At 59.7% G+C, this 60,591-nt stretch overlaps 3 protein-coding genes across 3 annotated transcripts; 1 reads left to right on the top strand and 2 right to left on the bottom strand.

Annotated features, from left to right (window-relative positions):
* Positions 1–2,840: 2,840 nt before the first annotated feature.
* Positions 2,841–23,271, bottom strand: GGT5 (gamma-glutamyltransferase 5). The gene is made up of 12 exons (XM_062182015.1): positions 22,207–23,271; positions 13,091–13,221; positions 12,780–12,875; positions 12,221–12,416; positions 11,547–11,704; positions 11,018–11,164; positions 9,370–9,506; positions 8,816–9,006; positions 8,448–8,554; positions 8,122–8,240; positions 7,831–7,941; positions 2,841–3,477 (listed from the first exon to the last, which is right to left on the bottom strand). The coding sequence occupies exons 1-12, from the start codon at positions 22,377–22,379 to the stop codon at positions 3,331–3,333; spliced, it is 1,713 nt and encodes a 570-aa protein (XP_062037999.1). The 5' UTR covers positions 22,380–23,271; the 3' UTR covers positions 2,841–3,330.
* A 1,420-nt stretch (positions 23,272–24,691) lies between these two features.
* On the bottom strand, positions 24,692–40,158 carry GGT1 (gamma-glutamyltransferase 1). The gene is made up of 15 exons (XM_062182421.1): positions 39,891–40,158; positions 35,380–35,459; positions 34,556–34,698; positions 34,068–34,262; positions 32,751–32,881; positions 32,515–32,601; positions 30,148–30,340; positions 29,782–29,939; positions 28,931–29,080; positions 28,630–28,766; positions 26,043–26,227; positions 25,729–25,856; positions 25,502–25,614; positions 25,300–25,413; positions 24,692–24,994 (listed from the first exon to the last, which is right to left on the bottom strand). The coding sequence occupies exons 4-15, from the start codon at positions 34,226–34,228 to the stop codon at positions 24,848–24,850; spliced, it is 1,704 nt and encodes a 567-aa protein (XP_062038405.1). The 5' UTR covers positions 34,229–34,262; positions 34,556–34,698; positions 35,380–35,459; positions 39,891–40,158; the 3' UTR covers positions 24,692–24,847.
* A 5,286-nt stretch (positions 40,159–45,444) lies between these two features.
* LRRC75B (leucine rich repeat containing 75B) lies at positions 45,445–51,397 on the top strand. The gene is given in 6 exon segments (XM_062182327.1): positions 45,445–45,738; positions 47,864–47,884; positions 47,886–47,993; positions 49,374–49,489; positions 50,748–50,962; positions 50,965–51,397. Coding segments are annotated over 6 exon segments (972 nt in total). The 3' UTR covers positions 51,183–51,397.
* Positions 51,398–60,591: the final 9,194 nt, after the last annotated feature.

The raw sequence follows: 60,591 nt of genomic DNA, 5'->3' as shown, positions 1-60,591 counted from the left end.
TTTTAAGATTTTATTTATTTATTTATTTGACATGTAGAGTTACAGACAGTAAGAGAGACAGAGAGAAAGGTCTTCCCTTCGCTGGTTCACTCCCCAAATGGCCACTACAGCCAGAGCTACACCGATCTGAAGCCAGGAGCCAGGTGCTTCTTCCTGGTCTCCCATGCAGGTGCAGGGGCCCAAGGACTTGGGCCATCTTCTACTGCTTTTCCAGGCCACAGCAGGGAGCTGGACTGGAAGAGGAGCAACTGGGACTAGAACCGGCACCCATATGGGATGCCAGCGCTGCAGGCGGAGGATTAACCTAGTGCACCACACCACCAGCTCCCCCCTTCTGAACTGGGTACGAAACAGGGAAAATCCCTCCCAGGGGTTAATTCCCCAGAGTTATCAGACTGAGCAGCCCCCGGGTGCTGGGCAGAGGGGATTCCCCTAGGAGATGGCTGGAACCATCTGGAAAGTTATGGGGGTCTGAGCAGGACTTCGCCAGGTAAAATCCGGGGTGGTTTCTGAAGCTGCTAAAGGCTTTCTTTCCCATGGTGCTTTGTTTTCTTGGCCCCTCTTCCACACACAAGTGAGCTTCTAACTTCCTACCTAGCAGGTTCAGTTCTCAGCACAAGATCCTGCCCCCAGCTTCCTGCTAACAAAGACCGTGGGTGGCAGTGACCATGGCTCCAGCACTCAGGCTCCCGCCACCCATACGGGAGACCTGGATGGAGTGCCTGGTTCCCCCACTGTGGCCCTATGGCCATTGCAGTCATTATTTATTTTGTTGGACATGCAGCCAGCCAGCCAGAGATGTCCCATCTGTTGGTTCACTCCCCAAATGCTTTCCAACAGCCAAGGCTGGGACAGACCAAAGCCAGGAGCCGGGAACTCCATCCAGGTCTCGCCCGTATGGGTGGCAGGGCCCCCAAGCACTGAAGCCATCATCTGCTGCCTTCCAGGGTGCTCATGAGCAGGAAGCAGGTGTTGGAAGCAGAGCCGGGACTCGAACCCAGGGACTCTGATGCGGGATGCGGGCAGCCAAGCACTGCACCAAATGCCTCCCCGCGGCTGTAATGAACCATGATGTTGTGGCCATGGGAGCTAACAGGTCCTGCTTGGCTGAACTCTCGGGAGGGCAGGCGGTAGTGGCTTAGTGAGTGGCGCATGTCCCTTGGCCCGTCCAGATGGGGGTGGGGGAGCCCTGTGACCATCTGAACATGTGTGATCTCCTCTGAATCTGGCGCTGTGGCTGGGCGGGTAAAGCCACTGCCTGCAATGCCAGCATCCCTCAGGGATCATCCAGACCCGGCTGCTCCACTTCCCACCCTGCTCCCCACTGATGCACCTGGGAAAGCAGCAGAAGATGGCCCAAGTCCCACGTGGGAGACCCAGAAAAAGCTCCTGGCTCCTGGCTTTGGCCTGACCCAGCCCTGACTGTTGCAGCCATTTGGGGACTGAACAAGCAGACGGAAAAATCTCTCTCTCTGTAACTGACTTTCAAATAAATAAATAAATCTTTAAGGAAAAAGCAAACAGGGCCCTCACCAGACACCAAACCTGCTGGCACCTGGTCTTGAACTTGCAGCCTCCAGAAGTTTGAGTGACAAACTTCTGTAAAATTCCATTAGGGGCCAGTGCTGTGGCGTAGCAGGTAAAGCTGCCGCCTGTGGTGCCGGCATCCCATATGGGTGCCAGTTTCAAGTCCCAGCTGCTCCACTTCCGATCCAGTTCTCTGCCATGGCCTGGGAAAGCAGTAAAAGATGACTCAAGTCCTTGGGCCCCTGCACCTGCATGGGAGACCCAGAGAAAGCTCCTGGCTCCTGGCTTCAGATCAGCACAGCTCTGGCCATTGCAGCCATTTGGGGAAGGAACCAGTGGATGGAAGACATATACTCTCTCTCAGCCTCTGCCTCTCTGTAACTCTTTCAAATAAATCAATAAATCTTTCTAAAAATGAAAAAAAAAAATCCATTAGCCGGCTGCCCGCTCGATGGCACTTTCACTCCAGCAGTGGGGGCAGAGCAAACACCCCTGTGACAGAAGTGCCTGTGCTCCCAGCCTGAGGAGGGTCCAGGTCCCCTCGCAGGTGGCGCCGCTAGGGGGCTGCTTGGTCTCAAGCGGCACTGTCCCCTCCCCGGGTTGGGGTGGTGTTGGGGGGCGGGGCTGGGTGTGGCTGCACTGTGGGGACAGCGACTTCTCACCCAGGGCGCCAGCAGTGCGGAACTGAGAAGACCCGGACTCTCAGACCTGAGCTGTTGGGGCCGGGGGGAGCCCCCAGTTCTGGTTCTGTCCCGCTTTTCCTGGCACGGACAGAGGGGCCTGGGTCCCGGTCCCTGGGGGGAGTCGGAGGCAGGTGCCCCAGGGTCCTGGTCCCCAGGGGAGGGGGGAGTCGGAGGCAGGTGCCCCAGGGTCCTGGTCCCTGGGGGGAGTCGGAGGCAGGTGCCCCAGGGTCCCTCCCGGTCCCCGGGGGAGGAGGGAGTCGGAGGCAGGTGCCCCAGGATCCTGGTCCCCAGGGCAGGGGGGAGTCGGAGGCAGGTGCCCCAGGGTCCCGGTCCCCGGGGGAGGGGGGAGTCGGAGGCAGGTGCCCCAGGGTCCTGGTCCCTGGGGGGAGTCGGAGGCAGGTGCCCCAGGCCCTATCGCTGGTGGCGGCGGTGGTGTTAGGGGTGCTTACTGCTGTTCAGGGGGGATCTGGGTGCGGCCTGGATGTCTCTGAGCCTCAGTTTCTCCCTCCATGGGAGTTCTTCGTGGTGATGCATCGTGGAGATCACAGGAATCTGTCCTCAGGACCTCTCCACCCCCCCATCCCCATCCTCACCCCCAGCCCATACTCAGTGCCACAAATCAGCCCCCTCTTTATTTATTTTTATTTGACAGATAGAGTTAGACAGTGAGTGAGAGAGAGAGAAAGATACTCCCTCCGCTGGTTCACCCCCCAAATGGCCGCTCCTGGATGGCCAGGAGCCAGGTGCCTCCTCCCAGTCTCCCATGCGGGTGCAGGGCCCAAGCACTTGGGCCATCCTCCACTGCACTCCCGGGCCACAGCACAGAGCTGGACTGAAAGAGGGGCAACCAGGACAAGAACCCGGCACCCATATGGCGTGCCAGTGCTGCAGGCGGAGGATTAACCTAGTAAGCCATGGCGGTGGCCCCCCTCTTTAATCCTTGAGTTCAGGATACACAGCTTGCCAGGACTGGCAAGGGGCCGGGGCAGGGCCACGAGGAGGGCGAGGCCAGGGCAGAGGCTCCGCCCCCACCGGTGTCCATCCAGCAGGCTGGGTCCGCTGGCTCCCTGCCGCCGCACTCTGTCCGGTGGCCAGGCCTGGCTCCCGGCCAGTGGTCTCCTCAGTAGCCGGCGGCCTCCCCGGCCTTCCTTGGGTCCGACGCGGCATGCACACAGGCCCCCTCCTGCCACACGGCCTGGACCACGTTCAGGAAGAAGGGCCGAGGGCTCTGGCTATGGCCGTGCTCTTGCAGTCCCCTCTGCACCTCCTGCGTGGGACAAAAGTCGGGGTTCACAGGGAGGGGCGGCCTGAGCCTTCCGAGGGGCCTCTGGGACCCTCCCACGCAGGCTGAGCGGCTCCTGGGGGCGGGCTTTCTAGAAGACTGCGCTGGGGCGGGTTTGAATCAAAATGAAGTCGCTTGGGTCAACCCTAAGAAGACAGCAGATAAAGCCAGGAGGTTGTGAAGGAATTTCCTGCGCGTGATCGCCGATAGCAACTGCCGGGGAGGCCGGGGTGGAGGCCACACTGCCCTCAACAGGAGGATCTATGGGGCTGGCATTTGCCTCGGATGGCTGGATGGCTGCAAAGGCCGGGGCTGGGCCAGGCCAAAGCCAGGATGCAGGAGCTTCATCAGGGTCTCTCATGTGGGTGCAGGGGCCCCAGTGCTTGGACTCCTGCTGGTTATGTGGAGACCCGGATGGAGCTCCAGGCTCCTGGCTTCAGCCTGGCCCAGCCCCGGCCATTGCAGCCATTGAGATGGGAGATTCTCGCACACGCGGGTTCTCGCTCTCCTCTCTGTAACTCTGCCTTTCAATAAGAACAAATAAATCTGTAAAAAGCATACGAGAGGACATGTACCCAGTACTGTCTGTCCCACTTCTCAATGATGTCACTGTGGTGATTAGTCATTTTGGCCCAAGATTATTTCAAAACATCTGATGCAATGCCCCTTGCATTGTTTGCTTCTAGGACTTCCCTTTGGCTCACCCTCTCTGAATGTCTCAGGACTCAAGCCTCCAGGGACCACTCACTCTACAAACCCATGCATCCCAGGCCATTACCACGCCCCCTCCCCCAGCACTCACAGCACCTGTGGTCCTGGACGTGCGAGCTCAGAGCTCCAGATACTGCTTGGGAAGAGAAGCTTCCCGAGAGGTCACAATCTTAAGAGCTGCAGTGCTGAGAACCAGCACCCGCAGCCTGAGGTCCCCAGGTGACATCACACGACCTGGCGGGAGAGCCCACTGGAGCCAGGCCCCTCCTGGCTGGAACTTTGTCTGTGCCCGACGTGTGAGCTGCCCCACGTCCTTGGACTCAGAGGCTGGGGCCCTCACTGAGATCCGGCTCCACTATTTTTTTTTTAATTAATGAATTTATTTGAAAGGCGGAGTTAAGAGAGGCAGAGGCAGAGAGAGAAAGAGAGAAAGGTCTTCCATATGCTGGTTCACTCCCCAGATGGCTGCAATGGCCGGACGGAGCTAAGCTGATACAAAACCAGGAGCCAGGAGCTTCTTCCAGGTCTCCCATGCAGGTGCAGGGGGCCAAGGACTTGGGCCATCTTCTACTGTTTTCCCAGGCCATAGTAGAGAGCCAGATTGGACATGGAGCAGCCGGGACTTGAACCAGTGCCCATATGGGATGCCAGCACTGCAGGTGGCGGCTTTACTCGCTACACCACAGCACTGGCCCTTGGGTCCATTCTTGAGAGTCTCCATGCCCAAGTTCCAGGGCCCTGGGGGAATCATAGCCCCTCCTCGCCCTGGGCCCCTGGGCTGCAGCCTTGGAGGGCCCTGGACACACAAGGTCTCCAACCCGGGGCTGAGGATTTTCTCCATGGAAAACTCTAGAGTGGCACAGTTTACCGCTCCCCCTCCCCGGCCCCTGACTCCCAGCAGAGCTGAGGACCCGGGGTTCGTGAGTCACTGGAGTCCGTTTTAATTCCGGTTCACAGACTGTCCAGACGGTCATCTCCCAGACGCTCAGGGTCCAGGGTCCTCCTCACAGACAGGCAGGTTCTGGAACTGCTGTCTGCAGGGTAAGGACCTTCTGTCGGGGACAGGGAGGAAGGGCTTGTCCCATAGGCCAGAGCAGGTGCCTGGTTGAGAGCGTGCGAGTCTCTGGGCCCTCAGACCCTAACCAGGGTGCCCAACGAGTAGGATCTTTAGTCTCAGGCTTCCCAAGGAGTGGACACGCCCCCGCTGGCCCACAATGGAGCTGTGTCCTCACGAACATAGCATGCGTTGAAAATGCCATCGATCAAAATCACATTTAGTGGGCGGCGGGGGTGGGGGAGTGGGAGGCATGGTGGCACAGCAGGTTAAGCTCCGCTAGGGATGCCCACACCCCAGACCTGAGTGCCTGTTTCACGCCCCAGCTGCTCCACACTTCCTGCCCGGCTTCCTGCTATGGTGCCTGGGAGGTAGCTGAGGATTGGCCAAGTGCTCAGATTCCTGGCACCTGTACCTGGGAGACCCGGATGGAGTTCGGAGCCCTTGGCTTTGGCCTTGGTCTGGCCCTGGCTGTTGTGGGCATTTGGGGAGTGAACCAGTGGATGGAAGATCTCCCTGGAGGGGAGGAGCTGGCGCTGTGGTGTAGCGGCTAAAGCCGCCAGCTACGGCACCAGCATCCCATATGGGTGCCAGGTCATGTTCTGCCTGCTCCACTTCCATTCCAGCTCCCTGTATGCACCTGGGAAGGCAGAGGAAGATGGCCAAGTCCTCAGGCCCTTGCACCCACGTGGGAGACTGGGAAAAAGCTCTTGGCTCCTGGCTTCAGATCAGCCCAGCTCTGGCCATTGTGGCCATTCGGGGAGTGAACCAGCAGATAGAAGGTTTCTCTCTCTCTTTTTCTCTCTCTCTCTGTCTCTGTTTCTCTTTCTCTAACTCTACCTTTTAAATAAATAAATAAATAAATTTTTAAAAAAGTTTAAAAAAAGGATAGCGTTAAAAAAAGATATCCCTCTATCTCTGTCACTCTGCCTTCCAAATAAATAAGTAGATAAATAAATAAATCCTTTTAAAAATGCAGTTTAATGTCCTAGCCTAGTGAACATCAGAGCTTAGCCTCGCCCACCTTAAGTGTTCCCAGAGCACTTCCATTAGGGAAAATCACCTAGCACAAAGTCTGTTTTAGCATAAGCTGTTGAATATTTCATGGGTTTTATTGACTCTTGCACCAACAGGAACAACAGAACGGCTGTGTGGGTGCCGGTTGAATATGCATGTTCAAGTGCAGCGTCTGGGCAGGCATTTGGTCTAGTACAATGCTTAGCTCTCGTTACGGGGTCCTGGGGTCAAGGCCCGGCTCCACCTCCTGACTCCAGCTCCCTGCTCATGCAGACCTGGGGAGGCAGTGGTCAAGTGATTAGATTTCTGCCACCCACACAGGAGACCTGGATCAAGTTCCCAGCTCCTGGTATTTAGGGAGTAACCAACAGCTCGCTCTCTTGCTCTCTCGCTCTCTCGCTCTCTCCTTCTCTCCTCTCTCTCTCAAATAAATAATACTTTTAAAGATTTTGTTTATTTTTACTTATTTGAGAGGCTTAGTTACAGGCAGAGAGAGGGAGAGACAGAGAGAGAGAGGTCTTCCACCCACTGGTTCACTCCCCAGATGGCCACAATGGCCAGCCAGAGCTGGGTCGATCCAAAGCCCGGAGCCTCCATGTGGGTGCAGGGGCCTTAAAGCACTTGGACCATCTTCCACTGCTTTCCCAGGCCATAGCAGAGAGCTGGATGAGAAGTGGAACAGCCAGGAATTGAATCAGCGCCCATAAGGGATGCTGGCACTGCAGGCGGAGGCTTAGCCTACTGTACCACAGCACCGGCCCCAATAAATAATATTTTTTAAAAAGAAAAATAAACTGCAATACAGTTTCTATTGACTACATATTTTTTTCACAACTTGGCAAACTCGAGCCATCAGTAAGCTGGGTCACTGGCAATCGGGAACCGTCTGTACCACCACACCTCCCCCACCCCGGGCCAGACTAAAATCCCCAGCTCTGTGACTGTCTGAGTTCCAACGGCCATGGAAAGTGGCCTCTGGACTACCAGAGGCAGCCTTGAGGCCCTTGACCCCCTAGCTGGATGACCTGACCCAAAGCTTAAAGTTTGCAGCCTGGAAAACACTGTCAGCCTTTTAAATGGGTGCTAGCAAAGAGTGTGTCCCTTGTGTGGAAGGGGTTGATCCCCCCAGAGAACTCACCAGGGGCTTTTTGTAGGGGAGTCGCACAAATGCTTAGAAAAAGAGACACCGACCCACGCCCCAGCACCTCGTGACAGAATCCCCCAAACCACTACAGACGCCCACAGCACTGAAGCAACTCCCGAAGACGAATCCCCAGCCACACAAGGAAGCAAATCGCCATCAGGGAGAGTGGGAGGCCGCAGCTCGAAACACCTGCTCCTGGTCAACCCCAGCAAGACGCCCAGGCCGGAGCCCGGAGTCGGCACCGCCCGCGCCCTGCTCTCAGCAGGTGCAAGGAGACCCCCAGCTCAGCTCTGCAAAGCCTGCCTGGCCTGAAGCTGGGTCCCTCCCCGGGGGGCTTGGAGCAGCGGCGTGGCCTTGGGCAGGGGGCTACCCCAGGCGAGCAGCTGGGACGTGGCCCAGCCCGTGGCCTCACCTGACTGAAGCTGGGTTCATATTCTACGCGGCCCTGGCTGTTCACGTGCAGGATCGGAGCTGCAATGGCCGCTCCCAGGTCAAAACCAAGCCACAGTTTGTTCACGACAGCCTGTGGGGGAGAGAAAGGAGATACGGGGTGGAAGGGAGGAAGGTGGCGATCCCCACTTCCACCTCAACCCTCACATCCCAGCCCCCACCCAAGGAAAATCGGAGGACAGGGCCACCCAGAGAGGGGACCCCAGTGCCTAGAGCTCCCTTTCCCTCCAAGCCCTCCCCCTGCCTGACTCACCTGGACCACGGCAGATATGATGAGCTCCCCCCCAGCCCCACCAATCACCAGCTTCGACCCCCGGGCTGCACTGATCAGGACGGAAGGTACCATGGACGAAGGGGGCCGCTCGCCTGGAACTGGGGCCAGAGAGGTCAGCCACGGCTTCGGCTTCCCTCTCCCGCCCTCCCCCAGGGGCGCCACCCACTGGGCTCCATCCGCCACGGAGAACCACAAAGTGGATGACCCACCCAGGGGTCAGCTCTGCAGCGCCCAGCCCAGGCTGCCTCCCCTCTGCTCCCCCAGGGGTCCCTGTGGGACCTGGGCTGGGGGGGCACTGTTCTCACCGGGTGCGGGGGTGACACCAGAGCCTGGCGGGCGCCTCCAGCATAGATCCAGGAGTTCATTGTTGAGGAGGACTCCCGTGCGTGGAGAGTAGACCATGGCTCCAAAGCTGCAGGAAGGAGGCAGCCCAGCTCCAACCACAGCCCTCCCAGCCGGCTGCCCCCACCCAAGACCAACCCAAGAGGAGGCCCCCAAAGTCTGCCTGCACCCCTGCCTGCAGCAGGGGCGTCCGAGACAGAGGAGGTGCTGTCCCCGGGAGCGACCGAGGGGGGAGAGGCCACCGGGGCGCCAAGCAGGAGAGGGGTGGTGGTCAGGCCCCTGGGCTCAGAGCAGCAAGGATCCCATGCCCGCCTGCCCCGGATCCACGCACGGCGTGTTGATGGTGCTGGTGGCAGACACGGCACTGCCGTCCTCCGCCAGTACAGACACGTGGGAGGTGCCCAGGCCGTGGTCCCCGGCCCCGACCAGGCCGTAATGGCTGAGCTGGTGGTCGCCGCGGTCATCCATCTGCTGGCGGATGAGATGAGCCAGCTCCTCCCCGAGCAGGGCCTGGGAGGCGTTCTGGGGAAGGCAGCGTGGGCAGGTGGTGGGCTCAGAGCAGAGGGCAGGATGGGGCTCAGCCTCCTTGGGGGGCCCTCTCTTGTCTCTTCGCTGTCTGGTGGTCAAAGGGGACCCCCTCCAGCCTCGTAACCCTCCCCTGTGGGTCCTTGAAGATAAAGTGTCACCAGTGCACCTGCTCCCCAGCCTTGCCTAGGCAGCAGCTTCCCTTCCAGACCCCCAGACCTGATGCTGCAACCCACCCCCACCCCGGCCTTACACCACTGCTACGTACAGATACCAATCCCCCTGCCTCCTTCTGCCACGCCCGAGCCTCCCTGCACCTGCCGAGCCCCAGGGTCGGGGGAGAGCCCTGGGCAAACTCACCTGTACCTCTGGGTGGCTGCGGGGGTCCCACAGCCGCCACCTCTGCCCCCCGGCAAATTTGAGGGTCTCCACAATGTGGTGGTACACACTCACGATCCCTTCAGGCCTGGCCAGCGACTCTGCTGAGAAGTTGAACCCTGGTGGGAGGGGATGGGCGGGGCGTATGTGGGCGGTCACCTGTGTATCGGGGTTCCACGTTGCCCACCCTCCCCACCCCCCGCCCCCGTGTCCTAATCCCCAGACCCTATGCACATGGCCCCAAGAGTAAATACCACCTTCTGTGGCCAGATGTATTCCACTGAGAATTTTGAGAGGGGACGACGACGACAGTCCTGGAGCTTATGAACACGTGTGTCCTTTTTAAAAAATGTCTTTTTTTTTTTTGGACAGGCAGAGTGGATAGCGAGAGAGAGAGACAGAGAGAAAGGTCTTCCTTTTTGCCGTTGGTTCACCCTCCAATGGCCACTGTGGCCGGCGCATCGCGCTGATCCAAAGCCAGGAGCCAGGTGCTTCTCCTGGTCTCCCATGGGGTGCAGGGCCCAAGCACTTGGGCCATCCTCCACTGCCTTCCCGGGCCACAGCAGAGAGCTGGCCTGGAAGAGGGGCAACCGGGATAGAATCCGGCGTCCCGACCGGGACTAGAACCCGGTGTGCCGGTGCCGCAAGGCGGAGGATTAGCCTGTTAAGCCACGGCGCTGGCCTAAAAAATGTCTTTTTGAAAATGTCTTTTTATCGCTTGACAGGCGGAGCAGGGGCCAGCATTGTGGCACAGCAGGTTAAAGCCCCAGCCTGCAGTGCCGGCATCCCATATGGGCGCTGGTTCACAGCCCGACTGCTCCACTTCCTGCTCCCTGCTAGTGCAGCCGGGAAAGCAGTAGAAGATGGCCCAAGTGCTTGAGTCCCCGCACCCATGTGGGAGACCTGGAAAAAGATCCTGGCTCCTGGCTTCAGCCTGACCCAGCCCCAGCTGTTGCAGCCATTTGGGGCATGAACCATCAGTTGGAAGATTTTGCTCTCTCACTCTCTCGCTCTGCCTCTCCTTCTCTCTCTATGTAACTCTGACTTTCAAATAAACAAATAAATCTTAAAAAAAGAAAAAAAAACCAACTTGATTGGACATACATAGGAGGGGACTTCCAAAAGTCCATGGAAAAGAGGAATGAAAAGATAAATTTATTTTGGTGCAAAAATATGAATGCTTTCTCATAATATGCAAATTCTATGAACTTGTCAAAGATTCCTCTCCCCATGATCTGTGTAGGGTTTGGTATTATCCAAATCTGGTCCAGTCGGGGGGCGGGGGGCTTGGAATATTCCCTCCCCCAGGGATAAGGGGAGCAATCAGGTGACCATGGAGGTGGAGAGGAGTGATAGAGCCGCAAGCCAAGAATGCTGGCAGCCACCAAAGCTGGAAGAGGCAAAGATTGGATGCTCCCTTAGACCCTCGAGGGACACAGCCCTGGGGACACCTTGACATTGGGCCTTGGTCTCCCGAAGTATGCCAGAGTGAACTTCTGTTGTTTGAAGCACTGTCAGCCATGGGCAGCCCCAGCCCTGGGCACTGGGCTGTACACGCACACACGCTGATGGGGAGCTATCTGCACCCAAGCCCAGCAGCGCCCTGGGAGGGAGGCCTGGAGGCCCTCACCTCTCAGCACGTTGAGGATGAAGCCAAGGATGGCGCCCCCTGCAGGCGGCGGCGGCGAGTACAGTGTGAAGTCCCCCAGGGGCACCTGCAGGGCATCCACCACCTCCGGCTGAAAGGCAGCCAAATCCTGCAGGGTCAGCTGGCCTCCTGGGGGTGAGATGGGAGGGGGAAACTGAGGCAGAAAGCGATTAGCCCCTGGCCCCAGGCCATACAGCGGAGGCTCCTCTTGCCCCCTAGCCACATCAACCCAGGAGACTGAGGGCAGGTCTATGCACACTGGTGTTAGGTTTAGGGCCACGGAGAACCAGGTGTGAGCAGAGGCAGGCAGGTGCAAGGAGAGGAAGGGGAGGGAGGTAGGGGGTCAATGCAGCTGCCCAGGCCCCCAGTCTCTGGGTCCAGGGGTCAGCAGTGGGCTGGGCTGTGTCAGAGGTGTGGCCAGTGCTCCTACAGGGCCTGCTCTGAACTCCCTGGACCCAGAACTCCGCTCTGTCTCCCCCAGGGTGGGGCATTGGGACCCCTGCCCAGCTACCTTCCTTGGCAACGTCTTCCACCAGCATCCGGCCCAGCCTCCCCGTGTAGAACACCTCGGCGCCCTCGGCCGCGACTACCTCCAGGGTGGCAGCCAACGCAGGCCACGGGAAGGGATCATGAGGCTGCAGGGGCTCTGTCCCATTGAAGAAGAGCTGCCTGAGGGTGGGGAGCAGCCTCAGGGTGGGGTCAGGTCCTGGAGGGACACTCACACTCCTGCCGGGGTTCCTATGGGGTCTGCGGGACATGGGGGGGGGGGGTCCTGAGGCAGACACTGGTGGGGAGTGTGGGACTGCATTTCTAGGAGCAGGTGGAGCTGATGCCACCCGCCCTGCACCTGGCCCTGGCTACAGTGTGCTGCCCACCAAGGGCCTGTCATCCCCACACCCCTGGGAGGGTCTGGCAGGGCAGGCAAAGGGGGCAGTGGGAGCCCCCCTTCCACCCTAGATAGGGTGAGAATCAGCCCAGGGCCTGAGCAAGTGCACAGCTCTCATGCGTGTCCTTGGAGTCCTATCCTATGGGCACCTGGCCTGAACCCTATCTGAGCCAGGTTCTGCCATGAACCAGGACAGAAAAGGACTGGCCAAGGGCGACCCCTGCTCCGTGTAAAGAGGGACTGGGGCAGAGCTCAGGGTGGGGCCATGGCCGAGGTGAGTCACCCTGGGGACCGCTCACCTCAGGGAGGATGCGTTGAGCGAGGGCCGCAGGAAGTCACTGTGCAGGAAGTAGCTGAGGACAGGGGGCACGCGGTAACCCCCCCGCAGCAGCGCGATGGTGGGCTGGAACAGCTGCGCCCAGGGCAGGCGGCCGTGGCGGCGGTGGGCCTCGGCGTAGCCACGGAGCTCCCCAGGGACCCCGATCCATTGGGACCCTGCACACACATACACACACACTCACACACGCACACATGCACCTGCCCTCAGCTCTCCTGCCCCCACACTCCACATCCCCATCCCCCAAGCCATGATGGCCGCAGAGGGCTCCTAGAGCCCGCCTACGGCCATGCCCAGTGCCATCCATATGAAGTCCACAGAAAAAATCCACACCAGGCCCACGGACTCCATACCCCCGGGGCCAAGAGCCCCATGCATGGCACCAGCCCTGCCTCCACCGACCCCCTCTCCTTGGATCACCCCTCCCCAACTCAGAGGGCCTAGCCCGAGCAGGTGGGGGGCTCTGCATTGGCTCCCCACCCCGGGGCAGGCTGGGGCAAGGGACACCTCCCGGAGCTCACCTGTGCCCAGCGGCAGTGCCTGCTCACAGCCGCTCAGCAGGTCAGGGTCGCCACCTGCTGGCACCGTCTCCCGGGCATTGATGACCTCCACTTTCCCTGGAGTCGGGGCAGATGGGTGAGTGGCCATGCCCCCCAGCCCCCACCCCCACCCCCATGGAAGGCCTCAGTTTCCCCTCCCTGCGCTGACACCAGATAGGACCCATCACCAGGGCGCTGAAAGGCAGAGCAGGGGGTGGACAGAGAAGTGCCAGGAAGGGGATGGGCAGACAGGACGGGCTGTCCAGTGGCTGTGCACCAGCCCGTGGGCCCACCTGTCGTTGCGTTGTAGATGGTAAACACGACCCCTCCGCCCAGGCCCATGCTCTGAGGGTTGACGACGCCAGTGCAGACCAGAGTGGCGATGGTGGCGTCCACAGGTGAGCCCTGTTGCTGCAGGATGGCCCTAGGGGTCATGGCACAGGGTCACCGACCTGGCGCCCATCCCCCCTCCCTGCCTGGGCTCGCTCAGCGGACACTCAACTGGGGACTAGTGATGGCCTGGTGAGCCACCTGCCACCGCCCCCTCCAGTCCAGTCACTCTCTGGTCCAGGGCACTCTACAGTTTGCCAAAGGCAATGCCATTTGCTCTACGCTTTACCACAGAGCTGGTGCTTTTCCATTTGCAAAGTGCTTCTGCCGCCTGGATACCCTAGCTGCTCTCTGCAGCACCAGCTCATTTGCAACAGGCAGAACCAGGCCTGGGCTACTCCTGCAGGCCCAGGAGCCCACCCAGGACCGCACTCCCCACTTGCCCTGGGGACACGGCACTGCCTCTCCCCTCACACCCAGGAGTCCTCACCAGTACCTAAGGAAGTCAGCGTTCAAACCCCAGCTACAGAAGGGGGACCAAGGCCCCAAACGGGGGTGGCCCTCAGCTCTCTGCCCCCACCCTGTGGGACCTCAAACCAGCCTCAGCCTGGACCCAAACCCCTCCCCAGCTCCTGGGCTCCCTGTTGTGGCCCACACATGGGCACCCTGCGCACACACGTGATCTTGGAGCGGGCATGGGAGAAATAAGACTGCTAAATATAGCACTAATGTACCTGCATAAAGCACACAAAGGCCTCTCCCCCTCCCCCAATGCCTTGACTCCCCACCCAACAACTCCCCATCTTCAAGTGGTACCCAATGCTGCTGAGTGCCCCTGCCCCCCCCCATCCTGTCTGCATGTGGCTCTGGGACCCTCCACACTGCCCACCTCCCTGACCTGCTGAGGGTGGGGTCCCCAGGCTTGGTCCCTGCTCCTAGTGCTTCTGTGACTCCCCACCCCCACCCCAGTGAGCAGGCTCTGTGCTAATGACCCCCAGCTTGGATCCCAGCCTGGGCCTCTCCCATCCTCCACTCACTCAAGAGGGTGCCTTAAGAAGCTCATGGGAGGGGCCGGTGCTGTGGCTTAGAAGGTTAACCCTTCACCTGCTGTACCGGCATCCCATAGGGGAGCTGGTTTGAGTCCGGCTGCTCCACTTCTGATTCCTCCCCGCTAATGAGCCTGGGAAAGCAGCAGAAGATGGCCCAAGTGCTTGCACCCCTGAAACCATGTGGGAGACCTGGATGAAGCTCCTGGCTCCTAGCTTCAGCCTGGCCTAGCCCTGGCCACTGTGGTCATTTGAGGAGTGAACCACGCACTTCGTGAAGTCCCCTCGTGGACTCAGCACCCACCAGGACCTGGGCTCCACACAGCTGCTTTCTGTCTCAGAGAGGGACTCCGTCCTTCAATATTTTAAAAAATTTATTTATGTATTTGAAAGGCAGAGTGACAGAGAGAAAGAAGGAGAGACAGAGAGAGAGAGATCTTCCATCTGCTGGTTCAGTGGCCGAAGAGGGAGCTGGGAGGGGTGCTATTAGCCTCCCCCGTTCACAGATGGGCGCTCACTCCAGCAGAGACAGTGGACAACCAGAGCCTGAGCTCCCTGCCCCGCGGCCCAGCTGGACTGGATGAAGGGATGCCAGAGTTGCAGAATCCTAGGTCTGACACTGTTTTTGGCAGTTCTTAGTCACACCCTGCAGGGAAGAACCAAGTGCACTGAACCAGTGCACCACTGTCAGGCGGCCCCTTCGGTCTGGCCTCTGATGAGGGCCCCCGGGGCTGCGTCACCTGCCAGTGGAAGTGCGTGCCTGGGAGAGAGGTCGCCTGGCTGAACAGGAAGCTGGAGAGAGGGAAGGAGGCTGCCTACTCTTACCCCCCTGTCTCAGGACCAACTGGGGACCCAGGAGAATGGCATCAGTCCCTTCAGAGGACAGAGTTCCCAAGGCCTTCATCACTTCTCACTGCGCCCCAACTCTGAAAGGTCTCCCCCTACCCCCGCCTCTAGACATCGGCACGATGGGGACTGTGCGTCCAACTCTGTGGCATGAATCCCACCCAGACCACAGCACCAAGCAAAGGAGAAATGAAGACGGAAGGTCTGAAGCCAGGAAGCAGCCACAGACGAGCTACCCTCTGTAGGATGTGCAGATGGTGAAACTGCTGGACCACAGACTTTAAAACAAAGACAAGGGGCCGGCGCCGTGTCTCACTTGGCTAGTCCTCTGCCTGGGGTGCCGGCATCCCATATGGGCGCCAGTTCTAGTCCTGGTTACTCTTTTTCTAGTCCAGCTCTCTGCTGTGGCCTGGAAGGGCAGTGTAGGATGGCCCAAGTGCTTGCGCTCCTGCACCTGCATGGGAGACCAGGAGGAAGCACCTGGCTCCTGGCTTCGGGTCGGCACAGCTCCAGCTGTGGTGGCCATTTTGGGAGTGAACCAACAGAAGGAAGACCTTTCTCTCTGTCTGTCTCTCTCACTGTCTATAACTCTACCTATCAAATAAATTTTTAAAAAAAGACAAAATCAGAATTTTAAAAAAATATTGATTGATTTTTGCTTTGTTTGAAAGGCAGAGAGAGAGAGAGAGATCTTTACAAAAATTATTTCCTATGTGTTAGAAAATATAGATATAATTGTGTAATTTATTTACAACACAGCAGCAAACCCAGCTCTGTCTGGTGAACATATGGTCCAGTCCATTAAAGTTTACCCTAGAGTCGCCATTGTTCTGGCTTCTTGATCCTTTTGTTCTCTGCTTTGTTAGATTTATCTATTTGAAAGGCAGAGGGACAGAGAGAGAGCGAAAGAGATCTGCCATTACCTGCTGGTTCACTCCCAAGACGGCTGCAAAGCCCAGTCCATTTGGGCCAGGTCAAACCTAGGAGCCTAGAACTTCATCTAGGCCTTCCCTGTGGCTGCAGGGGCCCAAACACTTGGACCATCTTCTATGACTTTCCCAGGCTCATTAGCAAGGAACTGGATAGGAAGTGGGGCAGCTGGGACTCAAACCACTGCCCACGTGGGATGCTGGTTGAACCCGCTGCACCACAGTGCTGGCCCCCAAAGGGCAGGATTTCCATGTCACATTACCCTTAAACTAACTATCAGAGGAGCCAACAGAAGATATGCAGAAAATGTAGCAGAAAGCGTGTTACGTTTCATACGTATCTCCTAATTATATGATACTTCGAAAAGTTTATGGGAAAATGGGAATGAAAACGGTGAGTTTACGGCAGGTGTTTGACCCAGCTGTTGAGGTGCCCACTGGGATGCCTGCATCCCACTGAGGTTTGGGTTAGAGTCTCAGCGCCACTCCTGATGCCAGCTTTCTGCTAGTGACACTGTGGGAGGCGGCAGGTGATGTTCAAGGGGCTGGGTCCCTGCCACCTGTGTGGGGGACCCAGATTGGGTTCAGGCTTCCTTTAAATAAAGTCAAAGTTACAGAGAGAGAGAGAGAGAGAGAGAGAGAGAGAGAAAGAGGGAGAGAGATCTTCCATCCACTGGTTCACTCCCCAGATGGCTGCAACAGCCAATGCTGGGCCAAGCTAAAGCCAGGAGCCGGGAGCTTCATCCAGGTCTCCCATGTGGGTGCAGGGACACAAACAGGCCGTCTTCCACTGCTTTTCCCAGGAGCATTAATAGAGAGCTGGATGGAAAGTGGAGCAGCCGGGACTTGAACCGGTGCCCATATGGGATGCCAGTGGTTTTCTGCCTTTGGTCTGATTCAGCCCAGATGTTGAAGGTATTTGGGGAGTGAATTAGCAGATGAATGATCTCTCTCTCTCTCTCTCTCTCTCTGCCTTTCAAATAAAATGAAAATAAATTAAAAAAAAATTTTTTAAGGGACCTGGGTGGAGTTGCCAGCTCCCAGGCATTTGGGGGTGAGTTGGTGGATGGGCGCTCCCTGTCACTGCCTGCCTGTCTGTCTGCTTCTCTCTGTCCATCTGTCTGTCTCTCAAATAAAATAAATAGGGGCTGGCATTTGGTAAAGCTGGTTAAGCCATCTGCAACACTAGCATCCCATATGAGCAATATGGTTCGAGTCCCGGCTGCTCCATTTCCAATCCAGCTCCCTGCTAATGCACCTGGGAAAGCAGTAGCAGATGGCCCAAGCACTTGGGTCCCTGTACCCACATGGGAGACCCTGATGAAGCTCCTGGCTCCTGGCTCCTGGTTTCATTCTGACCCAGCCCCAGCCACTGCAGCCACTAGGAGAGTGGATGATTCACTGTCTCTCTTTCTCTCTGTGTAACTTTGCTTTTCAAATAAAGGTTTTTTTTTTTTTTTTGCATTGAAATAAACTCATATATTTAATTCAACTGGCCACCAACTTTTTGAAGTATCCTGGTGTAAAGATATTAGTATTGGCCAGCGCCACGGCCCACTTGGCTAATCCTCTGCCTCTGGTGCCAGCACCCTGGGTTCTAGTCCCGGTTGGGGCACCAGATTCTGTCCCGGTTGCTCCTTTTTCAGGCCAGCTCTCTGCTGTAGCCCAGGAGTGCAGTGGAGGATGGCCCAAGTGCTTGGGCCCTGCACCCGCATGAGAGACCAGGAGGAAGCACCTGGCTCCTGGCTTCAGACCGGCGCAGCGCACCAGCCATAGCGGCCATTTGGGGGTGAACCAACAGAAGGAAGACCTTTCTCTCTGTCTCTCTCTTTCACTGTCTAACTCTGCCTGTCAAAAAAAAAAAAAAAAAAAAGATATTAGTATTAAAGTAACCAGTGGAACAAAAGTACAAACTGTTCTACTTATCAAAAACTGCAATAGTGGCCGGCGCCGTGGCTCACTAGGCTAATCCTCCGCCTTGCAGCGCCGGCACACCGGGTTCTAGTCCCGGTCGGGGCACCGATCCTGTCCCAGTTGCCCCTCTTCCAGGCCAGCTCTCTGCTGTGGCCAGGGAGTACAGTGGAGGATGGCCCAAGTCCTTGGGCCCTGCACCCCATGGGAGACCAGGAGAAGCACCTGGCTCCTGCCATCGGATCAGCGTGGTGCGCCTACCCCGGTGGCCATTGGAGGGTGAACCAACGGCAAAAGGAAGACCTTTCTCTCTGTCTCTCTCTCTCACTGTCCACTCTGCCTGTAAAAAAAAAAAAAAAAAAAAAAAAAGTAACAAAAAGAGAAAGTGATACCCTTGCTTGCTTTTGCAAAAGGAAATACAGAAACACCAAGTACAAAGAAATGAAAACAGAAAAGCGGAGAGGAAAGAAACAGAAACAGGAATGTTCAAAAAGAAGAATGAAACACAGGAAAAAGAAACCAGAAACTAATATAAATGTTCCCTTTAGCAGAGAGTGCGTAGAAACCCACTCACATGAATGGGAGGAAGACTTTTCTGATTTTATTTATTTATTTATTTATTTATTTATTTATTTTGACAGGTAGAGTTACAGACAGTGAGAGAGAGAGACAGAGAGAAAGGTCTTCCTTCCGTTGGTTCACCCCCCAAATGGCCGCTATGGCCGGTGCTGCGTCAGCCCAAAGCCAGGAGCCAGGTGCTTCTTTCCGGTCTCCCATGCAGGTACAGGAGCCCAAGCACTTGGGCCATCCTCCACTGCCCTCCCGGGCCACAGCAGAGAGCTGGCCTGGAAGAGGGGCAACCGGGACTAGAACCCAGCGCCCATATGGGATGCCAGTGCTGCAGGCAGAGGATTAGCCAAGTGAGCCATGGCGCCGGCCCCCAACTTTTCTGTTTTTAAGATTTATTTCTTTATGTGAAAGGCAGAGTTAGAGAGAGGGAGAGAGAGAGAGAGGGAGAGAGAGAATCTTCTATGTGCTGATTCACTCTCCGAATGGCTGCAACAGCTAAGGCTGGGGGAGACAGAAGCCAGGAGCCAGGAGCTTCCTCCGAGTCTCCCACGTGGGTGCAGGGGCCCAGGGACTTGGGCCATCCTCCGTTGCTTCCCCAGGTGCATTAGCCGGGAGAGCTGGATCAGAAGCTGAGCAGCCAGGACTGGAACTCGCGCCTGTACGGGATGCCGGCATCGCAGGCAGCAGCTTAACCTGCAGCACCACAGAGCTGGCCTGGGAGGAGACTTGTGAGGATACCTTTTTATATGCTTTCAATTTTTTCATTACAAAATAATAAATTGGGGTGGCACTTGCCACGTGGTGGTGCGAATGAGCTAAGCTGCTCCCTGCAACGCTGGCATCCCAGTCCAAGTCCCGGCTGCTCCACTTCTGACCCGGCTCCCTGCTAATGCACCGGGAAAAGCAGCTAAGATGGCCCAAAGTGCTTGCACCCTTGCCTGCATGGAGTTCCAGGCTCCTGGCCCAGCCTCGGCTATTGCAGCCGTAGCGACGTGAAACCATACGATTGCAACTCCGTCTCTCCCTCTCTCTGTCACTCTGCCTTTGAAATAAATAAAATTTAGAAAGAAAAAAAAATCATGACTCCATGTGCTATGCCACAAACACACAGGGGTGTGGCCCAGTTCCCAGCTGTGTAACACTGGGCTCCTGTGACTCAAGTCCCTGAGCCACACTTCTCATCCCGAGGGAGGTACCGACGTGAGCCCATCTCACAGAGAGGCAAACTCAGGCTCACAAGGTGCCGCTCTGCTCTGCCCTACACCAAGGGAGCCGCTTGCAGACACCAGAGGGGGGTGGAGCAGCTGACAAAAGCCGACTCTAGGGGCTCCACCTGTGCCCTCAGCCTGCAGCTCAGTGCCAGCCCAGACTCCCATGCCCGAGACATTTGCTCCACGTGTGCTGGCCCCTCCCCAACCACCTTCTCCACTGAGCTGCAGCTCGGGGGTCCAAAGTGAGTGGTTGGGGCACTGCGGGGAGGGGGCATGGCGGGGAGGGCTCTGGGAAGGCCTGATCTCTCCCCCCAGCCCTGGAAGAGAAACAAGCCCCAGCTGGGATCTCACTGGGACCCCTTTCCCTGCACAGATGGGACAGGGAAGCTTCCTGCCCAGGACCACGTAGCAGGGCACACAGGTCCAAGTGGCCTCGGCAGACAGATGCCGCGAAGCCCAAAAGACAGTGCCAACAAGCAACTTGCTCGGAGCCTGGGAACACTCGGTGTGCACATTGGCACGGGAGCATTATCACCAATATCACCGATATCAACGTGCCTTAAGATCCCTGGGCCGGGGGCTCTGGCCCAAGCAGAAGAAGGGAGGCTGGAAGAAGGCTGGGCTCTGCCAAGGAGAATGGGGGGGGGGGAGGCAGGAAGTGGGGGGGGTTGCCCCAGGGACCCTGCCTGGAGGACTCCAGGCAGCCTTGCCCCAGGGCTGCTGATCCTTGCTCTGCAGCTGCTGGGGCCGACCCCAGGCTCCCGCCCACTCGTGGCTTCTTAAAACAAGAACAGGAAGCAGAGAGAGAGAGAGAGAGAGAGAGAGAGAGAGAGAGGTTGTTTGGCAAAAACTGTGAGAGAGAGAGAGAGAGAGAGAGAGAGAGAGGTTGTTTGGCAAAAACTGCTCCCTTCCCCAAACGGGATCCTGCAGGAAGCAGGAATGCAGGGTGGAGACCCCAGCCCCTGAGCCTCACGCACACAGCATGGAGACACATCTCCCCCCACGGGGAGATACAGGGCAGCAGCCCCCCACTCCTGGGACCCTCATGCTTTGGTGGGCGGCTCTGGGACACCGCGCCCCCCACACACCAAGCCCTCTCCTCCCCCCTTCTCTTTTGCAACTGTACCACATCTTAGCCCACAGGGCAGGGGCAGCCCCTGGATGGCAGGTGGGCTCCCGTCCTCTCACCCCGCCCATGCCACGCCCCTGCCGTCCCCCAGGGAAACCAAGCAGCAGCCGCTCTCGCCTGCCCCTGAGCTGCCATCCTCTGCTGGGACTGGGCTAGGAGCAGCCCTGAGGGAGGGGACAGTGAGCCCTGAAGGAGTACCGAGGAGGATCCGGGCAGGGGGCTGGGGTGAAGAGAGGAAGAATGGGAGGTGAGTGAGTGGCAGGTGCGGTAGCACAGGTTAACCCGCTGCTCGGGATGCCCCAGTCCTGGCTGCTCCACCCCGCCCAGCTCCCTGCTAATGCACCTGATGGCCCAAGTGCTTGGGCCGCTGCTACCCACGTGGGAAACCCAAATGGGAGTTCCTGGCTCCTGGCTTCCACCTGGTCCAACCCTGGGGCGTTGTGAGCACTCGGGGAGTTAATCAGTCTGTAGAGGGCAGGTATCTTTCTCTTGCTGTCTTTCAAATAAATAAGTAAATCTCTTTTTGGGGGTGGGGGACTAGAGGTGACCAGATACACAAAGAGAAGAAGGGGTACCCGACGCCGATGAGGGGACACTGAGTCTGCGGTGCCCAGCCATACGCCCCCCCCCCCCACCTCAGGAGTGTCCCCTCCGGGTTTACAAAAGCGCTGAGCAGTCTCACAATAGCCTCTAAAGCAGAACTTCTGGGAAACAGTGACTGGGGTTGGCGGGAAGGGGATGCATGCCCCAGCGGGAGGCAGGAGGCAGGGAGGGGCTTCCTGCACTGTCCCCGCCCTGCTGTGGGCAGTGAGGCCTCCCATGGGCTGGACTTCCTGGAAAAGGCCAGATGTCGTCCCTCTCCAGCCCGCTGCCCCAGCCGGCCACACACCAGTCACTTGGCTTGGGCCTGATTTAGGAAGGAGGCCGGAGAAACAGGACAGCGGCTGGGGCAGCTTTCCCAGGTCTGAGAGGTGATGCAGACATGGCCCCGGGCTGCAGGGGACATGGCCCAGGGCAGCACATGTGCACTGCCAGGCCCTGAATCCCACTGGCTATGCATCTAGCATCTAGCAGAAGAGCTCAGCCTTGAGAATTGGGACAGCCTCCCCAAACACATCGGTGCCAGTCCTCCGTGTCAGGCTGGGTCACTGGGGTGTGACCCTCTTAGGATCTCCATTTCCCACCCATGGTGCAAAGAGAGCCCTAGAGCCACCACCTTTGCCAACACTGCCATTGCTTCATGGGCGTCTCGGCCACCTGGGCAGTGCAAAGGTCCTGGGGCTACCTGCTTGAACCCAACTTTGGCTGGTACAGGAGCCCAAACCCACACAGCCTCTGCCCCACATGCATAGCCACACCCTCATCACGGGGGTCACAAACTCTCCAGAGAGCACCCACTGCACAGGGCCACCCCGCCTCCACCTACCTCTCACTCACCGTCCAATGTCGGAGCAGACCTTGGAGTCAGCAGCCACCGCAGCGTGGGCAAAAGCCTTGGGGCCGCAGCGGGTGCGGTGGCGGGAAAGGACCACGGCTGGAACGATGATGGCCAGCGCCAGGGCCAGCACGAGCAGGACGAGGCTGGTGGTGGCGCCGCGGCCCCAGGCCATGGCTCCGTGGCCCAGCGGGAGAGGGGAGGCAGGTGGGCAGATGCGCCAGCGGATGGACAGACAGACAGGTGAACAGAGAGGAAGATGTGCAGGTGAGCTCACAGATGATCGGACAGGTGGACAAGGACAGGTAGCAGATGGGTCGACGGGCAGGACAGCAAGACAGGGAGGATGGACACCTGGAAAGAGATGGACTTACAGGCGGCTGGACAGACAGGCTCAGAGGCAGACAGCAGGCAGGCAGGTGGGAGGGTGGAGGGACTGCTGGTGGCCGGCAGGGCTGCCACTCTCCGAGTGCTCACTGCAGAGCAGAGCTGCCGAGCGCATGCACTCCGGTTCTCAGCCCCTGCTCTCGGCCCTGGCTGGAAGCCAGGCAACAGGCGGCTGTGGGGAGTTTTTCCTTGTAGAGAGGAGCGAGCTGCTGTGGTTAACTCCCTCACTGCCCGGGCGTCCCACGGCCAGTCCTGCTGGCCCGCCGGCGCCAGGGTCACCCCATGCCATGGTGTCTGTGCACTTGGCGCCTGTGGCCAGAACCCCAAGGATCCTGCTCCCCGCTCTCTCCGAGGCGCCCACTCCGGAAAGCAGACGGGGGCTGCTATATAGCGCCCCCTGCTGGACCAGGGAGGCAAGGCCAGACACCCCTCCTCACTCCCACAGAGGGGAGCCGGCATCCCAATTCCCACCTCGCTCATTGTGGCCCTGGCCGAGGGAGCAGTAAAGTCAGGTAGGAAGTAGGCGGGGCTCAGAGGCAGAGGGAGGGTGACCGACAGGAGTTTAAGTCTCAGCCTGGCTGGGCCTGCAGCCCTGGGGGTGACCCCGAGGGACCTCAGCTCCCCCTCTCTGCGGAAGGGAGCAGGCTGACTTTTGTCACCCCTGTAGGCGTGTACACAGGCTGTGCGCCCAGCCCTGGACACCCAGTTCCACAGTCCATGAAATACAACCTCCCCAGGGGCTGCAGCCCTGCCAGCCCCGGCCATTCCTCGTTTCCTGGGGACGGACACAACCCAGCTAGGCTGCCAGGCACCTGGGCCCAGAGCCCTCAGCCAGCCTACGCCAGAGAGGCTGTCTGGGGCGGGCCTTCCGGGGAGGCCTGTTTCCATGGTGCCCCCCCTCCCGCCCCCCTGCCGACCCCTGAGCCCGAGCCGCAATGACATTGCTCAACCTGGAAGCAAAGTGCATTCCTGGGCTGGGCCAGCCCACTCACCCACCACAGGCGTCAGAACCCACAGGCAGGGCAGGGGGTGGGACATCCCCTCTCCTCTCCCCAGTCATCCTGGGAGGCAGAGGCCATGGTACAAAGGCCCAGGGGAGGGAATGAGCCATCATTTGAGGCCCCATGCTGGGCCCTGCCTGTCCTCAGCCAGGGGTGGGACTGTGGGAGGAATTCAGGTCCTCAGCCTGGGGGTGGGGAGGCCTACCCTCCCATCTGTCCAGCGGGAGCCTTCCGGCCAGCACCACCCCGGCTGCTGCTGTGCAACCTGGGCCTCAGTCTACAGCTCTGTAAATGGGGCCACGGCCCAAATAATGAGTGGAAAGCAGCCACAGCCCACAGCCCAGCCTCCATCTCATCCCGGGGAGCCCCAGAGACGGAGCACTCCAGGGCCCCAGGATCTGGAGGTGCACCCTGCAAACCCCAGGCCTCCAGCCCCTGCAGGGGCCCTCTTGGAAGCACCAGATTTCCCATGCTCCCGAAGGAACGCCCAGATCTGGCCTCCACGGTGGGGATGTGTGGCAGCAGTGTGTGAGGCTAGGGTCAGCAGACCCCTCTGGGGGTGGGGCTGGGGGGCCAAGGAGCTGTGCCTGGCCCTTGTCTTCAGACTCTTCCCCCTGGGCAGGCAGCCTGGGGCCCCTTTCTGGAACCCATCACAAGCTTGGGTCTCACTCCGGGCTTAGGCTTGGAAAGCACCCCGGGTACTGGCTCTGACTGAGCTGTTTCACTCCAGCCTCTTGCCCAATCGCCACTCCTTAGACCCCAGCTTCACCTCCCGGTGTCCTAGCACAGCCTGGGCCTGGACACCCACCGGGAGGTCCCTGTGTTCCCTGCATTAGTTGGCCGCCCTCGTCCAAGTCAACGCCAAAGCTGCAGCGCCCCCTGGTGGCCAATACTAGCACGCGTTACTGTGCCACCCAGGGAAAGGACGGCTTGGCCCATGGTCCCCTGACTCAGGGGCGAGGAAGGGGACCATGCTCTCCATCTCCTGAGAACACCAAGGCTTGCTCCAGCTCCCACAGCTCCAAGATCTCCAACTCCCACCTTCCACTCTCCCCCTGCCAGACGGCTCCATTGCACACACAGGACGCTGAGGCCCAGAGAGTGGGGGCCGGGCCAGCGAGGCTGCCCAGAGCCTGGCACAGCGCCCCCAATTTATTGCATTGTTCTGCTGCTCACGGGAGAGGCACTGTCCCCAAAGTCCCACTCCTGGGCCTGGCGTGGATCTGGTCCCTGGGCCACCGGTCTCCCTGGGCACTCAGTAGCCGGCTGGTTCTCCACCTTTCCTAGAGTCGGAAGCAGCTGCCCAGCCACTGGCCGTGCGCACGATGGCCTGCACCACAGCAATGAACCCGGACGTGATCTGGGTCTCGTGGCCCCGGCCATTCAGGTCTGTGATCACCGCCTTGTGGGGAGGGGGAGAGAAGGCGGCTTCAGGAGGGCCCCAATGCCTCAGACCGCGCCTGTGGGGTCATGGGCCTCGAAGACATAGGTGGGGCCATTTCCAGCCAGGTAACCAGGAAGGGCAGGTCGGAGGCATCCACTGGAGCAGGTGTCGGCCCTCATCCTGCAGGGGCTCAGGGTGGCCCCGGCAGGAGGCACAAGGACACCCCTCTTTGCCCACTCCCTGATCTCCCAGGGAGACCCAGGTCTCCAGGCCAGGCTGCCCTGCCTGCCCTCCCATGACTCCGCCTCCCAGGCCCCGTCCACCTGATCAAAGTCCTTCTCCAGCGTCGTGGTGTTGGGTAGGAGCTGATTATGTAGCCGGGGCTCCTCCACGGCCCGCTTCGCGTCATAGCCGAACCACAGGCTGTGGATGATGGCCTGGGAGGGGTGGACAGGGGTGGGCCTGTGGTCAGCGCGGCCTGGGGGCGGGGCTGCGGAGGGCCGGCGGACGGGGCGGGGCACATACCAGCGCAGTGGCCGTGGTGATCTGCGTGCCCCCCGCGGCGCCCACCACCATCTGCACCTGACCGTCAGGGCCCACAATGACCGTGGGGCACATGGACGAGAGCGGCTGCTTCCCTGCGGCCCGGAAGAGGAGACGGGGACAGCAGTCAGCCGCCCGGCTGCCCGCCTGGCCTGCCCACGCACACAGGCTGCCAGCCCCTTCCCAGACGCGCGTCGCTACCCCCGCACCTGGCTGGATGAAATTGGCCGGCGAGGGTGACACCCCAAACTGGTTGGTGATGTTGGGTGAGCTGAAGTCGTCCATCTCGTCATTGAAGAGGATCCCGCTGACTCGCGAGAGGATCTTGGAGCCGAAGCTACAAGCGGGGACCAGGTCAGAGCAGCTGGGCCGGACCCCCACCCCCACCTCCGCCCAACCTGGCCCTACCCACCCCTCCAAGCTGGGAGGCCTCAAGGAAGGGGGTGGATGGAGCCGCCTTCTGGGACCCCGCCCCTCCCCCGGGGTGGGGGGGAAGCCCCGGCCCACTCCCAGGCAGTCCTACTAGAGGTTGATGGTGCTGGTGGCAGACACAGCACTGCCTTCCTCATCGACCACAGACAGGTGGGCGGTGCCTCCGCCATCCGGCGTGTAGTATTCCGGCTCATAGTAGGCGGTCTGGTGAGTGGTGTTGGTGATTTGGGCCCGGAGCTGAGCAGCATAGAACTCGGAGCTCATGTTGGAGATCACCTGCCGAGACCCCAGAGCTGGCCTGAGGAGGTGGGGGGGGGGAGGGCGGGGAGGGGGCACAGGGTTGTCGAGCAGGCGTCAGGAAGTCCCCAACCGACCGTGGCTCCCCGTCACAGCCCTCCTGTGCACCCCTCACCCTCGGGGCTCCCCAGGGTCCAGGGCCGCACAGGGCCCCTTTGCAGCCTGTCCCTGTCACCGTCCAGCAACTCGGAATGTCCCTGTGTCCCTCAGGCCTCCAGACCCGCCACAGGGAGTCCATTCGTTCATGCAGTCAAAAGGCTCATGGGAAACTGAATTATAGGTAAGTTTAGCGGTTAGCTTTGTGGTCTGACAAGTTAAGCCACTGCCTGCTATGCTGGCCTCCCATAGGGGCACTGGTTCGAGTCCCGGCTGCTCGGCTTCCCTACCAGCTCCCTGCTAATGCACCTGGGAAAGCAGCAGCAGATGACCCAAGTGCTTGGGCCCCTGCACCCACATGGGAGACCCGGAAGAAGCTCTCAACTCCTGGCTTCCGTCTGGCCCAGCCCTGGCTATTGCGGCCATCTGGGGAGTGAACCAGCAGATGGAAGACCTCTCTCTCTCTCTCTCTCTCTCTCTCTCTCTGTAACTTCATCTCTCAAGTGAAAAAGGACTTTAAAAAAAAAAAAAAGATAAGTGTATTTGGGACCCAAACATATTGAAATCCACATATAGGTTTTTTCTTAATACACTTTTCCAACGAACTTCTCGAAGATCTCTCATATGCATGCATTTTAAAAACCTGGGGTGGGCTAAATTGGCACATGGGATGCCCCCACCCCATATCATAGATCCTTGCCCTCACAGTGGCAGAGAGCAGAACCAAGCAGGTAAGCTGCTGGAAACCTCAAGCCAGAAAGGAGGGGGTGGAGAGGGTGATCAGGGTGATCAGAGAGGGCTTCCTAGAGGAGGTGACATTTGCAAGGAGACCAGAATGAGACATAAAGGATAAATGCAAAGCCGTGAGGTACATTACAGGCCTGTGAGTGACAGGCAGGGAAGGAAATGGGTGAAGGGAGAGGGGTTGGAGGAGGCAGGCCAGGGACTTATAAGGACTCTGACTTCTGCTCTGAGCTAACCGGGCTTGGAGCCAAAGAGAGAGCGAGCCGGGGGCGTTCCCGCAGGGTCCCGCTGGTGGCCCAGACGCCCAGGAGATCACAGTGGAAGACAAAGACTCGAGCAGCCTTCGGAGGGAAACACTGGGGCGGGGCGGGAGCCTGTTGCACACCCAAGGACCCAGGGGTGTGGAGTTCACGGGCAAGGTCGGGCCGGAGACGTCGGTCATCAGGCAGCTGCTCAAAGCCATGGGGTCCTCAGGGCTGAGAGGAGAGGAGGGGCCTCCAGAGGCTGAGCACAGAGTCCCCCCACACGCCCCAGGGACTCAGTGACCAACTCAAGGAAACCCAGGGAATGGAAAGCCACGCCCTTGTCCTTGGAAACTCCCAGAACAGCCAGAGGTCTGTTCCAGGCTGAGACTCAGAGAGACGTCATGGCCGAATCGCCAGGGGGACTTGCGGGGCCCCCGGAATCTGGAGGACGCAGGGACCCTTGGGGACGCGCTGATGGGGCCGTGTGAAGCGCTCCTAGCTCCGGTGGGTGATACGGCCGGAGTGTGACATTGGCCACTGCCACCAGCTGGGGAAGAGCAGGTGTGTGGACAGAGGCAGGTGGAGACGGACAGAGCAAGGTGGCAGAGCGGGAGGGGGGCAAGGGGTTCGGGTTCGTTTTGTCTGCGACAGCCTGGATGGGCTGCAGCCAGAAGGTTCTAGAACAGCAGCCTGCCTTTCCCATGGAAATGGCCCTTGTAAACAGGAAGTGTGGCTCTGAGCAGCAAGGGGGTGCAAGGGCTGGGAGGGAAGGCACAGCAGGGGACAGAGACAAGACGCCAGGCAGCACCGGCCGGAGGGGACAGAGACGCAGAACCCATCTGGGAGAGAAGACAGCAGGGGGCTGGGAGGGGCTGCTGGGCAGCGGGGGCCCTCCTGGGGTGGGTCACAGGTCAGTGTGGGGGGAGGGAGGGCACAAGTCCACCCTGGAATGCCAGGGACCCTGGCACGAGGGTCTCCGACATGATAGCCAGAACCACTCCCCACCCCCACCCCGCCCCAAGCATCATCCACTCCTGAATCTCCTGGGCCAAGGGCATAGCATGGGCAAAGGCCCTGAGGTAGGAACATGGCCAGAACAGGGAGCACCGATCACCCATTGTCAAGTCCGTCTGCCCCCAGCCGCCACCCCCGCAGCACAGGGCAGAGAGCCCAGGACCAAGGGCCACCAAGCCCATCGCCCAGCACACAGTAGGTCTGCAAGCAAAGCTTGTTGTAGCAATGGATGAGGCTGTGGTGGTCTTGGGAGCCCATTCTCCATGGGCCTCTGCCCCTTACCTTGGTCACGTCCACAAACTTGGGGTCCCCGAGGAGGGTCCTCTTGGCGTAGGCGAACCGGAAGGCCTCCACGATGCGGTGGTACGTCAATGCCTTCTGCTTGGGCGTCCCCACGCTCGCCGGGGAGAAGTTGTACCCTGGGTGGTCAGAGCCAGGGGCCCGGAGAGGGCTCAGCAGGCTGAAGGTGTCCCAAACCAAAGGCTGCTGGGTGGTGCGGTGGTGAGGCCCGGGCCAATGGGGGAGGGGGAGGGGGTGTCACAGGCCCCTCCCTCCGCCGGCGGCGGGGGCGGGGGCCGCTCACCTTTGAGGATGTTGAGGATGAGGGCCAGCACGGGCCCGCTGAGCGGGGCGCTGGGCATGTACAACACGGAGTCGCCAAGGCGCACGCTGAGCGGGTTCTCGATGAGCTCGGCCTGGTAGTTATTCAAGTCCTTGGCGGTGATGATGCCTCCTGTAAGCAGTGGGGGCCAGGGCCAGGGTGGCCCGTGGTGGGGGACGGAGCTGCACCAGGGGGGCGGGGAGGACTGGGTACACTCTAAGCGGGGTGGAGGAGCCCTGGCCACCCTGGAGGGCCTGCCCACTGGTCCACCTGCCAGGCACAGCAGTGCAAAGGCCCTGAGGTAGGTAGCTATCTATTGTCAGGTCTGTCTCCCAGCCCCTCTCTCCTCCCTGATGGTGCTCAACACTCATGGCCAGACGCACGGCTGCCAACCTCCACCTGCCCGGCTCACTGGCCTCCTCTGCTCGCTCTGGCTGCAGGGTCTCTCCTAAGTGCAGGCCACCATCTTCCCCCAGCCCTGGGAAGCAGCCCCAGGCCTCAGCAACGGCAGAAAATGTGACAAGCTTATCCCCACCTCTGTGAAACACTAACAAGATGACCCCAGAAAGCGGCCACTGCCACGTCCCCATAGGCCCCTCCAACTCCTCTGGCCAAACCCACCCCCATCCCTCGTTTCTCTCCGGGGGTCTCTCTCCCCTGCTCCGAGTCCCTTCCTCTCTCTGCTTGACCAAATCATGTGTAGCCCAGCCACCACTTCCTCCAGGAAGTCCTCCTGGCTCCAGCTTCCACCTGCTGCACGGTTTTAGGCAGCCGGGTCTGGGAGGGAGGGTTGGGGAGGCTTCGCCGTGGGGTCCCAAGGCTGCCTTGCTCACCAGCTTCCTGGATGTCTTTTACGATCTGCGCTGTGAGGCTGCCATTGTAGAAGGCCTGGGCGCCCTCGCGGGCCAGCGTCTCGTAGGTGTCGGCCAGCCGCGCCATGATCACCGTCTCCCCTTGCTGGAGCACCTTCCCATTCCGGCAGAACACCTCGCTGCGGCAGAGGCGCCCCCGTGAGGCCGCAGATGGCGCAGACCCGGCCGCACCACCTCCCCCACCAGCGAGGACAAACTACAGACAGTGCCTGTCGGAGGCGGGTGGCGCCATCACTCAGACACACGGACCGCCCCCAAGCAGCACAGGGCTTAGAACAAGGCCCCCGCGGGTCCAGGGATCCATCCGTGCTCTGCCCGCGGACGCACCACAGCGCAGGTGTCCCCTCGACCACGGCCTGGCTTCGGATCAGCGCTGCCGCCAGCCCCTTGCCCACCGGGAAGCCGTAGCGAGCCAGCTGGATGCTGGGCTGGAAGAGCCGAGCCCAGGGCAGCCGGCCGTGCCGCTGGTGCGCCAGCTCGTAGCCGCGGATCTCGCCGGGCACTGCTACCGACAGCCCGCCTGGGGAGACAGAACACTGCGTTAGTGGCCGCACGCAGCAGGTGTGCGGCGGGGAGACTAGCGGGCACACATTCCCCGAACCATTTCACAGACAGGGTCAGTGAGACTGGGAAGGACCAGGGGTGTTTAAGGTCCACTCTGGGCTGGGCAGGCAGCGCGCAGACCAGGGCACAGGACGGGGGAGATGGTAGCATGCATGGGTTCCTGTGGGTCTGGGGTTCTGTGCCAGCCCCACAGAGCCACAGCCACACCCTTCCCAGCTCAGAGCCACCCCCAGCCCAGGCCCAGGCCACCCCCTCGCTTTTTCTATTGTGCTGGCGCTGAGACATGAACTCCAGTCTCTGGCCAGTCCCTTCTCTGGACCCAGCCTCCCTATCTGACTCAGGCATTTTGCCTTCCAGCGCTGTGCCTGGAGGAACCCGGGGTTCCGTGGGAAACCAGCTGCTAGACCTGATTTTGCAAGGCGCACTCCATGCTCGGCAGAGCTAGCCCTACAGTGAGTGAATGAATGAGGAACCTGTAAAAAGCACAGGAAGGGGGTCCCGGCCGCCTGCTAATGCAGACCCCAGGAGGGAGCAGTGATGCTGAAAGTAACTGGGGCCCTGCCTCCCTCGTGGGAGACCTGGATGGAGTTCCTCATCCCCCACTTGGGCCTGACCCAGCCCTGGCCATGGAGGGCATTTGGGAAGTGAACCAGAAAAAGGGAGTTCTCTCTCTGTCTCTCTTTCAGATAAATAATTTAAAAAAAAATTTATTTATTTTGAAAGCCAGAATTACAGCGAGACAGACAGAGACAGAGAGAGGTCTTCCATCCGCTGGTTCACTCCTCAGATGGCCGTGACAGCCCGGGCTGGGCCAGGCTGAAGCCAGGAGCCAGGAGCATCATCTGGGTCTCCCACGACGTCTCCTAAGCACTTGGGCCATCTTCTGCTGTTCCCCCAGGCCATGAGCCGGGAGCTGGATCGGAAGTGCAGCAGCCGGGATTCGAACCGGCACCCATATGGGATGCCAGCACTGCAGGCGGTGGCTTTACCTTCTACACCACAGCACCAGCCCCCACCCCACACTAATTTTTAAAAATAACAGGATTTAGACAGCCTAGGTCCAACCTCAGGTTCACTGCTTCCCAGCTGTGTGACCACAGCCAATTTGCACAATCTCTCCGGGGCCTTAGCATCCCACCTGTAAAACCAATCAACACACATCCCCTCCCCACTGCTAAACACGGGGAAGAGCACCCAGCAGGGCGTCTGCCTCCTTGTGACCCCTGGTACATTAGAGCTGCTAGAACAATGTGCTCCGGGGCCGGCGCTGTGGTGTAGCGGGCAAAACTGCCACCTGCAGCTCCGGCATCCCATATGGGTGCTGATTTGAGTCCTGGCTGCTCCTCTTCTGATCTGGCTCTCTGCTGTGGCCTGGGAAAGCAGTGGAAGATGGCCCAAGTCCTTGGACTCCTGCACCTGCATGGGAGACCTGGAAGGAGCGCCTGGTTCCTGGCTTCGGATTAGCTCAGCTCCAGCCATTGCAGCCATTTAGGGAGTGAACCAGTGGATAGAAGACCTCTCTCTCCCCCACTCTCTGTAACTCTCTCTCAAGCAAATATATATATATATATATATATATATATATGCATATGAACAAGACATTCCTCCTCCACCTCCCCCCATCTGCATGACCCACCCCTCCCCCCAGGATACCAAACCCCACTGACGCTCGGGTCCCTCCTAGAAAATGGTCTGTAATTTCCATAGAACCCACCCCACCCTCCCACACACTTTGAATCATCTGTGGGTGACTTCTGCTTTGTAATCTGACCTAAATGCTATGTAAATAGTTGTTTAGGGACTGCTGTGTTTGCATTTAGGGACCAAAGACAAGCACTCAGCACAGGTGCAATTTTCCCCCCTCCCTATATTTTTGACCCGTGGTCGCCCAATCCATGGACACAGCCCCTCGGATACGGAGGGCACCTGTCATTGCCGGTGGCCCTGGAGGGGAGGCTATGGCGGGAAAAGATGGACGCTCCTGTCCTTTTTCTCCATGGTGATAGACTTGAGTGGTCATGGGGGGGCATCTGAGGCCAGGAAGGGGTGGGAGAGACCCTAAAGCTGCCGCCCAGCCCTGCACCGGGTCCAGCTCCCTACTCCCCCTCCCCGCCCCCACCCCAGGCTCACCCTCCTGGGACTGCTTGGAGTTGTTGAACATGCTGGCAGAGGCCAGCGCCGGGGCAACCTCACGGGCGTTGATGACCTCAGCCTTCCCTAGGAGGAAGAAGCAGGTGGGCAGGCAAGAAGAGCCCCAGCCCCTGTCCCTGCCCACCCCCCATGCGCCCGGTGGCCGCTCAGCTACCTCCCCCAGCCTCAGACGGACATGCACTGCCTCCACCCCCCGCCTCAGCCCCACCACTCACCTGTGGTGCTGTTGTAGATGGTGAAGAACAGGCCGCCCCCGATGCCCATGCTGTGCGGGTTCATGAGCCCCATGCACAGCAGGGCCGCGATGGCCGCGTCCACTGCCGAGCCGCCGTCCCGCAGGGCATCCCTGCCAGGGACATGGAGGGGCCGGTGAGAACCCCTGGGACCCCGCCTCCTGGGTGCACCTGTCACTCACCTCCCCCTGCCTCCCTGCCCTAAAAAGGACAGAAGAGTTTTATTTTCAAGATTTATTTATTTATTTGAAGGGCAGAGTAACAGGGGGTTGGGGGGAATCTTCCATCCCTTGGTTCACTCCTCAAATGGCCACAATGGCCCAGTCTGGGCCAGGCTGAAGCCTGGAGCCTGGAACTCCATCCAGGTCTCCCACATGGGTGGTAGGGGCCCAAGCACTTGGGCCATCTTCCGCTGCTTTCGTAGGTGCATTAGCAGGGAGCTGGATAGGAAAGTGGAGCAGCTGGGACACAAACCATTGCCCATATGGGATGCCAGTGTCACAGGTGGCGGCTTCACCAGCTGCACCACAGTGCCAGCCTCAAGAACTGTTATTTTTAAAAGACTTAGGGGCTAGCAGTGTGGCACAAAGGGTTAAGCCACTGCCTACAACGCCAACATCTCATATCAGAGTGCCAATTCAAGCCCTAGCCCAGCTCCCTGCTAATGCACCTGGGAAAGCAGTGGAAGATGACCCAAGTGCTTGGGCCCCTGCACCCACGTGAGAGACCTGGAAGAAGCTCCTGACTCCTGGCTTCAGATCAGCCCAGCTCCTGCCGTTGTGGCCATCTGGGGAGTGAATCAACGGATGGAAGACCTCTCTCTCTGTCTCTCCCTCTCTCTCTAACTCTGCCTCTCAAATAAATTGAAAAAAAAAAAAAAAAGAAGAAGAAGAAAGAATAAAACAGTTTATCCATAGAGACAGACACAAGGGGTCTTCAAATCATTTGTGGAATAATAGAATTAAAAGATGTGTATTTCAGTGCAAAACTTTTTAAATCCACGATTTTTTTTTCCTGGTGTGCATTTTCCATGAACTTTTTGAAGTCCCCTCATCCTCTTAGAGCTGAGAAAAGGGGTCTCGCTGGTCCCTGCCCCCTCTGCCCTGACCACCAGCTACTGAGAGGGCCCAAGGAGAAAGGCCAGGCCACTCTGCCTGTGCACGATGCTGTTCATCCAGGCAGTCTATTTAGGGCCGGGGAAACCAAGTTGCAGAGGGGCCAGAACCTTGCCCAGGGCCCATATCCCCAGCTGGCCCCAGGCCCTGCCCGGAGCCCAGCGCCCCCACCACCACCACTAACCTCCCAATCTCGGAGCAACGTGGGGCATCGGCGGCCACGGCCGCCCTGGTGTAGACATGCTCAGGCTGCCTGGAGGCGGAGGGCAGCCAGATGGCGAGGCTGATGATGACCAACACGAGGATCACGGCCAGCAGGCCCACCACCACGAACGGCTTCTTCATGACTCGCCAGCCAGGGGGCGCTTGCTGACCCCACCTGCACGGGGCACAGTCTAATCAGGTCTCAGAAAGACAGGGCCTGTTGTCTCCTTCCTTGTAGCCCCCAGACCTTAGCCCAGAACCTTCCCTCTGCCGGCAGCTCTAGGTTCCGTCTCTGCCCTCCCACATCACTGCTCCCTATCTCTAGCAAAGGCCCCCATTTCCAACAGGGACCCCCCCAAGCAAGACTTCACCTGCCCCTACTTCTGCACAGTCTCCTCTGCCTCCCGGGGGCCCACTGCACAGCACGGAGCTCGGCATCCACCGAGCCCCTGCAGGGCTGGGACTCACCGGCCAGTTAACAGACGGGAGCCCCCCAAGCGGCTCCTGGAGAGACGAGAGGGCTTGGCTGGAATGGCTGCCACTCACACCCTGCAGGAGCTCGCGGTCACAGAATCTTCTCCAAGACTCCCCGACCAGGCCTCCTTGTCCTGCTGAAAAATCAGGAGGGTGGGCCGGCGCCCTGGCTCAACAGGCTAATCCTCCGCCTTGTGGCGCTGGCACACTGGGTTCTAGTCCCGGTTGGGGCGCCGGATTCTGTCCCGGTTGCCCCTCTTCCAGGCCAGCTCTCTGCTATGGCCTGGGAAGGCAGTGGAGGATGGCCCAAGTGCTTGGGCCCTGCACCCGCATGGGAGACCAGGAGAAGCACCTGGCTCCTGGTTTCAGATCAGCGCAATGCGCTGGCCGTAGCGGCCACTGGAGGGTAAACCAACGGCAAAAAGGAAGACCTTTCTCTCTGTCTCTCTCTCTCTCACTATCCACTCTGCCTGTCAAAAAAAAAAAAAAAAAAAAAAGAAAGAAAAAAAAAAAAAGAAAAATCAGGAGGGTGACCTGCAGCAGGCCCGACCCTGCCCCCCCATGCCCCTGGGGAGGGAGGTGTGGGGGAGCGGAGGGGGCTCTTGGTGACCTCCCGCCATCCACGCATCTCTGGCTGGGTCTGTCCGCCTCCTGCCAGGCTGCCAGCCACCCACAGGTTCCGGGGAATCCTCCCAGACACAGGCCAGACAGAGTCTTGCACCGAGCAGGACAGGCAGGGGACAGGAGCTTTGGGTGCAAGCCCAGCAGGACAGGTGCCCAAGAAGGGGCTGAGGGGGCCCCTGTGCGTCTGAAGTCACCTGCTGTGGGCCTTGAGCAAGTCACTTCTCTCTGCAGCTGCAGGCTGATATCGCAACCTCAGTGGTCTCGCTGGCCGGGGCTGCAGAAAAATCAAGTGGGTTAGAACGCAGGAAGTGCAAACACTGGCTGCATGGGGGTGGGGTGGGGCTTCATGGTATGGGGACAGCAGCGGGGCAGGGGAGGGCTCTTGCCCGCTGAGCATGTCCCCTGTGGACTTCCTGCCAGCCCGGGCAGGTGCCCTTGGCTGTGGCAGCAGGTGAGGGCTGTGACCCAGATTCCTCCAAACAGCAGGTGTCGGCCACGAGCCCCTGCAAGGGAGCACAGGCTGGGTCCCTCTCTCAGTGACCCTGACCCCCATTCAGGGTCGCAGAGCCCCACACTAGCACAGAAGGTGGAGCTCTCCCCAGGCTTGGGGTGGGGAGCCCAGCAGACACCACCCCATGTCCCCACCGTGGGATCCACAGCAGCCCCTCTGCACCTGGACCACCATCCGAGCCTGAAACCTGAGCGCCCGGAGCCTCTCCCTGGCCACCCTCCAGGCAGCATCGCTCCTGCAGAGTCAGAGGACTCTGTCTGGCCAAAGTGCCAATGGGGCCCCGCCCTCCTTGCGGGAGAGATGGTCCACACCCTTGCCCAGGCTTGACGGCTGTCTGGACACACGGACACCCGGGGTCGGGTGGGCAGCCTGGTCAGGGTCCAGGCTTCCTGATAGGGGCAGCCATGCTGGGAGGTCCAAGTGGCCTCAGAAGCCGGGCCAGCAACGTGTGCCCTCAATCGTTGATGACAGACCGTTCCCAGCACGTGTTGGAGGTTGGCGGCTGGGCCAGGTCAGCGTCCCCCTGCTCTGGCCCCACACAGCCCGCAATCCCACTGGGTGCCTTGGGGGTCCAGCCTCATGGTTTGAGGCCATGATTGTCATTTCCCTTAGGGCCCTGGGGTGAGATGGCAATGACCCCTGAGAGCCTCGTAGCCTCCCTGTCTGTCCCTGTCCACCCCAGGACCCTAGGAGGCTCCCAAGGAGCAGAGGAGTAGATTGTGGAGAGGGAAGGGGGCTGCACTGGCCCCGCCTCTTCCTCCCCAACCCACAGGCCTAGCCCCACCCCCTCCTCCAAGCCAGCAGTCCCCAGAACAGCTGCGGAAGACTCCCTGCTGGTGGCCTGGGCTACCATTTCCTACCCCCTCCCCACTGGTTTTCTCAAAGACTCACTAAAAGGATATGAAAGCCAGAGGCGGGGCTCCCACCCCCATCAGAGTCAGGACGGGAAACTGAGGCCAGGGAGCGGGTCAGCAGCAAGGCTGGGCTTCAAACCCAGACACCCCCACCTCCTGGTGGCCCTGGTGGGCTCACCTGAGGCCCTAGGGGCAGTGGGGGTCCAAGAGAGACCCTCAGCTGCAGGAAGCAGGGCTGACTGACCGCCTGGGAATGTCACATCCCCCCCAACCCTCCTGGGAGAAGCCACGCCTGCCGCCCCTGCTGCTTTGGGGGTGGACACCTCCCAGGGGGTTGCAGGTGCAGTAAGGGGCAGTGGGACCCCAAAGACCTCTGAGCTTACCTAGTCCCAGAGTGGGCAAGAGGCCAGCCGGGGCGCGCCCAGCATCCCCAAGGGGCAGCTGGATGCGTCTGGACAGAGTGGAACAGGCGGTCCTCGCTCAGAGGTCCGGCCAGGCGGAGTCACAGCAGGAGGCACAGTGACTTGGCTTTCTGCAGGTGACTAAAGGTCACACCCGCCCTGGGAGGGCCTTGGGCCGGAGGTGGGAGGGACCCAGAGCCTGGGAAAGGGGTTCCAGACCCGGCCCCCTTCAAAGGGCGGTGGTCGACTGGTCAGAGCGCCCTGTGCCTCACCCTTGTCCCGTTCAGTTGCTGGGGGAGCGTCTGAACTCAGAGCTGCAGTGTCCCAGACAACAGCTCCTAAAGCAGTGGGGAAGGCACCCCCCAACCCCGGGCACCAGCCCGGAACCTGAACCTGAACCTGAGAGGCCTCACCACACCCTGCCACTGCCCAGAACAAGGCCCAGGGCAGGCGGTGGGGGGGACGGGGGGGGGTGTCCCAGTGTCCAGACTGGTTCTGCTGTCCACCCAGGAACATTGGTGCCTCAGGCCACAGGAACCCAGTGAAAAGCCTAGGACCCAAAGAGAGGCCAGAGCCCACCCAACCTCACACAGGCTAGCAGTGTCAGCCTGGCCACCTTGCACCTACCCCAAGCTGCTGCATGTCCCTGGCCAGCCCACCAAGGAAGCAGGAGCAGCGGCGGGCCCGGCCCAGGGGACCTTGGACACTGCTCTCCATTCCCCCTGGGCCCTCACCCGCCAAGAACAAGGGTCACTGGCTCCCTGAGTCATGGTTCTCTCTCCCCCCTCCTCCAACCCCCACTCCCGGACGCCCTGGGCAAGCTGTGCACAGAAGGTGATGAGCTCCCTGTCCCCAGGAATGTGCAAGCCTCACTCACCCAGAGATGCTGACTCGGCCGGCAGCACCACCCCCTCCCAACACAATCCCGGGACGCAGCAGAGCAGCCGGCCTGGAGATTCTCTGCTAATCCCAAAACGCCCGCTTGAAGTCTGTGTCATCGAGGGAAAGCCGGGTTGCAGCCCCGGGCCCATTCAGACAGGAAAAGCAGACTTAGGCGGAAGCAATTTACCCAAGGTCAGCTGGCCCCGGAGTCGCGCCACTCACCTCCTCCCTCCCCCACCCCCGCCCCGCCAGCCCCCTTGTGGAGAGCACAGGGGTCTCCCAGCACGGCCTACACCTGTGGGGGGTGCTGCGGGGACGCGGCACGTGACCGCTACCCAGCCCTGAATCTGTCTCCCTCGCTGCCTACCCCACGCCCGGCATTAGGAAATAAAAACTCTTGGTCCCTAGAATGGACGACCACTACCCGCAGGAAACCCGTGGGCGAGGCCACCTGTGCCCTGACCCTTAACCCCGGGCCCTGTGACCTGAAGGTGGTGGCGCCCCCTGGAGAAGATGGCAAAATCCTTTGTACAGCTGGCTCTGCCCTGCCCCTGCCCCCGCCCCCGCCCACAGCCAGAGCCAGAGCCCAGAGAGGGGTCAGCTCAGCCCTGAGGACACAGTGGCCTGGGGTGGGGGTAGGGTAGTGAGGGGTGGAGTCCATCCCAGCTCGGGCTCCACCCTAGGGCTGCCCACCCAGCCCCCAGGGGCTGCAGATCCTCAGCTCCTCCACATTGCATTCCTCCCTCTCAATTTCAAGTGCCATTCTCCCAGCCATGGCTTCTTGGGAGAGTCAAGGGGCTCGATGCCAATCCTTGCCCATCTGCCCCCGGCACCCGTCGCCGCCCCTCTGACACACGTGAGGCGGAGCGGGCGGGAAGCCCAGGCAGAAGATCCCAAACCCATTTATCAGACCAGACACAGAGACTCCAGCCCAGAGCCTGTCCCGGCAAACACGCCAGGGGCTCTGCCTACCTGTGCGGCCCCTCTGCGGCAACCATGCACACTGATCTCACTCCCTTCGCCCTGAAGCTCACGCCCACTGCACAGGTAGGCAGACCAAGGCCGGGACTCCTCCGGAGCACGGCTAGCATGTGCTACAGCAGAAGATGGCATCCCGCCCTCCCCCCCCCCACTGCCTCCCCCAGAAACCTCTGGAAAGCCCCAAGCCTGAGCTCCTCCACAGCTCAGAGAGGGTCAGCGGACGCTTCGGGGCCACACAGCACTGGAACACAGCCAGCCGCCCGCCTGGCTCCAGGCTCCAGGGTCCACACCAGCAAGGAACCAAGTCCCTATCCCCAGCTTAGACCCAGCTCCTCCCCTCTCTCCCTGTGCTGGCCCAGGGTGGGAGGAGGTTTTAAAGGCACAGGAACTTTTCCAGGTGGGAACGGGGCCTGGCTGGCTCCTAGGGTGGCCAGGGCAGGGACGAAAGAGACTGGGTTTTTGCTGGCTGGTTCGAGTCCCAGCTGCCCTGTTTCCCATGCAGCTCACTGCTAATGTACCTGAGCAGACAAGATCCCCACCACCCCGGCCATGGAGGACCTGGATGGAGTTCCGGGCTTTAACCTGGCCAGTTCCCAGCCATTGCGGCCATTTGGGGAGTGAACCAGTGGATGGAAGATCTGTCTCCCTGTCTCTCCCTCTCTGTGGCTCCGCCTTTCACATAAATCAATCAATCTTAAAAAAAAAAAAAAGAGGCTGGGTGTCAGCACAGAGCAGATCCAGGCCAAAGGTTTCCCTGGGAGGAGGGGACACCCTGCCTCCCCAAAACATGTCCTCTCCACGACTCTTGGGGCTACAAGTCGGGGGGTCTAGGAGCTGTCACTCCAAAGACTCTGGTTCCCCGAAGTAAAAGACTTAGGGGAGTCTTTCTGTATCCCCCTTCCCTGATTCCTGGGGTGAGCGCCAGCGTGAAGGAGAGGGTGCTGGGGCCACCTGCTCCTGTCCTCTGCATGGGGTGGGGGGGCTGTGCCTCCTCCCAGCCTTCAGGTCAAAGTCCGCAGGGAGTCAGCCCCCTGCCCTGCCACAGTCACCACTACCAGCCCGGCCCCAGCTCCAACCCATTTCTTCCGCTACGATGCCGTCCTGGCTTCTCAGGAGGCTGGCTGTCCATGCGATCCATCAAGGACGAGGTGCCTGGGGCGCTGAGACCAAGGCAGACACCAGCATGGGTGCCTTGGAAATCCGGCCAGAGCTGGGCTCGCAGTGCGGGGGTGGGGGGTGGGGGACGTTCCAGGAGGAAGGAACCACGGCAGGAGCTGGAATCTTCTTTGTGAACCGCGGGGGCTCCTGGGGGACCTGTTGACCTCTCCGGCGCCGTTCCTGAGCTGCAAGGTGTCAAAGCTGGAAAAGGCAGTGGCCACTGCGCCAGGTCAGTGTGGACTTTGAGAGCCAGCGGGAGGCTGGTGAATATGTAACCCATTAACCCTGGCTCGCTCATTAAGACCCCAGCAGGTGCCCATTAGCTCTTGGGGGCCGGGTTCTGGGGCCATAGGGGAGGAAACAGGACTGAATGCAGGCATCCTGGGCCAGGCTGGCCCTGAGGGTGCCTTTCATCTTCCATTCAGCCCGGCTGCTGGCACCAGCATCCTTCAGAGCCTCGAGGGCCCTGGTGGCTCAAGGCTGGGGGGAGGGGGAGGGGTAGCGCAACACCCAATCGCTGTTGTTTTTCTGAGAAATGGCCTCCTGGTGCCCTCCCAAGGCCCTCTCCAGTCCAACAGCCCTGAGGCTGCCCCACCCCTGTACCTGGGGAAATGTAGAACTGGTGGAGCAAGAAGGGAGCTCCCGGCACAGGAAACCACAGCCTGAAAGAGGACGGGGACCCACAGCCCAGGGAAAGCCGAGCAAGCCACTTCCTGTAACTGGCATCTCCTAGCAGTCCCCTCCGCCACTGCTGCCTTGCCCTGCCCTGTCCCACCCCCCCATCAGGTGCGAGATTCCGATAGCACCAGAGGGCCAAGCCAGGAAGCATTGAGCAAGCCTCCACGGCCGGCCGGCAGTTCCATGTCAGAAGCCTCACTGTGATGGAGCCAGACGGACGGGTTCAGATTCAAGCAGTGCCCAACCTGCACGGAGGCAGGACCTCAGGCCTCCCCCTCCCCGCTCCTCGCCAGGGGAGTGTGGAAACCTGACATCACCCCAGACAGTGCGATGTCAATGGGCTGAGTGACACTGACATCAAACGCAGCACCGGAGCATCTTCATCAAACCCAAGGATCGCGGAATCTCGATGACTCCAGCATCCGAGAAAGCCTGGTTTACACACCTGCCCCACCAGGGAGCTCACTACCTCTGCAGATAGAGAGACGGCGGTCGATTGGCAGGTTTTTCCCAGTTGGCTTCTTTGCCTTCTGTAAGCCTTGGACCCTTGGCCACTGTCTGAAGCCACAGAGCAGGGGCGGGCAGGGGCCACCCAGACCTTGTAGCTACCTGGCTGCAGGTTCTGAGAGCCGCTGAGACCACACAGAGGGGCTACCAGGAAAACCCCAGCTCCACGCAGAGACCCGGGGTAGTCGGGGAGGGAGGCCCTGGCCAACCCCTGCCCCCAGAGCCCGGCCAACGCCCCTGTGCCATTTGCAGCATTCACGGTGCCAGAACACACACCTTTCCTATGAGGAGAGAGGCTGGAGTGTGGCCAAGTGCGTGGGTCTCCGGAATTATCTCGCAAAGGCTCAGGAACATCCGGCTGCAGGACCTGCCTGGCATCTCCCGGGCCAGAGTCCAGCTTCTAAACCCAGAGGCCCCCTGGCAGACGGGTGGGGGCTCCGGGTCCCTGGGTTCAGACTCAACCGCGGGCACTGACGGCACAGGGATTGGGGGGCCGGCCTTCCTCGTGCCAGCCTCGGCTTCTTAGAAGTTCGATTAGCTAGGACACTTCACCCAGAAGAATGGGCCTGGGGCAGGGACTGCAGGAAGCACCCATCACCGTCCAGGCTGTGCCGGATCTGGCCTTGCGGGGGACGCCCAGGTCTGTAGCTGCCTTCGTCCTGGGCCCCCAGTGCCCCCTTCCGCGTCGTCGCCCCCTCCTCCCTGCCCACAGCACTCTCTCCAGGCAGGGTGGATGGGCTGGGAAGGCTGGGCCAGGAGGCATTTATCACATCACATCTGTAGTGTCTGGCCCTCCATCCGAGGTGGGGGGTGGGTGGAGAGGAAAGCTAAGTCAAGGCCAGGCCCCAGCCCCCACCCCTCATCACAGGGCCTGGCCTCTGAGGGGAGCCAAAGCACCCCTATCTCACTCCACACCCAAGCCCGCCTGGCAACCACCAGTTCCCCTCTCCCCGCACCCCGTGATTTCAAGGATGCCCCAAACACCCAGTGCGTCCCATGCGCACCCCACTCAGCTCACCCAGGACTCCCGAGCTCTTTTCTCGGCCGCCTGCTCACTGACTTCTGGCTTCGAGTCCAAGTCTGAGCCCGGGCTGGCTAAGGTTTCAGACGGCCCCCCGGGGTTAACAAGCCCAGACCTGAGCTAAGCCACTGCCCACCCCACCTCACACCTCTCCCTGGCCACCACGTTAACCTCAGGAAGCCCCACCCTGCAACCCCTCTGATCCTTTCCACCTGCTTCCCGACCCCACCCTGGCTGCACCTGAACCCCACTCCCCACAGGCCCCTCCTCTCACCTGCCGGCTCCCAGTCACGGGTCCCAGCCCAATGTTCACATGCAAATCAGAGCCTGCCCTCCCTCCCACCCCTGCTGAAAACCTTTCGAAGGCCCCTTGGCCCTGTGGATGAATTCTTGCTTTGTCCATGCCTGCCCCTTGCTCCGCGCCCAGTGCTCCCGCCTGCACTTTGCGCAGAATTTTGTCGTGCCCTGAAGCATGGCCCCCTCCTCCTTCACCCCCCCATCCCAGCCCCACCTCTGAGTCTGCCGCCCCCTCCTCTAAGCATCTGCAGTATCAGTGGTGCCCCAGTAATCGGCGCTGAGTGGGCAGACGCTGGAGGGCTGGGCGGGCTCCGGAGAAAGCAGGAGATGACTCGCTAAAGTGAAGAGGGCTCGCGTCCCTGCAATGCCGCTGGCTGTTTCCTCGGATGCCTTTGCCAGACTGAGGCTTTGCAGAGGCCCCTGTCCTGGGCTGAACAGGGTCCCCACCCTCAACATCCCTACGCACTGGGAGGCTCAGAATGGGACCTCACTCGGAGAGAGTCTTCGCAGAAGTTAGCAGAGATGAGCTCATGCTGGGTTACGGTGGGTCTGAGAGCCCTTAACCAGTGGCCCCACAAGGAGGTCGTGGGAAGACGGCCATAGGCACACGGAGAAGACGGCCACGTGACCACGATGGCCACATCGGGGGTGGGACAACTGCAAGCCAAGGAGTGCCCGGGGTGGCCAGGAGCCACCAGGAAGGACCTCCTGCACCAGCGCGGGGAGAGAACCATTTCCGCCATTGCAGAGCCTTCCAGCTTGTGGTAACTTCCCATGGCAGTCACCGGAAACCAATACAGCTTCCTCCTTGCCTGCGCCTGCGCACCCAACAAGCGGCAGCCCAGGACAGATCCAGGTCCTAAGCTGTGCTCTCCGGCGGTTCCCAGCCACCCCCGTAGGACAAGCTCAGGGAAACCTTTGCCTTCGTAGAATCTCCATCTGTCTCACTCCTCCCAGCCGAAGGTGGGGTGGGTCCAGTTCCTGCCCAGGCAGCTGGGTCGCTTGGACCTTGGTTCTCCATGGGTGGCCAAGGGCTGGGGACACTAAACGCGTGGCTGTCACCCCTCTTTGGCTCCTAGAAAGTCCACGTGGCCTAGTATTAGGCTACTTCTAAATGTTTGTGGGAAAATCAAAGCAAATGAAAAGATAAATTTATTTTGGGTGCAAAAAAATAGTTGTTTTTTTTTTTTTTTAAAATGCATGCATAGTTGTGTCTATGTTTGTTTTGTGCATGAAAGTGTCCATGAAACTTCCAAGGACCTCACGTGGGCCTCCATCGTGGCCTGGCCGGGGCAGGGGGGTCTGATTGTCTCCTCTCTCTGATCTCTGCCTGCCCCCCTCTCCAACTTTGCTACTTCACTGGTTCCCTGAAGGACCCAGGACAACTGCCACAGTAGCCCTGGGCGCTGAGAAGGCAACACTGTGGACACACAGTCTCCACACACACACACACACACACACAGCTGTAATGCCCAGGACAGCTCCAAGGGGGAGGGGCCAGCAGCCGTGGGGGAGGGGCTACAGGCTCCTCCCCCCACCACCAGGAGACAGCTCTGCTTCTGGGGGCTCCTGTGCACACCTGGGCCAGGCCAGAAATGGTCCCCAAGAGCCGACTCACCCCAGACCCTCCCCACAGCAGGCAGAGGGAGGCCCATGCAGGGATAAGCACCCAGACACCCAGACACCCCACCCCTCCCTCCTTTCCTGGAAAAATGTCCTCGCAGGCAGGGACACGGGAGCGGGTGGGGGGACAGGGCTGGGGGGCAGCAGCGTCCCCTGCTTTCAACAGGACTCTGGGAACTCCACCCCCTCCCGCACGCCACTGCCTGCCATTGTCCCCTTCGTGACACCCCGGCTCAGCCTGCGCACCCCTCCCCTCCCCACACCTTCTCCGTCTGTCTTCCATAGTCCAGGCCTGGCCCAGCCTCTGGAAAGATGCGGTCAGGCCCTGGGAGGCGCCCAGCTCGGGGCTGCAGCCCTGAGTATGCAGGGGTCAGGAGGAGGAGGGCTTACCGGGCTGCCAGCTCTGGGCAGGGGGTCGGCGAGGTCCCTGGAGCCACTGGGGCCGGAGCTTAGCGCTCAGTCAGTTCAGCCACAGACGCTTGGCCCTGAGGGAGGGCAGCCCAGGCAGTCATGCAGGTTTGCCAGGGAGGAAACCTGCGGTGCCAAGGTGGCCTCAGGACAATGCTGGCTGCAGGGGGAAGGGAGGGCGTGGAGGCCACTGGGTCAGGCTGGCACATACCAGGGACAGGTGTAACAAGGGGTGGGGGAGTCAAGGGGGCACCCATTCCAGGGCCCCTGCCTGCATTTAACCCCATGCGGTCTCCTAATCCCCCAGCAGGCTCTGGTTAACCTACAGGAAGGAGAGCCTGCCACCCCTCACTGTATATGCCCACGGCAGTCACTCACTCCTGTGTGCTCACCCTGCACACTGGCCCAGCCAGGAACCACCCTAGCCTTGTAGCGTGCACACATGGTCCCTGCTGGTGTGACTAGGGACCAGAGCCCAGTGCCCCACCCACCATATACACACACCTCCAGAGCCAGGGGAGGGCAGGGGGCTGCACAAGGAGCCCCGTGTGCTGGGGACTCCCCTCACACAGGTCCATGGCTCCAACCTGGTCCCTAGTGGAGCCAGAGAGCCACACCCTGGCCATGGCCTGCACTTCTTCCCCTTGTTAGGCAGGAAGACAGGCGCAAAGGGCTCAAGGTTAACACCCGCAATCCCCTTTATCTCCCACAGGGGGCTGGCTCCACCCAGCCAAGCAGGGAGTAGTGGCAGAGAGTGGACAGGTCAGCTAACTGTCCACTGTGTGTGTGTGTTGGGGGGTGCTCTCCGAAAGTTTCAAGGCCACGGAGGAGCTGCCTAGCCCTGGGCCAGATCTGGCCGGACTCTGGGCCCTCGCGACACAACTCCAGAGCCAGGTCCGACGCGGCGAGCCCAGTGCCACACCGAGTCCCCCTCGCCCATGCGTGCGCTCCGCCTGCGGACGCGGCGCTGCCCACTGGGCACATCCCCGCCCGGGCGGGAGCGGGGCGGGGCCGGGGCGGGGCGCAGGCAGCCCGGCCTCCAGCCAGCCGGGTGCCTGTGCTGCGCGGCGGTCCTGGGGGCCCGTCTGGGCCGGAGGGCCGGGCACGAGGCGGGCTGGGAGGCAGGGGCGGCGGCGGGCGCAGGGCCCGCACCCTACAAGCGCGAGATCCAGTCCACGCTCTGGGAGCGGCGGCCCGAGCGCGCCGGGCAGCTGCAGCGCCTCCTGCGCCAGGCGAGAGAAGGAGCGGGCCGGCTCCGGCTGGCGGCGGGAGGGCCATGGGGGGTGGAGGGTCCTGGGCTGCGGGCTGCGGGCTCTGGCCCCGGGGTGGCGGGTCGCAGGGCCTGGGGCTATTGTCTGGGCGACAGGGAGGCCACCGGCGGCGGCGTCATCGGGGGGCCCGCGAGTGTGACCCGGGCTCTGGGGAGGGAGGTCGGTTGTGTGTGTTGAGGGTGCCCCCAGCCCGGCGCTAAGAGCCCGGATTCAGGCCTTGGTCATGGAGGAGCGCGGGGCTGGGGTGGGGGCCGGATCACCTTGTATTGGCTCTCGGTGGGAGACAGCAGTTTAGGAGGGAGGCAGGCACAGGCTGCAGACTGCTGCAGACCCTGGGGGTCTGACCTGCAGGTGCACCCTCACCAGGGCACCGTCACTGCAGCCCAGAGGGAGCCGCGGCACCCTTCACCTGTCCTAACATTCAGGGTGTGCCCACTGGGTACATGCGCTGCGCACCTGTCCATCACAGCACACAGCAGGTGTCGGGGGGGGGGGGTGTTCTGGTCCCACACACCCGAGCCCTGGATTGCCCTAGGAGACACGAGTGCTTTAGTTCCAGGGTCACCAGTGTCACTTCAGGGCCAGCTACTTTCCCCTTTACTCCTGTCCCCACCTTCCTGGGGTAGTAGCCACCTCCCTGCCCCTCCCCCACCCTGTGAACTGAAATCAGCTGTGCAGGTGTTTGGCCTGCAAGAAGGTGAAATGAGGGAGACAGGTGTGGACAGAAACGTTGAGTCCAAGCCCCAGAGAGGAAAGTGAGGTGGCAGGGCAGCAGCTGGGGCTACAGCGCAGCCCCCTGGCCCACTCCCGCTCCCACTCCTGCTTCTGCCCCGGCCCTGCTCGGGCCCCAGGTTTCTTTGCTCTAGGCCCAGCTGTCTGGAAAGGTAGAGCCGGCCCTTTTAGAGGAGCTGTCCAGACCAGCGGAAGACTGGCAGGCTATGGTCTGGGGCCAGTCTGGGGCCCTGTCTGGGTTGGCCCAGGCTCTCCTTCCTCCCCCTGGGTCCTCCCCAGCTGGCATCTGTGACTCAAACCGTGTTGGAAAAGCAAATAGCAGAACTGCCTGAATCAGCCAGATTACACAGACAGCGTAGGCTGTCTCGGGGTGCATGGCGCCTGGAGTCCAAGGCAGCCTCTGGGCGTTTGCACTGGGAGACGTGGTGGGGGCAGGGAGAAGAGCCTTCAGAGACCAGAGGTTGGCCTGTCCTGCCCCATAACTCCGCAGGGACCCCACGGCTGCAGCCCTGTCTGGCCTGCCTCTCTGTGCCCAGGTCCTGCCCCATCAGCTGTCAGTGTGTCCCTGAAATGGGCCCTTCTGGAAGTGTGTTCAGCCCCACCCCAAGCAATGGGAGTAGACCTCTGGTGGAGGGGGCACTGGACAGGGCGGGGCTGGGAGGGGAGGTGGTGGGCTGGGAAGGGCTCCCTCTGTGGACAGGCGTGGGGACTGCTGAGACTCATGCAGGCTCTGATGCCGATCAAGGTCAAGTTCGTCTGTGTTTCATGGAGCTGGCTGGGGCTGCCGTGGGGAGGATGCAGGCATAGGGCTGAGAACCCCTAGAAATGGCTCCTGAAGGATGAGGCCAGAACCTTGGCAGGGGCAGTGGGGAGGGTGAAGGTGTGGGGGGAGAGGATGCAGGAAGGGTGCTGGGTGCCTCCTGGGATGCTGGGCATGGTGCTGGTGCCCTACTCCGAGCTGGGGCACAGGCTACAAGGCTGCCTTTGGATATCTGAGCTGGGAGAGGTCCGTGCCATAGTCTGCAGCCCCAGAGACCATGGTGGGGAGGGAGGCAAAGAAAATTCTGGGGGTGTTGAGGAGGAGTGGGCAGTGGCATATGGGGGCCATTAGGGGGCAGGAGCCCCCCCAAAGAATCCCCCCAACAAGTACCAATCCCAGATAAGGCCAGAACAGGACACTTTACCTCGGAGACTAAACCAGGACTCCCAGTGTTCCGCCCCTTTCGTCACCTAAAGGGTCCACCTGCCCCTGGACAGCTGTCCCATCACCGCCCAGCAGGGGCGCTCCAGCAAGCCTCAGGGAGCGACATGGAGAGATGGGAAGGGGACCCGCAACTACGTTCAGCACCTGCAGGACCTGGGCCTCGGGGGGGACCCTCTTCACCCATATCCTCTACAGAAACGGGACTCTCTTTACCCTGGTGGACCCCATCTCCCATGACCTGCTGGTCAACCTGGCTCAGGCGCTGCAGTGCCCCAAGAAGGTGAGGCCAGCAGGCCCAGGGGTGCAGGCTAGGAGCCTGGATCCTCACGGCCTCTCCCTGTGTCCTGCTGCCGGCTTCAGTGCATTAGGCCGGCCGGCAGCCAGAGCAAACGCAAGCTGTGGCTTGTCCAGCCTTGAAAGTCACACACGGTTGGCTAGACTTGTTTCCTGGGTGACAGCAGAAGGCACACTTAGATTCTGCAGGACCTGGGCTATCCTGACAAATGCACGCACAGAGCTGGACTCCCAGGCTCTGAGCTCCTGAATCAGAAGAAAGAAGCCCTAGGAGGGAGTCCCTGGCCCCGTGTGGATACCTGAAGGAACAGGTGCTCACTGACCCCCTGCCCCACCCGCCTGCCTGCCTGGCTGCTCGGCAGCTTGGGCCACAGCAGGTGCCTCCTCATGCCCAGTGGAATCTGCCACCTGCAGCCTGTGCTCCCACAGCCGCCCCGAGCCCCATCCTCATGGCACCTGCCAAGGTCCCTGCCAGTACGGACACAGCCTTGGCCTGGGTGGCAGTGGCCAGCTACCAGCCCCGGGCCCTAGTAGAGGAATGTCCACGACAGACCTGCCAGCTCTGACCCCTTCCGTCTGCATGCAGTCGCACCGAGGGCCATCACAGTAACCACCAGGGCCTGCTGCGCTGCGTGTGTGTGCTGCTGGGACTGTTCACAGGAGGGGACTGCGTCAAGGATCGTTCCGCAGAATGGAGCGGGCTCGTGGCAGCTTTGTGCCACGCGCACCTGGTGTTCCGCCCGAGCTGGGCCTCTACGAGGGCCCGGTTAGAGGCGAGAGAGAACAGGTGGCAGAGCTGTCACACATGAACCCCCACCCCACCCCCACCCCTGCCAGCCCTGTCTGCCCGGACCCAGGCCCCATGGGCACAGTGTAGCTCCGAGAACGAGAGGAAGAAGAACATGCTGACCTGGCTCGTTGCTACGGCCTGGGATTGGCGGCAGTGGAGCCGGGCTCCCTCGAGGGGCCTGGTCCGGCTTCTCCCCACCGCTGTGGCAAGTGCCCCCCCCTTGCGGGGGGGTGTGTATGGAGAGTGGGCGGGCAGCCGGCCGATAGCCTGAGTCGCTGGCCCTTGGCCCGAGGACAGGGAACAAAGGCCCATTGTCCCGGCTTCCTCCCGCAGGGCACCGCGGGCCTTGGCCCAGTCTGTCCATCTCCCGGCGGGCAGCCAGCCTCCTATGGCTTCATGCCCGCTCACAGCCAGGGAGGGAGTGGGCAGCTTAGAGGCCCGTGGTGCGTGGCCATGAACATTCACACACTCGGCCAGCCAGGTCCCTCGCCCCGAGGCCCAGAGCGGACGGGAGGGGCTCAGGCTCATCTGTACCTGCTTGGCCCCCACTCCCCGCTTCTGCAGACCCTGCCCCAGGACCGTGAGCTGTGGAAATCTTTGGACAGGATCTGCCGGCAGCTCATCTACCACCTCACCCCTCACTCCAAGCGGCAGCGAGGGGCCAGCCTAGCCCAGAGGAAGGCACAGAGCTGGTAAGAACCCAAGCTTCGGGACCCCCACCAGGCTGACACCTGCACTGTTCTCACCCTGGAGCCTGGTGCCAGTCGGGCCCCACAGCGGCAGGCGCCCTACCTCTAGCTGAGCTCCCCACGGGGCTTCCTTGCCCCACCCCAGGACAGCGCCCCCTCCTGCCCTGGGCTCGTCCCTCAATCCATGCACCCCCTTGGGCCTGAGGAGACCTCAGCAGGTGCCAGATAAATCTTCACCACAGAGAAGAGGGAGTGGTGAATTCTGGGTCCTGATACCCATTTTACAGGGAAAAAGCCTGAGGCTGGGAGAGGCAGAGAGTTGCCCGAGGCTGCACCTGATCCCAATTTTCCTGCTGCTCTTTGGGAATCCTTGGCCCACGCTAGCCCGACCCTATGGCTCACTCTGCTGCACATCCCCCTTTGCAGTCACTCTGTCACAGCTTTGGCCTGGAACTGGCCGCAGGCACCGAGGCCCTGGGGGTGGGGGGTGGGGGCAGAGCTACAGCTGGGAGCTTCTCCCAGGCATGTCTCCGTTTGTCCCCGCCCATCCCACCTTGAGCCTGGTGGCCTGCACTGACCTGGGAGTCCACAGGGGCTGTACCCTTTATGGCGGCGTTGGGGAGAGGGAGCTGCAGGTGAACTCAGTGCTCTCAGTGCTCCCCACCCCCACAGCTTAATGGGCTGTATTCAAATGACAGGAAAGAGAAGTGAAGTATGTGAAGGGGACATGGGGTCTAAGCATCCCTTTCAGCTTGGAATACCACTTTGCACGCTACCACCCCAGAGCCCCCCATACCTCCCTGCTCAGTCCCCTGGACCTGTCTCCTCTCTAGCCAACACCAGGAACCAGACCTCTCTCCTCTGTGGCGTGTGCGGCCCTGGAAGTTATTTCAGCTCCTTGAGCATCGGTTGGCTCCTCTGTAAAATGGGTTTATCATTCCCACCCCCACGGTGTGGGCATAAAAGTGAGCGGGGGGGGGGGGGAGGAAGAAACAGAACAGGTGTAGCCTGTACTGGGCACACACGTTTTTCTAATAACCTGTGTGTTTGAGCCTGTCTGCTTTGCACCAAAGGGCAATCAATCAGAGGCTCACTGGCCATGGCTACCCACTTAGAAAGTGGCCGCTGGACAGAACCTGCCTTTGCGTGGCCGTTGGAACCCAGCCCTGGGCTGCCTCCTGTCTGTGGTTGGTGGGGAGCTGCCTGGCCCTGAGCCCCAGGCCCTTGCTCAGCCCCTCCCCGCCTGCCCCCCCCCCCCCAGCTTCAAGAAGACCCCGCCAGCTGCAGGGGAGACTGTGTACGTTCTAGCATCCTGCTGTCGGCGCACGACCCTGGGCAGCCACGGCGCTGGGATGGCAGTGCTGGACCTCAGCTTCACAGAACTGAGTGATGAGCTGCTGTGCCTGCCTCTCCCAGCAGGCAACTGGCTGACGCGAGCCACTGCCCGCCAGCTCACCGAGGGTACAGCCAAGTTCCCCGGGTAGACCTGGATAACAATATGGACGTGGCCTCCCTGTCCCAGCCCCTACTGGTTGGCCTGTGCCAGTGGCTGAGCCAGCGCACCTTACTCCCCATCGACTACGAGGGCCTGGACCTGGAGCCGGGGGTTGAGGGGGTGCTGAGACCAGAGCTACCACTCTGGGGCTCTGCAGTGGTGGAGCCGGGGCCTGAGCCCCAGGCCTGCTGTGCCAGGTGACCCGCCGTCTGCCTGGGTCACTGCCGATGACCGATGCTCTCAAGCGCATAGGACAGTGGATGACGGAGGCCTGGGAGGCCCCCGCCCCCAACCAGGCCCCCAGAGAGCCAGTGCAAATGGTCCTCCTGGGATTAAGGGGACAGAAGAAGAATGGGCGCTCCCAGCAGGAAGGGTGCCGGCACTCAGGTCAGACCTCCCAATAAAAGGGTGATGCCTCCCCCATGCCCCGTCTCAGCCTCTCTGCATCGTGGATCCGTGGCCGCCAAGTTCCAGCCCTCGATGCTGCTGTGGTGGGGAGAAGGGATGGCCCCCACCTACCCCAACCCTCTCCAGCTGCTTCCTGGGGCTGAGCCCCTTTGGAGACCCACCAGGGGCAATGCTACAGCAGACTCGGATGGGGACAGGGTGCTGCCCATCACCCCCAGGACCCTGGCCTCCTACTACCCCCACCCCCTGGGGCCAAGCTGTCTGCTCTTGGTCTGTGGATAAGTCTGCAAGGTTCAGAAATGCATCAGGCCAGAGCCAGAGCTGGATGTTGGGGGAGGGGTCCCATTATGGGGGACCCCAAGAGCAGGCAGGCATGGGGTGTAGGTGGCCATAGCCAGCAGCAGGGCACCCTGGGGTACAGCAGTCACAGGACTGTCCCCAGTAGGGGGGGACCGTCCCTTCCCCCCCCAGCAGCAAGGGGGCAGCCCCCACCAGAAGCTCAGTGGCACGGTCACCCTGGGGAGCTGGAGTTGAGCCCAGCGAGGAAGCCGTCAGGGCAGGGAAGAAAGGAAACTAGAGGTAGGGTCTGGGGACAGTGGGACCCTGTTGGATAGAGAGACCCAGCGGCAGAGGGAGGCCCCAGGGCCCAGGAGAAAGGCAGGGGTCCCCTGGGCCCATGTGCCCCAGACACACAGGGGTCTCTGAGTCACAGGATACTTTGGGGCAGAAGGGAGGGGGCCGAGAGGGCAAGGACAGGATGGTGTGCAGTCCCAGGACCCAGAGTGGGGTGGGGAGGACTAAGGTCTCACGGCGCGAGGCGACTCCTTGTCTGGAGGCCGTGGGAAGGGAACAGAGCACACTCGGGTCAGCCCGGCTCTGCTCCAGGCTTGCGGGGGATCTGGCCCGGCCTTTCCCCTCTCTCAGGTCTCTCCTTTTACCCCTCCATTAAACAGGGCTTGCTGGCCATGGTCCCTTCCAGCATTTGAGGCTCCATCCCGGGGTGCCTGGCCCCCGCCTCGCCCAGCCCTCCTCATTTTAAAGATCTGGTCCTGCCCAGCGGCTTGGAAGCCAAGGAAGCATTTCTCTGGGTCCCCAGCCCAGGAATTGGGGGGTGCTCGCTCCCCAGACTGAGGCAGGGCAGGGCAGAGGGTGGAGAGTGGACGGGGCCCGTGGAGAGGCAAAGGATGGGAAAGCCAGCCATGGGCCCAAGGCAAGCTGATAAAGATGTCACGCCCGCAGCTTACCCTACTTGTTAGAGAAATGCCAGACCCTCCGCATTCCTCCTGCCCTCCTCTCTGCCTGCCTGCCTGCCTACGGCTGGCCCACAGCCAGCCCGCAGACCTTCAGATGTCACCGCTCAGAGAGATCTCCTACCAGGACGGCGCCCGAGGACCTGGGCCGGCTGTTCCAGGCGAGCTCCGGGAGAACCCAGGTGGCAGCAGATGGCCTCAGCGTCTGCCTTCTGAACGCAGCCACGCGATGCGGCCGGAGCCAGCTCCGGGGGTTGTGGGGAGGGTCGACCCCAGGGCCGTGCGGGTGTCCACAGCCCCTTCCTCACATCCAGGCCTCCCCCCCCCCCACACCAGCAAGGTCACCCTTCGGCCAGGGACACTGAGCTACAGGAAGTGGAGACCCGTGCCTTGTGCAGCAGTTTGTAAACAGTAGGCGTTTATTTGGCTCTTGGTTCTGGAGCTGGGAAGTTCAAGATCGCAGGGCGCGCATCTGGTGAGGGCCTCCTTGCGCGTCGTCACCGGCCTGGTGCTGGGCGTCCTGTGGTGCGGGGCGGGGCTGAGCTCTCTTGGGTCACAGACCCATTCTTTCGATGGTGACATTGATCCCTGCAGGGGCCTAATGGCTTCTTCATGCACCCACCTCCCAGCACTGCTGCCAACACGTGAGGTCTGGGGGACAGGGCCACAGGAAGGAGGGAGCCCTGGGAGGCCCTGACACTCACTGGCAGCGTGGTCCTCCTCTTGGGATCTGGCTACACAAGGCCCCTCCTGATCGCGGGGCCTGGGGCACCTGCTGTGTGTGGGGCATGGGGCCTCTACCCAGGGCTCTCTGGGTGGCAGTGGCAACAGCCCAAGGCCTCAGGAACAGGCAGAACTGAAGCCATTTATGTATTTAACAAGTACTTCTGGGCTTAGATACTGCTTCTCATGGCTTTGCCTGCCTTTCATTCTCTTTGTACTTTTTTTTTTTTTTTTTTTAAGATTTTATTATTTGTTTGAGAGGTAGAATTACAGACAGTGAGAGGGAGAGACAGAGAGAAAGGTCTTCCTTCTGCTGGTTCACTCCCTAAATGGCTGCAATGGCCAGAACTGAGCTGATCCGAAGCCAGGAGCCAGGAGCTTCTTTCTGGTCTCCCTCGTGGGTGCAGGGGCCCAAAGACTTGGGCCATCTTCTACTGCTTTCCCAGGCCATAGTAGAGAGCTGGATTGGAAAAGGAGGAGCTGGGACTCAAATCATAGCCAGAACTGGAGGATTAACCTACTTCGCCACAGCACCAGCCCCCTTTTTTTTTTTTTTTTAAGATTTATTTATTTGAGAGGCAGCGTTACAGAGAAGGAGAGACAGAGAGAAAGGTCTTCCATCATCTGGTTCACTCCCCCGATTGCCTCAACGGCTGGAGCTGAACCAATCCTAAGCAAGGAGCCAGGAGCTTCTTCCGGGTCTCCCACGTGGGTGCAGGGGCCCAAGGACCTGGGCCATCTTCTACTGCTTTCTCAGGCCACAGCAGAGAGCTGGATCGGAAGAGGAGCAGTCGGGACATGCACCAGCGCCCAGATAGGATGCCGGCGCTGCAGGCCGAGGCTTCGCCCACTGCACCACAGCACTGACTCGGATAAAATGACGTTCTGTCCACTGATTCACTCCCCAGCTGCCCACCATAGCCAGCTGTGGGCCAGACTGAAGTCAGGAACTGAGAACTCCATCCAGGGCTCCCACGTGGGTGGCAGAGGCCCAACCACTTGAGCCGTTATCTGCTGCCTGCCTGATGCGCATTTGCAGGGAGCTGGAATCAGGAGCAGAGTGGACTTGAACCCAGGCCCCCCCTCGGTATCCTAAGTGCTGTCTTGACTGCTAGGCCTGTTATGCATTTCTGTTAGTCCGTCCCAAAACACACCAAACGCCGGGGTAAGGGAAAAGGTTTACTGGGGAAAACACAGACTGGAGGGAAGGGGTGAAGAAGGAAAAGGAGAGTAAGAGAGAAAGAGGAGAAAGGAGAGGAGAGAGGGGAGTGAGAGAGAAGAGGAGGCTAGAGAGAGTGAGCAGGAGAGAAGAGAGAAGCCAAGAGAGCCACGTGTTCAGGAACAGGTCCTTTTAAAACTTTGCCGGAGGGCGGGCAGGAAAGCAGGAGCAGCGAATCTCATTAGGATGGGGGTGGAGCTTGACACTGGTGGTTGGGCCTTGTGGCCACCTGGCTTTCAGCAATGGTGGAGGGAGCCAGGGCATAGGATGTAAATCAGAGTGTAGATCGCACCATAGATAAGACAGTGCCATTTTCCTAACAAGGCCAAACACCCACGCCTTTACATTTTTAAAAAATTTTTAATTTTTTTTTTTAATTCAAGAGGCAAAGAAACAGAAGACAGAGCTCCCAGCTCTAGTTCACTCCCCAGATGCCCCCTGCTGAGGCTGAGCCAGGGGTGAAGCTGGGGCCAAGGACTCAATCCAGATCTCTCACATGGGTGCCAGGAACTCACTACTTGAGCCGTTACTGCTAAGATCTGCACTGCCAGGAAGCTGGAATCAGAAGCCAGAGCTGGGAATCCAACCCAGGCCCTCTGATGTGGGTTGGAGGCATCTTCATTGCTAGGTTAAATACTCACTCCTTGCCTCCTGCAGCACTGGCATCCCATATGGACGCCGGTTAGAGTCCTGGCTGCTCCACTTCCGATCTGTCTCTCTGCTATGGCCTGGGAAAGCAGTAGAAGATGGTCCAAGTCCTTGGGCCCCTGCACCCGCATGGGAGACCTGGAGGAAGCTCCTGGCTCGATGGGCACAGCTCTGGCCGTTGTGGCCATTTGGGGACTGAACGAGCAGTTAGAAGATCTCTGTCTCTCTTTCTGCCTCTTGGTAATTCTGCCTTTCAAATAAACAAATACATCTTTAAAAAAATACTTCTTTATTTTTTCCTCTGGCTGTTTTTGTTTTGTTTTGTTTTTGAAAAGCAAAGTGAGAGAGAGAGGAAGAGGAGGGCGGAAAAGCCCGGGGGGGGGGGGGAGGTTGCATCTACCTATTCACCCCTCAAATGGCTGCAACAGGCTTGGCTGGAACAAGCCAAAGCCAGAAGCCAGGAACTGCACATGCGTCTCCCCGCGTGGTGAGAGGAACCCAGGCACTTGGGCCATCCTTTGCTGCTTTAGCAGGTGCATTCTTAGCAGGCAGCTAGACCGGAAGCAGCAGAGCAGCCAGGACCGGAACAGGAACTCCAGGATGCGATGCTGGTGTCCCGTGGGGCAGCTTAACCCGCTCTGCCTACCGCTGACTTTTTTTTTTTTTTTAAGATTTATTTATTTGAAAAGCAGAGTGACAGAGAGAGAGAGAGAGAGAGAGGGAGAGATAATATTTTTCTCTTCACCACTAGTTCTGAGTTATGCACGTCTTGGTGTCATGTTCTTCGTTTCTAACATTTGGAGTTCATCAAGTTTCTTAGATGTTTGAGTTTATGATTTTTTTTTTTTTTTTGACAGGCAGAGTGGACAGTGAGAGAGAGAGAGACAGAGAGAAAGGTCTTCCTTTTTGCCGTTGGTTCACCCCTCCAATGGCCGCTGTGGCCGGCACATCGCGCTGATCCGAAGGCAGGAGCCAGGTGCTTCTCCTGGTCTCCCATGGGGTGCAGGGCCCAAGCACTTGGGCCATCCTCCACTGCACTCCCGGGCCATAGCAGAGAGCTGGCCTGGAAGAGGGGCAACCGGGACAGAAACCGGCGCCCCGACCTAGCCTGTTGAGCCACGGCGCCGGCCCAAGTTTATGATTTTTTTAAAAAATATGTATTTTTGGCCAGTGCCGTGGCTCAACAGGCTAATCCTCTGCCTTGTGGCGCCGGCACACCGGGTTCTAGTCCCGGTTGGGGCGCCAGATTCTGTCCCGGTTGCCCCTCTTCCAGGCCAGCTCTCTGCTATGGCCCGGGAGTGCAGTGGAGGATGGCCCAAGTGCTTGGGCCCTGCACCCACATGGGAGACCAGGAGAAGCACCTGGCTCCTGGCTTCGGATCAGCGCGATGCGCCAGCCGCAGCTGCCATTGGAGGGTGAACCAACGGCAAAAAGGAAGACCTTTCTCTCTGTCTCTTTCTCTCTCACTACCCACTCTGCCTGTCAAAAAAAAAAAAAAAAAAAGTAGAGTGATCAATATTTATAAAAAAAAAAGAAAAAGATGTATTTTTATGTTATTTGAAAATCAGCATGAGAGAGAGAGAAACCCTTTCCATCTGCTGGTTCACTCACCAAATACCTGCAAAAGCCAGGGTTGGGCCAAGCCAAAGCCATGACTCAGAACTCCATCCTGGTATCCCACACGGGTGGCAGGGACCCAAGCACTTGGACCATCATCCATTGCTTTCTCAGATGCATTAGTAGGGAGCTGGATTGGAAATGGAGCAGCCGGGACTTGAACCCGCACCACTCTGATATGGGATGCGAGTGTTACAAGCAGCGGCTGAGCCCGCTGTACCACAGTGCTGGTCCCATGCATGCCTGGCAACTTTTGATTGAATGTTACCTTGCAGGGTGCTGGGTATTTTTATATTCCTATAAATCATTCTGGGTCTTATTCTGGGATGCATTTAATTGGCCTGGAGAAAGTCTGATAGTTTTTTTTTTTTAATGACTTCTTGTGGAGGTTCAGAGCTAACTGTTCTTCGCTTAGGAGGTGAGACCTTCCTGGGTACTTGTATAAATCACGCCTTTTGCTTTACATAGTTCGTGAGACTTTGACACCATGGGTTCCTGCTAATCCTGGAGACGCTGCCCCTCCCACAGCTGGCTAATTCCTGGAGATTGCCAACAATCTGTCTGCTGGCACACCCTTCATCTACGAGCCAACCAGCTCCCCAGGCCTGTTCTCACAGAGGCGATAAACAAGCACTTCTGCTGCTCTGCGTCCCCCCCCCCCCAACCCCGGGGGGGGGGCAGGAATTTACCAACTAGAGCGCCCTCTCCATAACCCAGAAACTGCAGAAGTGATCTAATCTCGCCTGCCCAGCCTCGTTCCTTCCTCCCTGCACAGTGCTGTCCCCTGGCTGCTTCTGCCCGACTTTTTCCGGATGGTCCCGCGGGATATGGAATGCCCCTTCTCCCAGGAATGTCACAGTTAACAAGACACCCGAATATCCATGTCACCTCACTGTTTCTGGTACACACACAATCCTGGATACATCTTAGAGCCCTGCACCCGCGTACCCCATGAGTGGAGCTTTTGTCTGGCTGGCAGGAACACGCACCGTTCCCAGCCTGGGTGATGCCAAGCTCTGTTCTAATCCTTTTGTGTGGCCCCTGCCCCAGCCTGCTGGTTTCTTCGCATGCTGAGCTCATCCGTTTTCTGCTGAGCATTCATGAGGGCGGCTGGCGCCTCTCCTGGCTCCACCATGGGGCTTTCTTCTCCAGTGCTCTGCCCTGGGACCTCTTGGCTCCGACTCCTCAACCCAGGCAGGCTGGCAGGGTCCCCTTCGGTCCCTTCTCCTTGTGCCACGGCCTGGAAATTCTTCTAAGGCAGTCAACGGAGGCAACTGTACAACTGTCTTAAACTTATTTTCCATTTTTCAGGAACCACCCTCCTTCAATATCTAATGTGCTGTGCCTCGAAAGCATTTTTTTTTTTTGACAGGCAGAGTGTACAGTGAGAGAGAGAGACAGAGAGAAAGGTCTTCCTTTTTGCCATTGGTTCACCCTCCAATGGCCACTGCGACTGGCATACCGTGCTGATCCGAAGGCAGGAGCCAGGTGCTTATCCTGGTCTCCCATGGGGTGCAGGGCCCAAGCACTTGGGCCATCCTCCACTGCACTCCCGGGCCAAAGCAGAGAGCTGGCCTGGAAGAGGGGTAACCGGGACAGAATCCGGCGCCCCGACCGGGACTAGAACCCAGTGTGCCGGCACCGCAGGCGGAGGATTAGCCTATTGAGCCACGGCGCCGGCCTCGAAAGCATTTTTTTAAAAATAAGAGATTTATTTATTCTTGGGGGATCTGGAAGAAACTTCTGGCTTCAGATTGGCTCACCTCCAGCCATTGCAGCCATTTGGGGAATAAACCAGCAGATGGAAGACTTCTCTCTCTCTCTCCCCCTTTCTGTGTAACTTTGCCTCTCAAATAAATAAACTCTTTTAAACATTTTAATTTATTTATTTGAAAGATCCAGAGAGAGAAGGGGAGAGAGGTCTTCCATTAGCTGATTCACTCCGCAAATGTCCACAACTGGGCAGGGCTGATCCTGGAGCCAGGAGTCAGGAGCTTCTTCTGGGTCCCCATGCGGATGCAGAGGCCCACGCACTTGCACCGTCCTCTGCTGCTCTCCCAGGCGCATTAGCAGGGAACTGGATCGAAAGTGGAGCAGCCGAGCCTCGAACCGGTGTCCATAAGCGATGCTGCACTGCAGACAGAGGCTTAACCATTTATGCAAACCACAGCACCAGCCCAAACCATTCTTTTCTATATATAAAAAATGTGGGGCATAACACAATTTTCTCCATTTTGGCCAGTGGCAGAATAAAATTTTAAATGCTTTGAATTTTATTTTTTTAAGAAACTCACAGAATATCCCAACAAGGCAGTGAAGAACCCTTGCTGGGCAATAGCCGAATCCAAACCCTCCCTTGTAGATAAAACCAAGACTTGGAGAGAAGTGGTGGTGGGAGTCAGGTCCAGAATCCTGACCTAGGGGCACGTGTCTGACCTGGTGCTTAAGAAGCTGGTTGTGGGGCCAGCGCTGTCCTGAAGCGCCAGCATCCCATATGGACACCGGTTCTAGTCCCGGCTGCTCCTCTTCCAATCCAGCTCTCTGCTGTGGCTTGAGAAAGCCCCTGCACCCACTTGGGAGACCAGGAGGAGGCACCTGGCTTCTGGCTTCGGATTGGTGCAGCTCCAGCCGTTGCGGTCATTTGGGGAGTGAACCAAAGGAAGGAAGACCTTTCTCTCTGTCTCTCCTTCTCATTGCCTGTAACTCTACCTCTCAAATAAATAAAATCTTTAAAACAAAAACGAGAGAGGACTGGGGGCTGGGGCTGTGGTGCAGGGGGTTAAAGCCCTGGTATGCAGCGCCAGTTCGAGTCCCGGCTGCGCCACTTCCAATCCAGCTCTCTGCTGTGGCCAGGGAAAACAGTGGAGGATGGCTCAGGTCCTTGGGCCCCTGTACCCACATGTGAGACCCTGAAGAAGCTCCTGGCTCCTGGCTTCGGGTCACTTCAGCTCTGGGCATTGCGGCCATTTGGGGAGTGAAACAGCAGATGGAAGGGCCCCCCCCCCCAACTCTTTCAAACAAATAAAATAAATCTTTAAAAAAGAGAGGGACAGGAGACTCAGCAGAGGAAAGGTGTGGGGGCGAGCCCAGGATGACAGCGACACAGACCAGTTGGGACAGGAGCCGGTGAAGAATAGCACAGGACAGATGACGTGTCAAGGTCTTTGGATCAACCTGGGATTGAACTTGGTGACAAACAGAAAACTAAGCAAATGAAACACCGGGAGGATTAGGTCTTCTAGGGCGAAGAAAGTCCTGTAGTAATCTGGTCTACTAGCAGGGTCAGCGGTGACTCCAACACCCAGCCACCATTTAACACTGGATACGGTAGAACCAGAATGACACCAGGGAGATGGGTGACAGATGGGCGGGACAAAGAGAGGTCAAGATAGCGTCCAGAGCTGAGGCAGCAAAGAATAGCCATGTCTGAACTCGGAAGGCTTCCATAGCCTTGGCAACTCATGACGGGAGCCTAGGGTGGTTACTGGAGCCATAAACTAGAGTGTCAATTTGTTGGGTCAACAACAGGAGTCACTGTGCACTTGCTCCTCATGTGGGATTTCTGTCCTTAATGTGCTATACATTGTGATTTAATGCTATAACTAGTACTCAAACAGTATGTTTCACTTTGTGTTGCTATGTGGATGCAAACTGTTGAAACCTTTACTTAATATATACTAAATTGATCTTCTGTATATAAAGAGAATTGAAAATGAATCGATGTGAATGGAAGGGGAGAGGGAGC

Source organism: Lepus europaeus, chromosome 23 (genome assembly GCF_033115175.1).
Source record: "Lepus europaeus isolate LE1 chromosome 23, mLepTim1.pri, whole genome shotgun sequence".
NCBI lineage: Eukaryota > Metazoa > Chordata > Mammalia > Lagomorpha > Leporidae > Lepus > Lepus europaeus.
The sequence above is the reverse complement of the archived record's forward strand: the minus strand, read 5'-3'. Positions and strand labels throughout refer to the sequence as shown.

Bases quoted from the DNA above. Each gene is read 5' to 3' on its own strand.
- GGT5 (XM_062182015.1), bottom strand. From the start codon at position 22,379: ATGGCCTGGGGCCGCGGCGCCACCACCAGCCTCGTCCTGCTCGTGCTG. The intron at 9,507-11,017 runs GTGAGGGCCTCC...CCCTCCCACCAG, and splicing joins CATCCTCAACGTGCTGAGAG to GGTTCAACTTCTCAGCAGAG. The intron at 7,942-8,121 runs GTGAGTCAGGCA...TCTCCCCCACAG, and splicing joins TCATATCTGCCGTGGTCCAG to GCTGTCGTGAACAAACTGTG.
- GGT1 (XM_062182421.1), bottom strand. From the start codon at position 34,228: ATGAAGAAGCCGTTCGTGGTGGTGGGCCTGCTGGCCGTGATCCTCGTG. The intron at 30,341-32,514 runs GTGAGCCTGGGG...CTGTCTCCCCAG, and splicing joins CTCCAAGCAGTCCCAGGAGG to GCGGGCTGTCGGTAGCAGTG. The intron at 24,995-25,299 runs GTGGACGGGGCC...CCTCCCCACAAG, and splicing joins TGGAGAAGGACTTTGATCAG to GCGGTGATCACAGACCTGAA.